Below are 60,948 nucleotides of genomic sequence, written 5' to 3' on the forward strand. Positions count from 1 at the left end.
ATTTCTTAAGGAAGTGTGTTAATAACCAGATGTCAAGGATTTCATTGAATTGTTTACCAGTGAGTATTTGTGTCTCACAGAAGAGAGATCAGGTTGACACCGTTGCCAAAAGTTTGGGTAAAACATTTTCGTACACACGCCAAACATAGAAAACTAACCTCTTGGAAGGGAACATATTTTGGATGCTCTTGAAATAAATTGAAAGGCAAAGCAAATAAGTAAGCCGGTGAGGGTTCATTGGGAATGAGCAAAGTGTTTCCTCTCTTCTACTCAATCTAATGGAAAGATCAGTGACGCCCCCCTCCCCGATCAGCTGCTGTCAATCATGTGTCAGTGGGTCCAGGAGGAGGCCGGGGGATGGAGGACTGCCCTGTTATCCTGACCTGAACTCATTCTGTCTGCTCTTAATGTATTTCTCTTCCAAAAAACCTGTGCCACAAATCCATGTACGGAAAGTTGGGACAAGAATTGAAACAGCTTATAACACAGCCAGATATTCAGATTTCAGAATCAGAGTGAGAAAACAACCTAATCTTTCTGGTGCTCCTAACTGACAGACACAAAATAAACTAATGTGTTTTGACAGTCAGGGCCAGCGTAGCAGATGATTTCCTAGTGATGTGTCAGTCAACATCAATTTTCTCTAATGTCATTTTCTTCCAACTAATGATCGGGGTCATAAGCAGCACTATGACACATTCAAATCCACCAGAGTAGATACAGAGAATTAGCCCCTGGATCATTTTCATTTCTGATCCTGGTCCCACTGCAGGTATGAGCACAAATGGAAGAAATCTCATGTTCTGATCATTATTAAAGCCAAAAGATTACAAGAGATTTGACAGATTCACATGAAGACGAGATTGCAAAATGGGAATAAACATGAGAATTTGTGCCTTAGACTGACATAATAAACATGAGCACAGCGGAAAGTAGATGTGCAAAACATTTAAAAGTACATAAAGCAAAAGCACAAGCACTAAATCTGTGAAGCATCTATTATCTATGAAGTAAAAAATGCTGTGAGAGATGTTTGAGTCAAGGGAATTCAAAGCCACTAACCATACTGTGGGCCAAGACAAGGCTAACTGCAATTATTACAGAGCCATTATATTTTAAACATGGTTTAAAATTTGACTTGCTTTGAGAAGTAGTGAATCAAGAGAATAAAAATTGCAGTGGCCCTGCTGTGTAGATCAAAAAAAGTAGCACAGCAAACTGCAGGAATTTCCCACAAAAAGTAGCACAGCCACAAAATTACTGTAGATGTCTCTTGCCATCAAAATCCTCAAAGAGAATCAGACGTCTTTCATGCCTTCTGCTCCATCTGTCTGACCCAATTAGGGTCTCCGGGCAGGTGAGCAGAGACGGGATCAGAGTGAAGAACCTCTGTTGACACCCAGCGTGGTGGAGAGGGCAAGGTTTGACGTGTTCTTTGACGACTACCACATACTCTCCAGACACACTTTCATGCTCACACACACACTCAGAGCAGGGCTCCTCTTTCGTTCAAGCCACCTGTCAACATTCACAGAATGAAGAATACAGTCCCCCTTTTCAAAAAATGTTTCACCCTTTCTCCTTTTTCCTCCTATTTCTTATTTTTCTGCCAAAGCTTACCTGCTCTTCAGGTGTCCTGTGAGGCCCTTTGCTCTGAAGGGATGTAATACCCTAAAATGTTCTCACTGGTTGTGGGCAAATCAATGAACAGCCAAGCACGGTAGAAGATAGGCCTGTAATAATTCTCAATTTGAGCAGCAGATAAAATAAGGGTAGAAAAATCAATGGCTTCTAAATTTGACGCACCCAGCCCATTTTGGAACTGTGTGGTTTTGAAAATCACACTCCATTCGAGTGTGTGTGTGTGTGTGTGTGTGTGTGTGTGTGTGTGTGTGTGTGTGTGTGTGTGTGTGTGTGTGTGTGTGTGTGTGTGTGTGTGTGTGTGTGTGTGTGTGTGTGTGGGAGATGTACCCTTAATAGTATACCATCATTCACCCTACCTGTCATAATCTCCGTTGCAGAGCGCTCTAACGGGGATGGAGAAGGGCTGCCACACAGGGTTCAGCGTGTTCTTCACTACTTCAGTCTTGTGGCAGATGGTGAATCTGGAGACGAAGGTTGACAGGGATATAAAATGCTAAAACACACATCTCTATGAAAACCCTGATGGTAAAACCTTCCCACCATCCTTTGCTTTAGGACCATGACTGAATGAATTAATCTGTATGCAGCTGAGTTCAAGGGATCTCAATCTAATTCTCTTGACCTTGGTTTCCTTCCTTTGATGTCTGCGCCCTCCTACCTGGCTTTAGTGAGCCAAAAACCCACTGAGACAAAGAAGCGAGAGACAAACTCACGTGCCATCCTCGTTGCTTCTGTAGAAGACCATGAAGGGGTCTGACTTTCCAAAGAAGTCCTTTTTATCCAGTTTGTTGGCACAGAATTGCATTGTAGCATAATCCTACAGGAAACAAAGTGAGAGAAATGCAAAGACCAAAACAGTAAAGGACATTGTAAATCCATGCTCCTGCCTCTGTTTGCCTCCTGTTGTTTGTTTATACATGCTGTGTACCAAGATATAAAAGCACTGAAGCACCATATAAAAGCAAAGTGCTCACTGAATCCTAATAAGAGCAGAGCGAAAGCAGCCAGTGGGCTCTAGTTTGCAAAACCAGCAAATCATTACCAATTCTTTATTATGCAACTCCTGCATAACAACAGTAGATGGGATAAGGGATATTTAATTGAAAATACCTTGTTGTGCTCAGTATAATAATAGTAACAATATGCAAGATCACAGAGGCAAAGAAACAGATTCTATAACCCTGCACATGTGGGGGGGGGGGGGGGGGGGGGGGGGGGTGCTGTATACAAAAAGGACATGGAGGGTGTGAGTGCAGCTAATGATATATTAGAAAGGCTGGTATTACCATAATTATACTCATTTCGCCAGCATTTCAATGTGCACTGCCATTACAAGGACAATGAACATGCCCCATAATGCTCTTGGTTCCAGATATACTCCCTGTGGTCAAGGTATTAGTCTGCATTATATAATAATGAGGCTGCATAGCGGGCAGAGACTGGACAGGTAAATATCCACATAAGAAACTCAAAAGTGCTCTACATAAACTCATGGCCTTTATCTCAATGTTGTGTGAGCCTTTTTAGAAATGTCTTAGCTCTGAAACGCACTGCATATGCAAGTCGAGTGTCTAATCATCATATTTCTAAGTGTCTGATGTAATGTCAGAAGAAATTCAAAGCCTTCATCTAGCAGATAGAAGTATAGAAGCAGTTTTTGCCCTGCTCGTCTGCTGGGCCTTTTAGCTATTGAAGTGCAGCTATTAGATCTGAATCAGCATGGCGCTGGGCAGGGCCTCTATCGATTGCTTTGACCCACATCAGTATGGTGCGCTCTGCCTCTGACCTGCCTCTCACTAACCCCTATCACATCACTTTATTCCTGAGACAGAGACGTGACACAGACTAGCCTCTATCTCTGAGACAGCACTGAAAGAAAGGTAGTTTCCACTCATAACTAGTAAATACTCCTGGAAAACCAGAGCTTTCATTATCACTGTTGTTTCCAATCACAGTTTAGGTTGTCAACTAACACGTGAAAACAGACGCAAAGTAAAGAGCTGATATAAACAAACAATTAGTTCATCCTAAATTTATCAGGGCTGTTTAAACCTGTTTTCATGCTCTCGTGTCATTTGAAGTAACATTCTATGTTTTGTTGGTTCGACACAGCCTACAATATACTGCATGTAGAGAACACATTGATGGAAATGGTCTTTTTTTCCAATTTGTGTTGTTGGATACAGATAAGCAGGTTATAGAGCCATCCACTCTGCAGTTTGTACGTCAGATGTATCACGCTCTCACAAGAACCTATCATTTGCCATGTTCCCACTGTGGCTTGTTTTGTGGATTTGAAAAAAAACGCAACACATCATATTACTGTAGGAGAGCAGAGTTTGCTTAGGTCAGTTATCCAAAGTCTCTTTAAAATAGAAGCATCCTATAACTGCCCTGCTTGGCCCTGACATGGCTTCTACAATTACACTATCATGGCAACACAGTGCCTTAAGCCTTCATTAGACACAGATAACACATACTCACTTTGGTGCCTAGCAGAGCTCTCTCATTAAGTAGGGAAAAAAGGCAGAACATTCATTTTGGCCACTGAGGTTTAAGGGCAGCAGGGGAATACTGAGTGCAGTCTGCATCCCTCTTCACATTTCTCTGCTCTACCAAGATATCACTGCACTGGAATAAGTGGCAAGGCAACCCACACTGTCACTTTTAGCAAGTGGGACTGGTCTTTCAAAAGAATATAAAGCACTGCAGACAATACTCGAATTTATGTGACATAAGCTTATAGCATGCTCAGGATCACATACATTAGTGAATCACCAACCAATTCATGAGCCAGAGGATTATAAGATTCAGAAATTAACACAATTCCTTGGTATGCTTCACGCATCACTCCATTCTTTCAGATGTTTTTCTATTATGACCGTAAGCGCTCAGTTGAAAGTATTTTCTTAACGTGAAGACCAGTTTTACATACATGAAAAAAGGGAACAAAGCTCCATTTCTTGACTACAGTGATAAAATAAAGAATATTTTTCTTGAGGGAAATACATTACACGATCAGTGTCAGTGGTAATTAAGCTTATTGCTGAGAATACGGATGGGTTACTATATGTACAATAAGTAAATGATAAGCTGTTGAGTATATACTCTATGTATGGTCAAGAGAGACATGAAAGACCTATGCATATCTTCATATGAGCTGAACCATAATTACACTCAGAAAAGGCAGGAGTCAAAACTCACAGTGGTTTGCTGCTGTCGTATGTAAATCAGCCAGAGCTGCGGCTGGACAACAAGGAGCATCTGAGAGGGAGCCAGCCTCCGCTCAACATGTCATATGTAGCAGATATAATGACAGCCAAGAGGAAGCCTTTGATCCATGCAGAGGCTGTTGCTCTGTCTAATGATACCTGACAAATCCACCGCGAAGGTGTGAGCCAACCCTCCTCTTAGTTAACAGTTCTTGCAGAACTACCTCAGTCGATTCCCAGCCTACTGGTTTCAGTTTCCCCACAGAGGAGTTGCAGTGTTGACTTTAGGTGAAGTAGCAACTCTGCTACCTCCAGTTATTGGTCACATTGGATTACGGAATAAACAGTAACACTTTATAATACAAACCGCAATGGGAGCAAATCCATTCTACTATATTTCACAGTTATGGGACTTGACAGCAGGGTCTTCAGACTTTTCAACTATAACCTGCTGCATTCAGGGTTAAGCTCTGTGCAAACAGGAAAGGTCTGGAGTGACATGTCATGTCTGTGTCTCTCGAACTGAGTCTGGGACAAAGGAAATGGTCATTTGTTCCAGTAATGATCATTTGCATTTATATTACAAAATCGCCTCTTGAAGTGGTGCTTTGCAGTGATGATGCTAACTCCTATCATAGCGGATTCAGTTCACCTGATGACTCACAGCAGCCCTTCAGTGACTGTGAGCACTGACACTTCAATCCAGCAGGGCCAAATCAGTAGCAGTTATCGTGGCAGTTTTATTATCAGCATGCGATGTTGAAATCTAACTGGATTTGTAAACAAAACTAGATTGTTTTATGTCATGAAATGGATTATGCCGTTAGTAAAGCTAAAAAAAAAAAACTTAAAGTCAGGCACAAATACTGTGAAGTACAACCAGATAAACATTTTACTCAACGTGTCTAACAGAAAGTCACAAACCTTGAAATCATTAGTTGCTTACATGCATTAGGATATCATAAAACATTTATACAGTAGTTGCAGCTTAACGGCTTGCTTTATAGCCTCCGAGGGAGGCCAGCTGTCCTGACCAATAAGTCTTGCTACTTTCTCCTGCTCCACTGGCAGCAGTATAATGTCATTATTTACTATCTTCATTTAGCTATGTGGAGAGAAAGCCAATGGGCATTAGTGGACGCAGGTTATTAACACGGACTCATGGATTTACACACCACATGGACGAGGAAATGCCCGTTTTAGTGATTAGAATGAAAATAGTCTCATTAAATCTCTATTCAAACTCAGCATATTCACTATGTACACAATTTCAATGTGACAGCCAGAATTGCATAGTGACATTGTATGTCCTGCTGGTTTAATGGAGACAGTTACGATACAATACATCTTACTGGAGTCAAAGTTATTAAACAACACACTTTGCTTCTGCAGGCTTGTCAACATTGCTAAACATACATTATGTGACCACCATTTTCCAGATTTTCCTACAGTGTGTCCCACTGAAATGCACAATGATATGTTGTAATCTATCAGCTATGTTTAATTAAACTCAAATATACTGTTGTTTAAGCGCCCCGTTCCAATTAGATCAGTGAACATTGCAAAGCATTTACTGTAACACCTGCATTGTAGGCAAATGAATAAAAATATACAGGTGGAACATTTTTCACTTACTCTGCAGTTTCCCAGCTCTTCAGCAGACAAGATAATGGTCCCGCATTTCTTCCCAGGTATGCCACTGTGAAAAATAAAATATATATTATTCACTTTTACAACAAATAGTGTTCACAGCACAAACCTTAAGATCCACTCCATTATTCTGGGGGATAGATAAGTGGCATTGAAAGGCACAGTGCTGCATTTCTCAGTGGCTGATGGAGGTGAAAGTTGTAGTGGAGCTATTTTAAAAGCAGCTCTAACCAATGTTGGTGCACTTAATTACAGCTGAGGAGCTTTTGCTTTTACTTCAGTGTTTCATTTGTCACACCCCTCAAGTATGCCAAAAATAATTTCTACCAGAGAACATACATGGCACTCATATAATAATGATTAGAAATATTAAAGCATGACTACATCTGCATTTTTTCCTAGGTTGTTCAAATGTAATCACCCAATCAGCAGTTAGCAAAAACATACGCAGTTCACTGACATTGTCCAGATATACTATGAGCGATGTTGCAGCGCTGAGTCTGAGTGTGTGAGATGTTTATAAATGCACTGGACAGAGCGGAGGGACAGACAGCTGCTGAGAGCCAGGAACAGAGCCAGCGCTTTGGGACTAAAAACATCCATGAGTCACATCGGATTCTGCTCTGATCCTGAGTCTTTACTGGTGGGGAGGAGAGCTAAGACTTAATTTTTTTTTACTTTGAGCAGCGGCAACTGTGAGTGCTCCGTCTGTGCGTCTGTTAGCATGTTTAGCAGAGCAGCACCAACAGTAGCCTAAGTGCTAGGTAACTTTATATTGGATTTTATGTTGCAGTGTCATCATGCAAAAAACTGTATTAGGTCACATGAGAAGAAGTTTTTTGAAAGAGCTTGGGAAAATTGTATCTTGATGCCAAAACATACTTTAATCTACATTTGAATTTTCAGATTTGAATACATATGAAACACTAATGGGAAGCTACAGAATGTGAAAACCTAAAAAAAAACAAAAAAACAAAATGTAATGGACTTGCTCTTTAAGGTTCATAAAGCTGCAGTCACACCTTGTATTTTAGGCCGATAACACAGGTGTATTTTTGCATTAAATTACAGCTTTCCAGTGAGTAATACATAACAACAATGTGACATTAGAGTGACAGACACATTATTTTTTTTCACCACTAACTGAATCAAAAACAAGTTATAAATACTGGTTCTTTCTTTTTTGTACAATGTAGAAAAAACTGCTGAGACACAGAGCTCCTCTGATCCCTGTTTGTCAGTACCACGCTGAGAGTTTAAAGCTCTGCAGGTCGGCACTTGTTTACTGCAGATTCCCGCGCCAGCAGATGATCAAGACATATCATAACACAAGTGAGGTCCCCTGCATGTGTCTGTTTCTATTCTTCTCCAGTAGCACACCAATCCAGTGGCGTCAACAAAGAGATTGCTCCAGTGTCTTTTCTAAATGTTATTTGGCTGTATTTTTTGAAGCAGCAACAACAGAATGGGATTTTTTTTTTTTTTAATCCAATCTTGATAACTCTCAGTATCCACTGAAGATGTGAGATGTAGGCAGAGCCCATTCGACCCAACACAGAGCAAGAAGGCGTATCTACTTTCCAATCATACAGCTGCACTCCAGCTGCTGACACTCCTGTCATCTTTACGGTTAAAGAAGGTGATTACACAGGAGTCATGCTGTGGCCTCAGCTGGAGCCCAATCATTAGAAGGTCAGACTTGCTGCAGATCCTCATCAAGCTGTGATAGCTGATATGACTGGAAGTACTCCTGGGTCCCATACTGCTAAAGATGAGGCAGTCTTTAACTACAGCAGAAGAAGCTTGCATTATTTACGAAGATAATCTAAAGCACAAATCTGCAATGCCTTAACATACTGGGTATGCCAGAGGGCATATTGAGAGATAAAACATGGCCTCCTCTTTCTTATCTGCTGGTGCAGGAAGTGTTTGTAGTGTTCTTAAGAGATATGGTACGCGGTGTTTTCCATTAAGCTTTACTGGCTTCCTTCAGGTTTCCCAGGCCCATAACACATACAGTGTAATGTTCCATTAAAGCAACTATGGTCCCTGATGTATCAACTTTGATCAATATCTTAATATAAATCCACTGACCATTGCATCCAACAATAAATGTTGCATATCCACCAGTATATGTGAAAGAACAACCATAATCTCAGACTTTAATGAGGCAAGTTATAAAATGAAGCCATCACGCTCTCAAAGGGCAGGTAGCCTTCTCAGGCTATATCTTCAAGCTCCACGGAGACCAATCTCAAGGTGAATTAACTGTCCTTGAATTATTGATGTTTCACTCCAAGTCACCACCTTGCCATTTGATGATGCCTCAAAGAGCCAGTAAACCCAACACTGGGGATGCACCGATCCAACTTGTTCAGTCCTGATACCAATTGATACCTAGGCTTTGGGTATCGGGCAATACTGAGTACTAATCTGATACCAGTGTTTAATTAATAAGCTCTATGCCTCACTATGTGGAAAAGACTGAGATCATTCGTTTAAGTGTAAGGCAAAATCAGGCTTGATTGACAATGCTTTTCTAAATCTGTAAAACAAAAAGTAACAAACAATGCATTGATATAAATTTACTGAACTGTCATTTATTAAAACTGTATCTGATACCCGATCAGCCCACTGTCACCAATACCTGATAAAGCTATTTGAGTCAGTATCAGACCAATATCTGAAATCAGGATTGGTATCGGTGCATCTCTACCCCTAACCAACATGGACAGTGAAACCTGCTCACGCCACAGGTCGAATTATCTCCCTCAGGTCAAAATAATGACGGATACTCCTTTCAAATTAGGAAATGAGATCCAGTGATTGGTAAAATAGCAGCTCCAGAGACGTTAAGATGCACCACTCTCATCTAATCTCTGCTGCTGAGACAAGAGCAGGTACCAAAAGGGCAATGGTCTTTTAAATTAGGTATGCATTATTGAGTGCGGCATTTTCTCTGACAATGATTAGTTAACGTGGAGAGCAAGCAAGCACTGAACGGATAAATGCAGTTCCTGTCATTCATCTGTGGTGCACAAGTTCCTTTTTATAGCCAAGACTAAACAGTTTGCTGCAAACAGCTTCTGTACTGAAATATAACTGTTAGTGATATGAGGTGTCCTGCATTAAGAGCACTCATTCACTGATGATTCCTCAGCGGGGAGATGCTTTGATGATGAAATTATGTGAAATGTGCTGCTGTGGTCCTCCTTCCTGTACTATTTGCTATGAACAAGGCCTACAGTCGGACTGCTGCAAGGAACTGACATGCTTTAATCAGCTGGTTATGTAAATAAATGTCGTATTTGTCGCTGCTGATTCTGCTGGTGCTCAAACATCTGAATATTCAAACGACTCCAGTCAAACAACATCAGGATATTTTGTGATGTTTAACAGTAGTGCAATCCTGAGGTAACCAATTCATTTAAACACAACAGTGTGACAGCAGCAGGATTATTTTACAAGTTGTATCATCATACACCCATACATATTTATACACAGTATAATATGTTGTTGTTTTTTCTCTTTACTGTATTTTGCTTCAATTTGTTTTGGTTTTGTGATGTCAGGCTGTCTTTTATGGTATCTTCTGGCGGGTGGGACATGTTACACCTTCACAACCAGCGAAGTCAAATGATTTGTTGCTATGAACTCACGTTGTATCACTGTGAGTGTGAATACTGAAGCAATGTAATTATGGATGTAATTATGATGTTATGTGAAGCTATAATCACACAAATGCAGCAATTAATATAGTTACTGCAGCTGCTGCATGCAAACTGTTACTGTCATTACCTGCAGACTACTACACAAATGTATTCTTTATTTTCCTTAGGGTTTATGATATAGTAAATCATTATTGACATTTAGGTTTAATTTTGAACTCTTAGGGGCAGATTCACAAAAGGATTTGCAGCTTTTGTGGTTGGTAAATTTGCGCAAATGAGACAAAAAGTAATGCACCCCAAACTGCACTGCCAAGCAAACAGCATTTTGATGTTCCTTTCACATTTGCATGTATGTAAATGAGACAATATGCAGACATTTGGCTCAAGATTGGCCACTTGCTATGCAAATGAGTCTCAATTAAGAGTTAAATTATTAGTGTCTTCAGAGAGTTGGTGGTAACTGAAGCGCACACACACTCATTCATTCTCTTTCTCTTTGAAGCTTCAAGCTTGTGTGGCTTGAATGATACTAAATTGTTATTGAATGACACCGCCAACGTCTGAAATCTTCAGTCAAAAATTGGCAGTGGGGGTGGGAGTTTGGGGGTGTCAAGTGGGATATGGGGTGGTAGTCTTACCTCATATTTTACACTATTTAAAAATAAAAATGTCCTGACAGCGCTGATGGAGCTCAGGATTCATCCATTAGGGTGGCTTTCAAACAGGTGCTCCGTGTAAACCTGAATCTGTGTTTAACAGCTGTCCTATGGATGTGTAGCGGAACTCAGAACATTAATTCTCGTCAGATCCTGACTGATTCGCTGTTAATGAAGTTACCACTGCTAGCTGTGCCGCGTGCATAAATGTGCAGAGCCTCTTTCTCAATTTGGCAAAACTTTTATTGTTTCAGCTGCTGTGTGATGCTGCAGCCAGCTGTGAGCAACAGACAGAACATCAGTACTGATGTTTCTGTGAAATCCAGGATATGTTCAGTAACCCCTGAACAACATTATTGTAAGATTCAGACATATACATACATATAACATTTTTCAGACCTGCCTGTCACGTTAATAGCTGTATTTTGACACTTGACATTTCAGTAGATTATGTCACAGATGCAAAGTACTACAGAAGAAAAAGAAGCAAAACACATGAAAGTTGGTTTGTGATTGTGGCGAGCTTTGTTTGTGCTTCTCTGTTAATTAAAGACGCGCAATTTGAGGTTTTTGTGCATTCTGCGGTTTTCATTATGGACCAATCTGTGTGCTTAAATGTGGAGAAAATCCTGAAACATTAGAAACAGCTCTTCCACTCAGTCAGACACAAAACAAGGGCAAATTGCACACAGCTACAAAACTTTATGGGCATGCTTGCGCCATCAGAGTGATTAGTGAAATATCTTTTGTGAATCGGACCTTGAGACAGCACAGATAGCAGTTGCAAATGATACCCAGTTGAGACGAGCTATCTGATTTTTTGACAGTATTACATAGTTAGTTCTGTTATTTATTGAGACAAGCACATACCAATGCTCAGCCAACATGGACTTGAGTATAACTTGCCAGAGGAAAGTTTCATGAAATATTACATACAGTTAATATTCCTATTCCTATGATGAATCCTAAGATATATTTGAATAGCTTCCCCCTCTGCACTTGATATTACTTCATGTAGCACCATATTTCATAAGAGTAGCAATTTAACGAGCAAATGGGGCACGATCTGAGTGAAGCAGATTATTTAAAATCGAAGCACTTGCCCTCATCTGGAGACTCTTTATTCAATAATAATTTTCAGCAAATAAATGCGATACATGAATTGATAGAGTTCATTAATGTATTAAAAAATGATCAATACTAAAAACAAACTAAAAAAAACAAAGTAACAAACAAAAAATTGTTAAAATCAACTGATGCTGGATCTCACAACCATGCCATCCATGTTGTGCATGCTAGTTAGCAGTCAGCATTGTTCCCTCGCTCCCTCTGAGGGTCGATCTCACAGAGGTCACTTGAGTTTTCACAGTATTGGAAGGGCCGAGTGGACATGAACGAGCACCGCTAATGTTTTTATTGACCCACTAACCTTTCCACATTTCCACCTGTACACAAGAATGAAAATCAATATTGCAAAAACAACATCTAATTATCTAATAGACAGATTGCTGAGCTCCAGATTATTTAATTATTATCTTTGCTACTGGGAATATTGAGAATAGCAAAATCATTCATTTCATCAAACACTTTTTATATTGTGCTAGTGGTGCAGAGACCCTATTTAATTATGTCAAACAAGAAAGAACTGATAGGGTTTTTTTAAATCAAACATTGGATATTAAATTGGATATTGGGTATTAGAGAGTAGCCATGCATCATGTCAGATTCACAAAGTAAGTGAATGATATAACAGCAAAGCAACTTTAAGTGCTTTGGGTTTTGTGATACAAATCAATTAAACAAGAGAAGAACATTAATATCTGTAACATTGACTATGTGACTTGTTAGAAAGGTCATAGTTTAATGTTTTATGGCATTAGTTTGAGGCTGAATTAATCATTATTTAGTGATTAAATTTGAGATTTAATGCAATCTACAGTTGGAGAGGAACAATGGTAAAGAAATGTTCATTTTGCAGAAGCAATAATACCGTCTCAGTTCAGCGAGTTAGGCGCAGAGTTGTTGAATAGAGTTTTGATGAGGTGGTCTCATTGAGGGAAGACTGATGGCAGCCTGTTATCATCCATGACTTCTGGGCTTCCAGTGAATGATTAATATGACATAATAAAGACATTAAGACTCCTAGCAATGCCGGTGAGTATTGACTCCACTAATGCTATTCTATGTACAGTAGGAATGATACTTAACACAATTCAAATTTCTCCATAATTCATGCTGTCACTTACAGATTTCCCTTCGGCCCCTCAAGAGACACTGTACCATATGGTCCTGACCAACCCAGTATCAAGCCATGATGTGTATTGATGTTGCTTGAAAATCTCAGTGGGCTTCATGTTTATAGTCAGATTAACATTGTGTCAGTGCGGGTAACTCCTCTGCTGTTCCTCCTTTTCAACAGAAACCCAGATGATCAAACAAAACTACTTAAAGAATACAACAAGGAGAGACAGGAACTGAAACAGGGCCTTGTATCGCAGTGGCTTACTTAACCTAGAAAAGAGGTGGAAGGACGGAGGGCTGTCATGCTCTTAGCTCACATTGCAACAGAGAGTTGGCCACAACTGTCTTGACAGATTCCCTGTTTGATCAAGTGAATGGGAAGAGATCAAGCAGCATATTTCAAAATCATTACAATTACTTGGCCAAAGTTTCTGATACTGATGTTCTGCAGAATAGCAATGAGAAAACTGGGTCTCACTATTTCCAGAGGAGAGCACATTCGGGCTATTTATTCCTCCAGAAAACAAGCATCAAAGATCATTGTGCATGACGTATTATATTATAGATATTCAGGCACAATGTATGGCCTCTATAATTTCCCATCAAGAGGCAGTTGCTGTCGTTAAAATGGTGATTCACAATTCCTGTATTCTCCATTACCTATCAGCACGGAGGTAGGGTGGATGGAGGTTGGTGAGATTAAAGTCCGAAAAGGGAGAAGGAAGCAATTGTTGATGCCGCTCACATTAGGTCATTAGGATGAGGAATGGTCTTGATATTTAACAACGCTGCAACGTGTCACGCATATAAGAGTGGGGGAGGGCTGCTCAACAATATGAGTGAGAGCCACAGAAGAAGAAAATGATTTTTTTTTCACACTGCAGCTGATGCAGGGTGGGTCTACACATTTTCATACGAGGTAAAATGACTGCAGTGGTATCATGCTAAGAAGATTGTTACCTTGCAATTTCACACGTAGATGGGGATAAGCAAATCAAAAAATGTTATTGGGGATGGCAGAGAGAAAGCACAGCAAGAAATAAAACAAGAATAGTATCATTTACACAGCACAAAAGAATGATTGCACTGAGATAGTTTAGGGTCAGTGAATCCAATGAATTCTTCTGGTTGACACAGGGATCAAGTTAAATGAACAAATCTGACTGGTTTGAGTTGAGACCAACAGAGATAGAGGTTTAGACAGATAATCTGGCTTTGTGCCACAGTAAACGTTTGGGGCAGTGGGCAGATCATAGTTGAACAGAATTAGACAAGGTTGCCAAAACTCTATGTGGGTTCAAATGAGATTATACCCCTAATCCCCTTGATCTTCATACACCGATAAACATCCCTAATCCCTCACCTCACCATGATTATAAAAAAAGAGGATGAAAAGTGCAGGCTAATTCAAAAGGACACCAAAAGACCAACTGTAGTTCTCAGATAGGAAAACAGCTGCTTTTTACTGGTGCTGTGAGAAGAGCTGGTGTTTAAAGCAGGTCTCTCTTTGAAGCTTTGTTAGAATCAGCACAAAGCAAGTAAATAGGGCAAAAAAATGTGGTGAAGAAAAATATCACATAGATATAAAAAAAAAAAAAAAAAAAAACAAGAGTAAAGAATGTGTTTGCTTTTTTTTTTACCAGTGGAAACGAGGTGCAAGGCATGAGAGCACATTATCACTTACATGTTATTCTTTTTCACCCCTCTTTGTTGCAGTCATGTATGTAACCCATTGAGTGTTATTCATTGGATACCTCAGGTCTCCCACAGATGCATAATGACCATTATCACAACCTCAATGAATGAGACTAATCCTGTTAGTAATGGGAATTGTGTTCGTTCTTTTGTACTCGCTAATTCCAAACGCTAAATATGAAATACAATTCATTTGTATTCCATTTTTATGAGTGTGCAGAGATGTAATGAGGCTGTTGCTGATGTTTTGATGAGATGAATTATGGCACAGGCTTTAATCACTGTAACAATGTTTGATTTATTGTGATTCTAAATGAGGCATTCATCAACCACCTGCAAACTAAAAATTGCTTGTTTTGACAGAAAAAGAGAGGATTAGGAGAAGCTGTCAATCAAAGAGAAACTTTCTCTCTCAGTCTTAAGGCTAAAACTACTCAAAGTCATGACAGCAAGTTAACTTCCTTCCCCATGTGCCCTCCTGCCAACAAGTAAAACCCTCCTCTAGAGGAGCACGTTTCAATTTCCCCCTGGCAAGAATAGAACATCCCTCTCTATCAGAGGGCAGAAAATATGCCCATTTCTCTTTGTTATAAATATACAATGCTAGTCACATTTAATCCCACTTTCCCACTGTGGATTCGTGACTTCAAATCAGAGCTGATTCTCCTCTCCCTTATCCACGCAGTGTCACCAGGCCATGGCTCCTTTAGCCTGCTGGAGCTGGGCAGCAAGTGATGGAATTTATATCATGTTACACAAGGTCGCCTTGACCTCCACTGTGGTGGTTACTGCTGACTACAGATAACAATCTGTGCACAAGAGATCATTTTCGGCCGCTGAATAGATTAACAACATAGGGGTTTTAAACGGGGGTAGCAAAGCGCTCATTCAAAGGCCTTCAGGAGGCTTTCTCACCTTTCTAGCAGATGACTGCCCATGGCTATGACAGAAATGAACAAGTGCAAAACAAATCATCTAAGCATATCTGCACAGTTAAAGCCACCGCTGCTCTTGCACCTGAGGCTCCCATTATTAGTATGAAGACAAAAAAATCTATCGCCTCATTATCTACAGAATTTTTAAAACCAATACCTTTGACAACCAAAGCATACATTAAATTAACTTTCTTTTCATGGCAAAAAACAAAAGGGATTTCTAAATTTTGTGTGACGCCAAAGTCCTTGAAGAGTCATAAACAGAACTTCATCAGACAAAAACAGTTCTTGTGCAATCAGCACAGTTGGCGTTTTCCACAGCTAAGCAGGAATTTACATTATTAGAGAGGGACCCTTGTTAGTGTTCAGCCTTGGAGCCCATTTAGCGAGGCAGCAGAATGCTCTAATTGTGTGTGTTGTCCTGAGGCAGAGGATGCTGATTACTGTAAACCATATAAAGCACTTGGCCTCCCAATTAAGTAATACAGGAAAACACAGCACTAAACACTGTACCTGCTTCCCTCCCTTCATTTACAGTACTAAGAGTACTTGGATCAAGGATTTATAAGGATTTTTTACCCACCAAAAAAAAAAAAAAAAACATCACTCACTCCCACTCATTAGTTTAAATCTCAAAAGAACTGCCGAGTCAGTCAGCCAACGATGTTAACCAACAACTTTGAAAGAACTGCAAGTCTCTGGAGCCGAGATGAGACAAGTGAAGTCGCCTGCCTCAGTTTTCTCTGAGTAAACTTCTGGTGAGTCAAATATCAAAGTTGGCACAGTGGTTAGACATGTTGCGAGCATGACAATATAAAGATGTACTAGACCTTTTTATTTAAATGTTGATTTTAAATTTTGAATGTTGTATGTGTGATTGTGTGTTATATTTTTAATTAGTTCATGTAAAAATATCTATCTTAGAAGGTGTACTTAGTACTATGAGGCTCTAATTGACCATAGACTAAACCCCTCCCCCAATCAGTGATTGTCCAATCATAACTTAACAACCATAACTACGCTAGGCAGGCCTGTCAAGCTTTGGATTTCTCCACATGTTAAAGCAGTGTGCATGACGTTGTAGTAAAAGAGATACTCAGCATTTGAAGAATCTGGATGGTGATTTATTATTTAGGTTTTTCAAAAACACAAGAGCAAAAGCGTAAGAAATGGATCAAATGGATGTTTTTGTATGCTTTAACGTAAGCCATAAATGTTAGTATATCTGGCTAACTACTGAAAGCAGTAACTGACCTTTCAAGGGTTTGGACTTGAGCATATCATTAACTTACTTGCTTTAGTTTTAGTCTTTTCACATTACATCATGTAACTATTCACAGCTTGTTAAAGACCTCAGACATCGCAACCTGCAAAAACTAATTTCAGGGAGATTCCTTCCCTCTGCGGTGCGGGGGTGGGGGGCACTGGGTCTCGTTCGGGGGCGCAATCAGGAGGCTTTCTCTTTCGCTCTCTCTCACGAGCACTGCATCAACAGTCACACAAAAACACACACACTCGCACTCTCTCGTGCGCGCACTACATGATCAATCAAACACACACAGTCACTCTCTAGCACGTGTGCCCTTGTCCGCTCGCTCCAGATTCCGGGTTATTGTATATAATTTGCAGCCGTCAAGGAGCCGCTAGTAATATGCGGGAGACTCCCGGAACGTCGGGGAGAATCAACAATCACTAGCAAAAATTAAAAGCCATCATTGTAACAGCATGTGCCATGTGCTAAAAGCAGGCAGATTTTTGTCAGTACAAAAATTCAACAACATTTCCTTTATCCCTGAATGGACTCTAAGAGGCAGAAACACTGAACAGAAGAGAGAAAAAGTGAGACAACTAAATGGATGACTACAGTACAGTACATAACTACTACAGTATACAGTGTGTACTATGTTGCAACTGCAACCTAACCTTAAAAAATGTAACTTAATACAAAACCAGAAACTGCTGCACAAAGAATGACCATGTAGTTGAATCAGCACATCTGAATGAAACATTACAAGTTTCGCAGATCTAGTTTTTATTGCACTGCTGTTGTTTTGGATTGCATTATATTGTAATGTTGCTGCATAATTTAATACTTTGCCTCAAACTTGATTACAGGGAGCAAAATGGGAGCAAAAAAGGTACCGAGTTATATGAGAGAAGATACATTGGTGAATGATGTCTATTCCAAAGAAGGATGTCTATTCCTCTGTGGGAGCACAAGGATGAGAGTTTTAAATGTTTTACAGAGTATCATATAATATTTCAAGTCTAAACTATGATAGCAAAATTGGCTAAATGTAATGTCTAAATCTTGAGTTGTTTTAGTACATAAATGAATCAGTTAATTAAAATAAAGGCTGAATTTAATGAAGGCTTCATTGTGTTACCATCATTACCCTGTTCACTGTTTATCCTTCAACATCTGCATTGGTTTGAGTGGCTATGATTTTTCATGTGCATTGGCCAACATGTCAATCAAAGCTTCTCAAAGTTGTTGTTAATTGCTCTGACTTCATGTTACCTGTCACCCCGTCATACAGCTGTATGTGAAAGACCCAGTTTGGAGCCATTTGGAGCTCCAGCTTGCTGCTATATTAAATTGAAGCTGTATTAACAGTAAGAAGTTGGTCCAGTAAATACATTCTTGATAGTGATTACCAAAACAGGTATAGTAATTATCATCAAAAAGCAGGTAGGGCATTAATGTGGCCTGTTAGAGATTGGCCATTGCACATATTAAAGGATAAATACTTACGCTGGAGGGAAAAAATTATTAACAGCAAACTTTTCATTAAAACAATGTTTATCAAATCAAGCTTGTTTTCATCAAATAGTGTCTCGGCTTTCATCTAATCGGCACATTTTAATCAAATTATATCTTTATCAAAACAAGTGATACATCTAGAGAGAATGTATCAGTTTAACTACACTTTCATCTTCTCTGTTTTTATCATTTAATTTTTCAGTTTCACCCCTGGGCTCACTTCAATCTAATTTCTGTTGGCCTTTGACTTTGACGTTTTGCATTCATGGTGCCCACTGTGGTGCAGGCTCTGGTGAACTATAAGGACAGATTTCACTGTGTATACAGTATACTTTCAACTATATTTATGGGAGACACTTGAGGAAAACACAGTAACACACACTGCCACACTGATAGCAAAACCAAAGGTATAAAATCAACATAACATTTAACTCTCAAGGTACTTTACCTCTACAACATGAATTTATTACAGTAATATTATCTTCATATAAAGTACATGGAATACATTGTAGTAATGTAGTGTAGTTATGACTTAATGTATGACTAAAAAAATGACCATCAGCTTATTTTATGGATGGAGTTTTAATATATTTCTTTAATATAAGTGCAATAAGGAGACAATCTCTGATCTCTTATATGGGCCTTGAAGTTACGTAAAACATTTTCTTTTTAAAGGAACATAACATGCTTTTTGTGATTTTCTGTTATTCATGTGTTGTTATAATTTGGTAGCTGTGTTAAACATAGTTAAAAAAAATCCAAAACATGTAGTGAACATATGTGAAAATGCTCCCTGAAAGTCAAGAAGCCATGGGTTGTTCACATTGTCCACTCGCATATTTTTAATCATATTTTGACACGAACATGAATGAATATATTTGAAAAGTTGACATTTTGAGTAAAGAATGAGAAAAAGAAGTGAAATTACTACTACTGTTTGTGTACATAGCCTCCAGAGCTGACAGAAGTCTTCTGAGGCAGAGAAAATGTGCATATGTCTCCTTTAAACTTCCTCCTACTGTAAAGGAGCTGTAGAAACAACTGAAAGACGATAGGATTCAGATGAGCCTTTGATGTGAGCTACAACAATGGTTTCACAATTTATTTAATTCAATATGCAACATTTTTTTGAAATACATATTATTTACTATGATTTCCTCTCCTCCCTTGGCTCCCACGGGTGCAGTGAGCATACCCACCACACTCACTTTAGTTTTGCCTATGGTTTATTTGCTGCTTCAAGTGTACAGGAGGAGCGCATAGTCACAGTAGGTTAATGGGTTTAACATGCTAATGTTGTGCTCTTTCATATGCTCTAGTGTGTGGTATAATTTACCATACCAGCAGAAAAGGTTACTGCCATCTGTATAATGAACTCCATTATCATATTACCTATACAACCACATTATGATTCCTTCCCACAGGCTATACCCATAATCACAGCCAAGAGAGTTGTGTCACAGATAACATGTTTTTCAGTAATTCACCTGCATCAGTCAGTCATTTAACTTTGCATTTCCTCAGCTACCACTAACTTTGATACATGTCTCTCATTAAAACCAGATTATAAACAGAAGGAAATGTTCCACAGTGTCAGTTCAGTGTTTTATAACTCATATTCCTTCCACTGGCATATGTTTCTGTCTTAATAAAGGAATGGGTAAGAGCCATACATCTCATCCAACTCGTTATTTTCCCCATGACAAATAAGTTCGCTCTGAAGCGAATGCCAGAACATTACGTTTGTCCCTCTGTGCACTGTACATATAAAATCAGAAATGATTGAAGTCAACTATTGAACCAAGTGTGAGTCACAGGTTACATCTCCACTTGCAAGAAGAGGAAAGAGTGTACGATTGTGGGTGTGTTTGTATATGCTATATAATTACAAAATCAGTACTTACAAGATAAATATTTTATTTTGGTGTTAAGACTTGATTAACTTGATTTGTTAAATTATGACTGAGTTAGCTTTTGGGTAAAGGCTGAGATTGGGCATGTAGTGGTAGTGGTTAATGCTATTTAAAGCTACAGGAAGTGAACAAATCAATATAATATCAACCCATTTTCCTCCAAATTAAATTAATTACTAATCTGCATTAGCAAAAATCTTTTTCAAAGGCACTATAATGCCGCCCATTGTATGTTTCTGTTATCACCATTACAAGGAAACGGTTGCTTTTAACAAATCTGTATATTTCTTACTCCCAATGCAAAATGTTCATAATGAACATATCCACAAAACAGTAACATGTTTCATTTGTTTTCCTTCAATATCAGCTCCTAGACATGATGAACATTTTATGGTTATGTTTAAGCAACTCAAACCAATTTGGTTTAGGTTAGCAAAAAAAGTGCTCAGCAATGATATTTAATCCAAAATGTATTTGTAGAAGGATAGTAGTAGTAGTATACTGTATGAAGACATTTTATAGGAAACAGCGATGAAGCAACGTATTTGCTAAATTGTAAGAACAATCTGTTTACATTTTGATATGTGCAGACTCACTACTACCATTTAGTCCCAATAAAGCAGACAAAAAATAAGATAAAGAGGGGTTAAAGTTACATTTATGACTGAGCTAAGTGTTGGGTTGGGGGAAGCTGTAGTGGTGATGGTTGAAGTTTGGGTGACATGAATCAGTACATTGTCCTAACAAGTATAGCAATACATGTTTGTGGCTGGATGGAGTTGTAATTGGAAAACGGGGAGAGAAAGAGGGTGAGGTTTCAGGGAACAAAAATAAATTGAAAACACAATGAGGAGAAAGGAGGTCAAGAAAGAAAAAAAAGAATCTGGTAGATGGGAGGATGGGTAATAAATGAGGGATGAAGTGTGGAAAATAGGGAAAGGGGTGCTGATGTGCTTCTTAAGCAGGTCATTGGATGCAGTGTGCCTTGGGGGGGACTCGTTTAAGCATGGCTAACAGATTTCCTCAGTCCCTGCAGGAGCCACTCCTCAAAGCTGCAGTCCAGAAAGGCACTGTCATGTCAGGATACATGGGAAATGGAGCACATAGCCATTAAACATCTTCTGAGCCATTGTCAATCACTGGTGGGAAGGAAAACTCCATTACCCATGGGTACTGTTCAGCTATTCAAAAAAAACCAAGGCTGGATAAAACTGTACCCTTACCTGAATGCCATCAGGAACAGAAACAATCTACAGAAATCTATGCTTATCTGGGTTTCTGAATTGCTACTCCCTGACATAAGCGCTGTTGGGGCAGTTATGAGCAACACAAGTGAATGTTTTCAAAAGGGCTGATTTGTTCAGTTTGTAACCTGCGGACTATAACACCAACCATATCATCATCATCACCTTCTGCTGCAGCTAAATTGGATGTTGCAACACTGTTGAGTCTCAGCAGTAGACAAGGTGCCCCGCTAGAAGCTGCAGAATCAATACTTTTGTCCGCCATGTCTGCCTGAAGCTCCCGAGCCTCCCTCCTGCCTCTGATGTGGGGTGTGCGGCCTAGTTTACAGCATACTGGTGAACACTGTCTCTTGATCCTGCTCATCCTCTTATTCAGCACTGAAGGGCACCAAGCTCTGTAATCCACCGCCACCAGTCTCTGGCAGAGTTCATGGTCGACACCAAAGCCTTGCTGTTCACACAAACCCCCGACTGCAGGGGCCAGCGCCGCCTCATACTTCACACAGAGGCATACACACTGGACTTCACAGCCTCACACACAAACACAAGCTTCATAGTTCGGCAGGCCACTCAGAAAAAAGACACAACTGAGAAAGCTACGCACAAATCTGTGGATGCCAATGCTTTCAGGGCTTCATATTTTCCCAATTTACGCTGAAGCAGGGTCGATATTGCCATGTGTCTCACACTGACTTCAATCTACTCTCTGTGCTAGATCGCCTCCTTAATGACAGTAATTTCATTGAGGAAGCTCCCGGTCGTGTTCAATTACCCATCCAAGCACATGGGTCTAATCTTGCAGTGTAATGTACGATACAGATGGCTCTAGAAGGCAGACATATTCATCACCTCATCTTTGTTGGAATGCGCAAAATCCAGCAGAAGCATGTCACCTTTGAACAGGTGGAGAGGTAGACCTGAGTTTTCATTATCTGATAACATCTGAAAACTTGGGTCTGCAAAGTTAAATTTGTTCTGTTTGTCTGCTTGAGAGAGTTAAAAAAAAAAAAAAAAAAAAAAACACTTCCTCGCTCTGAGTGGCTCCTAATCTAGACACATAATTGTGCAAAATTAGATTGAAAATAGTAAAATGAAGACTCACCCTAGAGGTTTCTCCAGGCGACTGGCAGGAGAGCCCACAATCTCTCCAAGTGTGCAGTGGACCTGTCCCAAAAAGTCCTGCCATGTGAGGGAGCATAAAATGGGATGGAGAGAGACGTAGGTTGGGGCAAAAGGATGGGGGCGTTCAGGTGGATCACAGAAGGGTAACAATGAGAGTTGGTGAGGAGTTAAGCATCTTTATAAGCATTGTACAGTTATAAATTAAGACATCTGTGGCAGACACGTACGTTAAAGTCGGTTGGCTTCCAGGGTGGAGAAGAAGGAGGAGGAGGAAAAAGGAGGAGGAGGAGGAGGAAGAGAAAGAGACCAGGCAGCCGCAGTGACACAACAGAGCATATCATGGAACAGAAGGCACACAACTCAAATACCAGACTGTCATCAACCAAGTGCAAATAAGAAGAGCAAAAGTAGACATGTGAAAGAGCAGATAAGCAGCATGGAAACAGCAGAAGGTAAGTCTCAGAGTTGAAAGACAACATGAAAGAGTAAAAGAGAAGTAACGGCTGAAAGAGTTTCCAGAGCATGAAGGGTTTGAAAACACCACAATGCAAAAACACAATCATAAAAGCATCACAGTGACTGAGGCATAATTAATGATGGGAATTTTGGTAGTATGCAAACCAAGTGCTGCAAATATATTCTTTATGTGTCTGTTTAGTATGGAGCAGGAGCTTTTAGCATTAATGATGAGGGTTTTCCCAAGAGGTTTCTGGAGGGCTTTGGTGCGTATGTGTGTGTGTGTGTGTGTGTGTGTGTGTGTGTGTGTGTGTGTGTGTGTGTGTGTGTGTGTGTGTGTGTGTGTGTGTGTGTGTGTGTGTGTGTGTGTGTGTGTGTGTGTGTGTGTGGAAGGGGGTGATGTTAATTGACTAAAAACTATGCATTTTCCCATAACTATCATCAATCACAAAGCATTGGTAAAACAAAGCTTATAGTGAAGAGATCTGAACTGCGACCTTCTCATCCTCCCAAGTCAGCGAGCTGGCTACATTTTATTATCCATAGTCCTATTCTTATCCATCTGGTTCTTTATCAATATTCTTATCAGTTCTTTTTCATTACTAAAGAGTTGTTCTCTCAATATCTTTTTTTTTTTAAAGAATTCAGAACAGAATTATAATTTATTTATATTTAAATGTGACAAAATATCACGAGCAGCAATAGTATTAATAATAGTAGTACAACAGCAAAGTCACTACATGAAATCAATAATATCTCACTGGAAAGAAATATAAAGATGTCAGTAAAATAAATAATATTACTCACATCTAAATACTGCAAACTAAGCTAAACAATTACCACACACAGACAGCTTTAATTTGAGCCTGTTCATAACAATTCATTATTAACTTAACCAGTGAAAATATCACTTTTCTACATGCATGCATGATTCTAATTGAACAGGCTGGTTTGATAAAGTGCTTATTTACTTTATATTTTTTAATGCAGTTACAGGAACAAGCATCGTTGTCATCAACCTGAGTAGAACATTTATCTTTCACTTCACCTGTGTGTGGAAGAGCTTGTCCTGTGAAAAATCACTTGGGTGCTGCACCTAAGCCGTATAATAGTAGGAAAAACCCTGGAGAATAAGACACATTCAGTTTAATGAGCTGTTTGCCTGAATGTATGTTCTATTACAAAGCACTGTCCCCTTCCCCTTATTTTACAATAAATGCACTGCAAAATGCAATGTATATTGTTTTGAATAACTGTCTTGGAAATGTGTAATCTAGATTGCAAAAAAGCACTACGTACCACTATGGGAAATGTGCTGAAAAGCTTTGATAATAATGATGTGCAATGCTTCATTTCTCATTTTGAAAAAAGGTAATGAAGGTATGCCAGATGCAAACGAAACTTTGATTATCATAGCTCTGGAGGAATAAAATACCTCATTTTATAAATTGATGCAGGTGGAAGGTAATTCAAAACAAACAATATTTTGGCAGTTGAAGCATAATTCACTCATTATTCCAAGATATATTTGAGCATTCAGATGCCACAAACTTTGGTTTGCATAGAACCTAAATGTCAGACACATGCAAGGGTATTAGATCAAAAAAATATTAGAAATAAAGTGAAGCTCATGATCCACAAAAGAAGAAAAGTTCTTAACTTACATGTTTTGCGAGATCAGGACTTTTAGAATCAATATCGTATCTGAAATCACAAAGAGACCACAAATCACAGAAGCAACCATGTGGGCAAACCATCAGAAGACCTAACAAATTACTGACTCTCATAAAGGAAAACTGGCTGCAGTGTAGACATTTTCTGCCTGTCAATCACACACCTGGGTCAGTGGGGAAACAAAAGGGAGCAGCCCACGAACAAAATGTAAGCAATAATGTGACAGTTAATTAAGGAGGTCATTTTATACTATGAATGTAATTTCCGTTCTATGCCTGTGGGATCGTATTGAAACAATAGACCAATGCAGAGAAAGTTTTGAGCATTTGCCAGTCAAACTTAATGTAAAAGTAATTTAACTTCAGTATGCCTTGGCTCCCACCTCTGTGATAAAAGAGAGATGTAAATGAGTAACACTAATTGTGAGGGGATACACTCCTTCCTTTTCCCTTCCAGAGTCATATCATGATAGCATGCCAAATGACTTCATTAAGTGTCTCAAAATCCTTAGAGAGCTGCGGCTCGATCCCGGATACATCCTGAAAGTGCACCAGGGACTTCATGCTTGAAGTAAGTGGGGGGAAAAGCGTGGATTTCTGGAAGCATATCTCTTCCAGTTGAGGAGGGGGGGAGCAAAGGAAATTATCCTGACTCGGTTCTGGGAGATCTACAAATGAAACTGCACCTTCCTGACCCTCTCAATCGTCTGGCCTTTTCAAGAGGAGGAAGGCAGCTATATGTGAAAGAGTGGAGGATGTCAGGGGTCTTTGTGAGTTTTATGGGACTCGGTTTCAGACATTTGCTTTGCTCAGCAGCAGGGAGATTAAGAATAAAACTTTATATGAAATATTTATCACCCTTATACCCATCTCTCTTCAATGAATGAGTATTGAGACACTGCACCAATGAATAATTCCTCAGGAGAGAGACAAGTGAGAACGAGAGAAAAGTGACTTGAAGAGAGAAAATGAAAGACAGGGAAGAGGAAGAGGGAATGAAGTGATAGATGGGGGAAGAGGGAGAGTGGATGCGCAGAAAGATGTTAAGCTTGTCGAAGAAAAAAAGTATGATTTGGGGGACTGGGTTTGAAGAGGGCAGCGCATCTGAAACACACACACACCTCGATGCATGTCCTCAGAGGACCAGATCAAACAGAATAACTCACACGTCAAAGCGCAGGTTCTGCTTCTCCTCAAAGAAATAGTCCAGGATGTACTTCCTGACAAAGTCTGGGTTTAGCGTGTTGTCTATCACCTCTGTTCTCCCAAACTAGATCAGAACCAGGAGAGAAGGACAAAAGACAGACGAGAAAAATGTGAGCAGCGAGATGAGCGCAGATCTTTGAGAAAGCACATCATGCAGTCACTCAGAAACTATATCATACCAGATATGATAAATATGTCATACCATATCTATTGCTCTATTACCTCACCCCACCCCTGCTATGTTCTCCCCACAGCTGTGTGAATGCATGGCTTTGGATAAGCTCAGATTTGATTAACAGAAGTTAATGATGACACACTGGCAGCTCTTCTTCTCCACCTCTCCTCATTGTGCTGGGGTGGAGAAAGCCTGAGGAAACCACTTTATTGAGTCCAATTACACTCATTTAATTACCACGTTCACGCCACTGCCGCTCTCTGAACCACTTCAAAACAAAGGGCGGCTGATGGAGGGATGACAAAGGCAAAGAAAGCATTGACTTTCACATTTTGTCTTTACACGAGGGAACTGTCACAAATGGGGGGAAGATAGCAAACAATCACCTGTTGGTGTTAAGAGGGAAAATGGGAAGCCTCCTGCACAGATGAAAGTGTTACAGAGCAAGGCCTTTGGATGAGGTGATGTGCTGATAAAGAAATCAACAGACACACAGAGTGTGTTGCATCCCTTTGCACAAACACACATTAATTATATTCAGAATAAATAATTCAAAGTTAGAGAGATGATGCTAAGCTGCATAAATAAAATATCCTCAGTAGAGTGTTACCATAAACTGACACAGTGAATTAATAATAACAGTGTTAGGTCTTAATGAGGAGATGAAACAGCAGGATTACAGTCTCACACCTTTGTGATTACATCCAGTGGGGGTAAAACTCAACATGGAGCTAACAGGGGAGCCATGCAGAGTGATATTACAGCAGCAGAATATTTTTAACAAACGGACACCTGTGCTAATGCAGTGGCATGCCAGCTGGATTATGTGCAACATATAACAGTTTGAGGGAAAGGCTTTGTGGAAGTGTAACCTGCCATCAAACAAAAGTGTGTCTAAGCCTATTAAAGTTTAACAACCATGTGGCACAACTTTTTTTCTTTGCTTCCTCCCTGTCAGAAAGTGTGAGCACTCCACTCCAACAGATGGATAGGAAGAAAAATCTCCACAGTGAGGATGGCAGCTTACAACAATTCTAGCTTCAGGGGTCAATGAGCATATTCACTTTGGTCTCAGGCCAAACTTAACAAAGGAAGAGGAATGATCACCAAAGCAAACAATAGCCATCTGAGGAAATAAAAGATCTCCCAGTTCATATTATTCCTACCACACAGTCGCTTTACAGTCGGCCTATAAAGTCAGAAACACTTCGATTAACTGTCAACTCCCACAGAAAAAAAGCTGCTATGAGGATATCTGGGCACTGGAGGTGTGCCAGAAAATTCTTGGTATAAAGATTAACATCTAGGAGTTTGAGTGGGAGTGGAAAGGCCAGGATTTGCTTGAATTAAGGGAAGAAGTAATATTGTGTCAACTGCTCAGTTGAGTGAAAGTGGTAGTCATGCACTAGGAGAAATTACATTTGAGGGAGTTATAAATTAAGAATTTAAAGTAATGTGGTAACAGAATGATGGGCTGCTGCCATGGTTTGATATATTTGACCATGAAAGCTGACAAAAAACTAATCATGGGTGCACAGGTGTCATCAGGAGCTGATGAAGGCTTCCTATTGGAATCAAAAAACAATTCATCCATAACCATTTGGTCCAAATTATTCTTTTGATAGAGAAATGTGAATGAGGAAGCAGTCGATGGGAGAGTTTGTTCCACAGAGGAGTAAATGGATTACGTTTGGTGGCACAGTGAAAGGTGCTCCAACCGACCTCATCTACTCTCAGGAGTACAGAAACACATTACATGACAGAGTCGCAAAAGGGGAGCTTAGCTTTATCAATACTGCACAGCTTGACTCTGTTGCTCACAAAGCCAGCTGTCGTCTGCACCAACAACACAGGCCCATATCTCTTTCAGGGAGAGATGTTCAGGCAGCACCCACTGTTTGTAAGCTTGATGTGGGGCAGTGTAACCAGAGGTGATTGGTGTAGGAGGCTCTTCCTACCTGGAGAGTGCAGTTGTGCTTGATGCTCATCCACATTTCCATGTTGATCGGTGAAACTAGTCTTTGGCTTTAGAAAAGAATATCATTGTTGAGTTAATGTGAGCCAAAGCCAGCTGACCACCCTTGAAAGGCATGTGAGCAGAAATTATAATCAGCCACTAAGCCTAAGTATTATTTGCTCTCTGTGAGTACTGAAAAAAATGTATTTTATGCAAAATATTTATTTCAGCAGCAAATTAATTAAACAATCAATCAAACATCGAGCCAATCCATCAATCAACCATTCATATCAACTGTCCGCGTCAGCAAATTTATTATGCAGTCAGACTTGAAAATTCATTCATTAATATTATTATGGAATTTCTTTTTAATCAGGTAATCAAAATCGCTTTTGCAAGAGAGACCTGAGAACAAGAAAGAGAAAGAAAACAAGCCAGACAAACAAAAGCACATCAAAAATAAACACAGACATCACTAGATAGACTCGTGGTTTAAAATTGGCCAGGGAGATGGGACATTCAAATTTTGCAATCTTATGTAATTCACTGCATTTAACCAGTCATGAGATCTGATCTGGTGAGCAGAGGTTTTGATTTGGAGAAGAGAGGTTACATATTAAGGCAGAATTTGCAAAAGACAGTAATTTGTATTATATATTTTAGTTTAAATGTCATGCACTAGTCTCTCGGTGTGTGTGTTGTTGTTGTATATACTGCATGTGAGGATATCAAGAGTGAGGACATTTTTGGAAAGTGAGAGCATCTTGAGCAGTCTTCAAAGGGCTGGTTGAGGGTGAAGTCTAGGTTTAAATTAAAGCTAGGTTTACAGTTAGTATTAGGGAATATATTATGCGAGTGACGGTCCTCACAAATGTATGTTAAACAGTGCGCGTATATGTATAGGTGGGATTTAGTGCATCTCACTGGATTGAAATTCATGTTATTAACCTATGATATACCACTAAAGCTTATTTTTAGCTGACAGTCCTTACTTCCATTTCCCACCCATCAAAACACAGATTCTAACTGAAACCTTCACGTTGTATCCTGGTGCCGAATGTTTCCTGCTCTTAAATCAGTTGTGTCATATCACTGTGCAACAGCAGTACACCAAGATCTCTGCAGAGTGAATAAACAGAGCACTCTCATTCAATCAAAAATGATTTGAGTGTGAAAACAGCAGCAAAATATTTGTATCTGTCTTTCTGTTAGATAGAATGCATATAGATTGAATATATTATATATTTATTACGGCCGTAGGGTTGTGGTGTGTGTTTTTTCTTGTTCTTGCCTTTGTTTCTCTCAGATTACCACCCTTCACCCTTCCTACTGCTGTAGTGATTGTGTTAGTGCTCATTTGCCAACCCAGTCTCACATCAAAACGTATCACAAGCTACGTTGGTCCACAGTACAAAACGTTATTCCCACACCAGAATGCAGAAGAAAAACATGATTGTGCCACATTAACATGCTCAAATCCTATCATTCCAGGGAAGCTGCCCATGATGAGCGGGAAAAACTAGAGAGACTGCCACCACCAAAAAGACTTCTGCTTCGTTTGTTTGAGATCTATGTCTGATGATGGTTTGGCAGTGCCTACTGATGGTAAGCAGTGTGGTTACCGAACTCTGAGTTCCTATCTAAAATAGAAACACATCTGTCCTACATTCCTGAATGTCAGCGGGATGATGTAGTCAGCTTGCTTCACTCGTATCCCACTCTGTTCAAGAACATGCCATCATGTACCAATGTATTAAAACATGACATGGATGTCTGTACTACTGCTCCCATTAAACTGCATGCTTACCATTGCCCTGTAACAAAAAGAGAGATAATGAAGAAAGAGGTCAACTACCTAGTTAAGCCAAGCCCATTAACAGCCACTGGAGCTCACCATATTTACTGATACCTAAGTCTGATGCCAATATGAACCGAACCAAACCAAAAAACGTGAACCATAAAACCGTGATATGAACTGAACCACGGATTTTGTGAACCGTTCCACCACTACTACCTTGATGACGTGGTGATGTACTCCAATTACGGTAATTGGAGTACATCACACCAGTCAAACTGGCAATATGGATGGTGAATTACCATCCATATTGCCAGTTTGACTGTGGTGTGCCAACGGCTCACTGAGGCATCCTTGACCTTTAACCTACCAAGTATGAGTTTGGAAAGGCCACTGTCACTTACCTGGGGAAACTGATTTGTCATGAGCAGGTCCGTCCAACAGATGCAAAGGTCCCAGCTGTGCTGTCCTATCCAACTCCTACTACCAGATGTGAAATTCAGCCTTTTTTGGGCAAGATTGGTTCTTCTTCTATGGTGGTTTCTCCCTTTACCAAGTTGTGTAGCCCTGCTGCTTCTTTTATATGGAATGATGAAAGTCAATATGCTTTTGATGCTGCTAAGTCTTTCCTCTGCAGCGCTCCTGTCCTGCCTGCACCTAACTTCTCTCTTCCTTTCAAACTAAAGGTTGAGGCAAGTGCTTCTCGAGCTGGTGCTGTGTTGCTGCAAGATAGAGATGTGTGCCATTCTTTATGCTTCTTCATAGTCAAGTTGAAACATCATCAGCTGAACTACTCCACCCGTGAGGAGGAGACTTAAGCCATATGCCTCGCTCTTCAGCATATCAAAGTGTAAGACGGTTCCAGTTCATTTCTAGTGATAGTGTACACTGACTATAACCCTCTTGTTTTCCTAGCTCAGATGTATATCCTTAACCAGCAGTTGGATGCATTGGGCTCTGCTGGTGCGAGACTACAACCTTGAGATCAAGCATTAAAAGGGGGCAGACAGTGTTGTGGCTGACACGCTGTCCCATGGGTGAGGTAGTCTAAACTTTAATATATCCATTTACACATCTTTTGGTGTTGGATGCATTGACTATCTTGTGTACTTATGATGAGCTGAACTGGACACGTGGTATTACATTCCACATTTGTTATAAATGTCAGAGTCATGGATTACTCTTGAATTACAAACTACCTGTTTGCTCTTTTGGAGGTGTGGGCGCTCTTCCTGTTCTTGCCTGTGTCTATTCCCCTTTCCTCTTCCTACTGACATATATTACTCTCTTGGATTTATTTTGGCGAAGTAACATCTGTATGATTCTAAATTGACTGACTTTGGGCTTTGAAAAAATGTTACATGTGTATAAAGAATGGTCAGGTTTGCTTACACAAATATCACAGTGTAAAAAATCCTTAAATTAACCTGTATTCTCATTTGAAACATAATTTAAAATTGCCATTTCTCTGTATTTGCATTCATTAAGATTAAAGAGACAAATAATAATCCCTGAAGGACCGTCTGTCTTGTTATCTAATTAAGGCCCAGTGGCCAACAGCCAGGAGGGACTTTAATAAAGAGGCAAATCTTTATCGATACATGTAGCTGTCACCTTAATCAGCAAATCAGTCACAGCTAACGCAGTACTGACCAACGTGCGGATATTCGCAAGGTCAATTGCAAATGATTGGCACTCACAGCAGGGGGAGAGAGATAGGGTTCAGTTGTAAACAGGGATTGTGCTGCTGTGGGGAGGAGACAGGCTGATTGAGTTGTGCTGACAGAGGGATAGCTGTGATCTCTTACCTCTCGCCACTGTTTGCACTCCACGCCCTGGGTGTACAACACAACCACTGAGAAGAGAGGAGGAGAAAGAGAAAGGAAGAGAGATAGAGAACAGAGGAATACATTGTCACTAAACTCTCAATCAAGCATCATGCTTCTTCAAATAGTGTTTGTTTTGTTCTTTCTTTGCCAACATTAATCATTAATTATCCTGCCACAACCTGACAGCATAATAAAGTGCCAAGCTTGATGATGCTGCACTGCATCAAATTCAGAGTATGATGTCCACATGCAAAGAACAAAGCTCTAAAGCTTGAGGAAACACAATTTCTTAATGGTGGGATTCTCCTGATTTTTATTTGATTTTGTGACTTCAAATGAAGCTGAGGCTGGCAAACGTGATGTGACCTGTCATATATCCCAAGGTCCATCTTCAGGCAAATACAATACAGGGCAAGTGGGATATTTTTAAGTTATTTACACAAAGGGCTTGAACCTCCTCCCTATTATGTTAAATATAGGGAGTATCAAAGAAAATGCCTTAATGGCGGATCCCCATGTGTCCCACCAAAAGATATCCATTTTTATTCAAAGGCTAGCGTTTATACCCTGCATGCATTAAGGTACTTTCTGTAGCTCTCAGTGAGGAAAGGTTGTCACATTACTGTGCAAATGATATGCAGTTATTGAAGGAACACTTTCAAATAGCAGAGTAAACTGAATCAGAGTAAGCTCAGCAAAAGTAAAAAAGGAAAGCTTTGCAAAAGGAGAGGAGGTGTCATTGAACCATATTCTGGGTAAAATTTCCCCAAGGAAAAGCTAGGCATCATAAAAAGCTGGGAACTTACATGGGTCGGATTTGGAGAAAGTGTCTCGGTCCAAAAGATTCCTGTAAGAGAAGGAAGGATGGTTACACATCAAAACCCCATATGACTACAGCATATGCTGATATTAGTCCAATTAATGCAGCATAACAATTAGGAAATTCCATCTCCTGTAAGGTGTGTAAGGTATCTCATATGTAAATGCTTCCACTCTTGTGGAGTTCTATCAAAAAATCCCATAGCAAAGAGCTACAGGATAATTGCAAGGTAATCTTCACAGGTAATGGTTCACATAAACCATAATGTCCTTGAGTTTTAATTTTCCAGTGAGCAGTGCAATAGGCACATTAAAGCTCAGTAAAAGGACACAGAGGTAGGGGTGAAAACATGGGTGCTACTTATAACTGTTTGTCACTACAAAGAATTCAGAGCGCGTATCTCACCAAAGCTGCACAATCCTCTGCATTTATTCTCATGAGAGAAAATGATTAGATTTTTATCTGCATCAATGGATAGCCAACCATGATATTCTCATACCAGATTTTTTGTGCAGTAGTTCAGGAAGTTACAGTAACAATTTTCACAATTGTCCACTTCAAAATGAAGCATTCCTGACAGAATTCCCAAATGTGCACCTGGATGTGATTGATGCACGTGTTCTTTAGCCTATGGCCTGACTTTCCACAAAATTTAATTCAAATCTATTTCATTTTGACAAATGCTGCTAAGAAACAATCAGTTAAACAATATCCATAAACCGCAGCTTTGGCTTTCCTCTTTTACTCTTGCCCAGCAGCTCTATCTGCAGCATCCTTCTCCATAACATCTCTCCTCCACACACATACATATTTTATGTAGGTAACTTATCAACAGAAATATGTCATAGCTGAATAGTACATATGTGTGTGACAAATACTGAAGCTGTTGTTACAACTGAATAGGACCCATTGTTATGATTAGTTTTTTAATGGCGATTTATTTACTCACTTATTTACTTTACTTAATTAAGCTTTTATATGGTATTCTGACATGCCATTGTATGTGATGTTGCAAAGGAAGTACAACATTTCAGAGTTTCCAGGAACAGCACCAGGTTGTGCAGGTATTTTGGCGTAATAGTCATAGCCGGAATTATAGGTCACATGACAGAGACTTTTCCCAAAACACCATCATTACATATACCATGATATCATGAATGATACACTGTACTTTGTATTATCACAATTTGAGCCATTAGCTCCAATGAAATGTCTCAAAGAAGATAATTGTTGCCCCATTCATGTGTGCAAGGAGTCATCACTCAACCAGAGAAGGACTCTGATCAGAGCAGCAATAATTTGTAAATAAAATTAATAGACCAAAACAAAGATCTTGATGATCTATTTGAACTTTTTCAAGCAAAAACAGCAAACATTGTGGCTGTAGCTTCTCAAATGTGAAGATTATTGTCTCAAATTATTGTAAACTGGATATGTTTGTGTTTTGGGCTGTGTGACAAAACAAATAACTTGAAGACGTCACCTTCAGCTCTTGGGGGTCTGACATTTTTCTGTCTAATTGTGAAAATGATTTGCAGATTAAAAATAACTAAAAATATAAATTAGTTGCAGCCCTAACTCAAATACATATGTGGCAAAAAGTTATCTTAATACATCAATGACAACCTTGAAGAAAAACTGACATTTAACAGTAAATCAGTTCTGACACAGCACTGCAGTAGTGCAAAGTGAAAGTACAATCAAACTGTTTTTGCCCTGGCTGGCGGATTTGGCCTTAGGGCACAAAACAGGCCGCAAGAAAAAACTATGCATCTACATTGCCACGTTAGATTGAAAGCTCAATTAGCAACCACAAGAGTGTCCTGGAATCACTGCAGCCCTTGTACTGATAATGTCATGAATTTGATAGTTATTGTAAAGCAGTATATCTTCAGGAATTACACATATTCAGACCAGTTCTCATTCAGTCTCCCTCAGTCTGAACCACAATCAAAGAAAAAAAACTACTATTCCATATCAGAATACCTACAATAGTATTTCCCCACACCTTGAATCCTTAAATAAAACACCACCTTGTTCACTGTGGAGGAGCTATCCAATTCACTGATCATCATCAGAGTCGCAATCAGCATTAATATTATTCATGCCGTCTTTATTTTTAGCCTCTTCCAGACTGGAATATATGTGTTATTTTGGGAGACAAAGGGACATTTCCCCAACAAGTCATTCCCTTTCTTTTCCTCTGCCACTGTACAATCTAACACGGTAGATATAACCTTTAAAAGGTGAAGACTGTGCTACAAATGAGCCTCTCCATCAACTACTTCATTCAATATTTTAGATAAGAGCCATATTTCAGATGGTTTTAGTGATCTCATTAGCACAGCAGATCAGGGGAATGCAAAAGGCAATAAATATGTCTCGTTTCTAGTATTTCTCGCAGTGTCAATAAATAACTTGTATGCAGCTGAGAACAATCCTCCTCCCCTTAGGGGACAGCAGGAATTCAATGAATATAGATGAGATTTCAGGCCTGAATCCAAGCAACAGGACATCATTCATGTACATGTAATTCTGAATTCCTGGACACAAAATCTTCCGTCACAGGGATACGTGGGGGGATAAAAGATGCGGCTTTTTTGGGTATTAGCCTTGGGCTGACCTGACTACAGTTGGAACATTGTCAGTGTAATTATCATTGGAGATAACAAAGCCATCCATGACTAACTGCCTCTTTGTATCCACCTGTTACTGTCTGGCATCCATTACCCTCTGACAATTGGCTTGTCCATCACGTCGTCCCATCTCTCAGTACAGAACAGAATGATCCATGTGAAAAAAAGGAAAATGGGAAAACATCCTGTTTCACTTTTGCATGTTATTGCAGACTACGAGCTGTTATTTGAGTTGTTGAACTACACTTTGCTCCCGCTGAACATTTTTACTCCAAGAAGAAATAATTGGTATATATTTATAAACCAATACAAATTAATCCACCATCTTACTGTGCACATGGACAGAGTACACACAACGGTGCCACAGGATGGGTATTAACATTTCAGATAATCCGTCTGCTGTCACTGAAGTAATGCTGCCTATTTCAAAAGTTAACTCCTTCTCTCTACACATCTCAGTGGGATAAGAGAAGATCATTATCCTGAAACCTGATGTAGAAAAAGTTTGTTGATGAAGATGATGTTCATGGAAAGTAGGACAAAAGTAATTAGAAGCACCACTTCTCATGTATCAGCCATGTCTCATACCGTGGCACTTTGACTATCTAATTTGAAATATGTGAATGATGGCAAACATCGTTTTTCTTATTCCTTTTGATCTCACCACCTTCTTTAAAACTCTGAGTGCAATAATCTCCTCTTGTCATAGGAGCTTTTAATATTTTATCACATTTGAAGTAAGAGTCTGGAAAGTATTATTAGATGTAGAACAAACAAAACTATAAGAAACTGAATTCGATCTCACGTGAGAAAGAAAAAAAATCTCAGTCTAATAACTTTCTTTCTCTGCCTAATCATCCCTAACAAAGTAATGTTTGTTTATTCATCAGTGAATTAAGCTTGTAGATTGTGATTATGCACACTTTAATTAATAAGTAAGGCAGTACCTGGAAAAGCTGTTGAAGCAGTTAAACATTGAATTAGTGTCACATAACTGATTAATGTGCTCTGCACACAAATCTGCCAACCTTCTCTGGCTGTATAAATGTATCAAAAAGTGTTTAGTTTGGCTAAAATATTGATAAATGTTTCCAATACTGGCCAAGGGTGAAGAAGGTTTGACCTCTAAAATGTGGCTGGCTGCTAAACTCTGCTGCTAAAATTTCAGAGAATATATAAGAAGTGCACGGTCCCTCTCGGTCAGGTCACTGGAGATATTTCAGCAGCTCCTTGGTCCATGTGGCTGATCATTAAACTAAGAAATGCGTGAATTAATTCCTGCACCCATAGTGCCTTATTGTCAGCAGTCCCTTAATTCTCCACCACTTTCTTAGAGTTGTCGAAATCATAATTGGCACCTTGGAGAAATCACATCTAATTCAGCAGAAAGTGGTTTTAAATACCCTTGAAACTGGCAGGCAAATTCCAGTATGAGCTGCTGCCTCATTGGCTCTTAAAAGGACACAGCAAATGCAATCTTGAAAGTCAAGTCTCTGACTGGGTTAGACGAAGGCAAGTCTCTATACTACATTAGAGACAATGGGAGATGGCTGGGTGAAGGGTGGTTTGAATTTCCAAGTCTACTCTGTCACTTCACTTTCGCTCCTGCCCTCAGGTAGTCTCTCTTTTCACTGAGGACAGACATTGTATTCCCACATAGAGTCAGTAGTTCTACTTTTTATCTAATACACCCATAGGCAGCTTCTCGGGGGTCAAAGAGTCAGAGAACCAAAGAGGGGAGGTATATATGGTTCTGCAGAGGTCAACTGACCCTTTATAAACCAGAGGAATCACCTTAGTTGGACAAAAATATTCCTGCTTTCCTTGAGGGTATTTTGTAATTCATAAAAATGTATGTACAGTACATTATAGAGGAAAGGTCATCAGATACAGGCATGTAGGGAGCTCCTGCACTGAAATTAAAGACGACAAATTTACACAACTGATAAAATCTGCTGAACTCCTGAATTTCATTATAAAAAATTATCTCTGTCCGCATTGCATAACAGAATTCTTCGTGTAGTGACAGATAATGATGCCAGAGGAATGTTTCTTTTGTCTGGATCTCAAGACGACCCCCCCCCCCATTACATTCAACATGCAATCTGGTTCCTTTATTAGTGACAGAGCCATCTGCTGACCTTCACTGTGATGGCACCAGGTGTCTTCTCCTCCTCCATCTGTTTAATTATTCAGTTTCTGTTCAACCAGCGATCTCACCGGGTCGACAATACCAGCAGCAGATCACTCCCTGGGCGGCCGTCTTGTAGGTAGTGACAGAATCTCAGTCGTAAAGCTGCTCTTCTGGTAGTATAATGAATGAGAATGCACATACACTGTGACTCCCTGGTTCGGTTTGGCTTTTGGTGTGTGACTAATGCTCAACCTGGGAATAATATCCCTGCTAATTGCACACTGTGACAGCTCAGGGTTTGGTGCAGAGAAAGGGTGTTTTTATCTTCTTCTTTTTTTTTTTGCAAGGAGCTGGGAGAGATGCGCATACTGATTCAATACAGCTGTTATAACCCTGGCAGAGCACTTTGCACTTAGCCTACCGTGAATTCCCATCAATTTCCCCTCATCTTTCTGTTCCAAAAAAAAGTGTGGATTCAGTCAAGTGTGAAGAGGAGACAGCAGGGTCAATCTCAATAGTGATCTTAATAATATATATATAACACTGTATAACACTAATAATATAAGTGAGGGATGAGATGGATGCGAGCATAACACACAGGGTGTTGTCTTTTTGGTGCTGACCCAGATGGCTGGAAGACACAGACAATATGATCTGTCTGTTCTGCTGCAGAGCCCAGTTCTATATCACAGCACAGTCTGAGGCAAGACTTAGGTACAACATGTAAAATGCCACGCCGATAAAATTAAAACAAGCTCACTACACTGTAAAATGCATCTTTTAACAGCAGGCATGTGGGAAATCACACCATGGAAATGCTCAAACAATTAATCAGTCAAGATCCCTTCAAACACCACATCACACAACCAATCTCACAGAAACTCATCCCAATTGTAAACCTAACGGGTGGCGACCAATTTGGTTATAAAATTGGGTTTAATCCATACTGTGTCTGTCCTTTTCTTGTTCCTAGTATGACATCGACATGTAGAAAACAAAAATCATTGGTTATATCTAAAACAGCTATTATTATCAACAAGCAAACTGTGTTCTTACAACTTGAACACCAATCATGAGCTTGGTTGATGATGTCAAAAGTACGGCCTCACATGTTCCATTTAACCTTCATCCTACCAACATATTTAACATACATGGACTGACTGGGGCCCCTGTGGACCCCAAGAATAAACTATTGAAAGAAACAATCAACATAGCAAGATTTACTTCAAAATGTATTTCTTCTAAAAACATTATTCCTTATGCAATTAACATCATCTAAAAAAAAAAAGTCATTATTATTTTAGGAAAGTTACAGTTCATTTTCATATTGTGTAAAATCTTCTGTCATCAACAGAGCACGAGGAAATCTGTGTCTTCTGCATCTGTGTCTGTCTCATTCAAAATGACTGACACCCCCCATTAGTGTGTGATATTTAAAATTAGGACCCTTGGCAAACATAATTGTATTTGTAATTATCAAACCTGGTGTTTCAGCTCTACACAGTTGTGTAGCAAAAGCACACACACACACACACACACACACACAGGCAGAAAATGTCCCTTTTGGCTACTGTATAACATAGCCACTCAAATGTACCAAACAGAAGGATTCCCAGCTCAGATACGTTAACAGAAATAACAATAAGCTGACAATGAGTAGCTTGTTTAGGCCTGCATTTATGACTGTCAGCAAGAGAGACCTTCAACATATGCAACATTATGTGCTAAACTCGTCGCTGAGCACCCTGTCACATTGTGTACGAATCCGCCTCCAGCTCTCACATCTTCCAGACAAGCTGTGATGTTAGGTCAAATATCCCCCGACAAAGAAATCTACCAACATACTCCTCTGAAAATAGTGACAAAAGCCGCTTGGTACGTTTGAGCCAAGAGGGACTGGCTTGATTCCTTATCGCTGCACCACACTCTTGACTTTTCTTGTCTTTCCAATCAACACTTTCAGATGACAGAGGCCACATGCAGAGTGTCATACACCATTGGCGTTGCACCACAATTGTGTTTCCATGGGATCCCCCTCTACTGTCATACATCCCAAATGAGAATATATTAATATCACTGACACCAACACAAGCCAAGTGTCTGGGATCCAAACTCATTTTCACTGTGTCAGGGGTTCATGCATAATTATACGCTTCATCGACCTGTGAGACTCGCCTGCTGCAATCTTTACATCCCCAAAATTGGAAGGAAAAAAAATTCTGCCTCTCTTGGCACCCTTGTGTCTCTAAGCCACGATCCCCAAAACAGATGTGACACATCACTTACAGACACAAGTCATCCTGCAAGATAAAAGCTGAGAGCTTGCCCCAGGTCAGTCTTAACCCAGAACACGATATGAAAAGAACGGCACAGTAAAATCACTGCAAATTGAAATGTATCTCTTACAGAGAAATCTGTTATTAATATTTTATGTTCTTGCACAATGAAAACTAGTTCAACTCAAAGTTGCTTTCTGCCAGGGCAAAACAAAAGGATGTTTCCACCAGAAAAAAACAGGTTGCAGGGTTTGATTGAATGGGGAACCAAGACTGAATGAGATCAACAACTATTAACACAACAACAACAAACTTACAGGCCACAGCAACACAATCAAGTAATCAAACAATAGGTTGGTTGCACTGCTTGCATCCGAATTGCTCCTCTCAAGCAATTGTTTTTGACAGATTGCCACACATCCTAATCGTCTTGATGACTTTATTAGGCTTCCCTCCTTGGCTGCAATGATTGCCTGAGGAAGAGTTCAGATCAAGAAGTTTTCAGATTGACCCCAGGGAACAGCAATCAGTGGCCTCATGCGCCAGGGATCCTCTTCTGCAGGCATTTCTCACAGGATGCAGGCAGTCATGTGACCTCTTGTGTATTTCAGCAGGTAATGAATCCCTCGGGAACTGAGTGGCCTGGTTGAGTTAGATCCCCCCAGCTATGGAATGCATTGATTGGATGCAGGGCTACTCTAACCAATCTATCACTGCAAATGAGTGGTTATAGTAAGCTCCAAAGCAATAGCGCAGAATAGGAGGGGACAGCCAAGATGCAGCATTTTTGTCCTCATGAAATGGCCAATGGTGGCTGATTAAGTTCAATGTTTAAGCTGTCAGGTGGGAGGGTAAAAACAGTGGAAAATGGGGGGGTGGCTTTGTCAGCCCATTTCACTTTTAATAGCATACCTGTGGTGTGTTCTGATACGTTGCAGAGGGCCAATAATCTTTTATAATGTTTCCTCTGTTGAGCTGTTTTTCGAATTAGAGTGAAATAAATCTAAATCTTGGCTTTTCATCAAATCATTCTGCTATTTTATTTCCCTTCATTTTCTTCTAGATTATATCACAAATGAGATGCCTAAAAGTAATCATTCAGAAGCAAGAAATAAGCCCCCCCCCCATGTTCCGATAAGGGTTGTAAACCTTTGTCAGGGTTGTCAAGCTTATCAGCTACAAGGGATTCTCCTCACTCACTATGGTCACAGCAGGACATACAGTAAACAAAGTATTTACAAAGCATTACTAACATCCTGTACATGGCTCTGTACTGCGATGAACCAAAGAGAGAAACACATTCATTAGAGGATGTGTCAAGCCTTTAGGGGCGTTGTGGTTTTTGTCCGTGTGCACATTTTTCCAACATTCATTATCAAAAGTGTGCTTCACAGTGGAACCACAGAGCCACTGTTTCCCTAAAGTCATTGAACATGGGAACTCTGAGACGGTCTGGTAAGCTGAGATATAGAAAGGGCACGTTCTACAATCCAGCAGGACTCACACTCACTACTTTGCTCATAATTAAAGCATGATGTAGCAAACGGCATAGACAACTCATGAAATATTCATCAGAGCTGCTTAAATATTAACTAATGAACACACTCATTACTGACACGTAAGAGTTGGGATCAAGCCTGTAAAAGCACCAGGGGACCACTGGCCCTCCACCACTGAACTGTGTTCAATGGCAGGAATAGAGGCCACTTGAGTTTGAAGAGCCATCTTATGGCTGAGTTGGAGTATATAGCTTTCGCTGCTAAGAAGCAGATGCTTTGGGCTCAGCTCACTGGCTGACCTGTAAACAAAACCAATCAGAGCCATGAGAGAACATACAATGTGCTATCACAGCAAAATGCACCTGTTTTGATAAGGGGTTGTCTGCCTCAGTCCCTCCAGTTTGTCAGGGGGCTTGCTGTATTATTGGCAGAGGGTTATGAGAAGGCCTGTAGGGCTGCACGCCACAATTCAATTCCATATGCGCTGCAATCTCAGAGCTTTCAGGCTTACTAAATCAATTACACAGAGTTGTGGAGCCTGTGCCTCTCACTCACATATACCCATTGTTTCCTGGATGAACCAAATACACACTTGCTGATAGCTGGGGGAGTGGCGGCATGCATGGCTGTGTATCTCATATACTGTACGTTCAACTTTTGAGCAGTCCTCAGAGGTCAAACATGAGCTACTGTAGCAATTTCCACAAGTCACAAGGAAGAAAATAGGACCTGAAGTCTTTGAATCTAAAGTAGATAATGTATCAAGGCCCAGTGAAAACTGTAATGATTTTTCTTCTCTATCAAACCGAGTCCTGGAGCAAGTCTTTGTTTTGGAGCGACACTAATGACAAACAAGGGAGCTGCAGATCGACAGCCAGGGGGCATCAACACGGATCCCAGCTTAAAGTATGAAGGTCTGAAGAAAAAAAAACACGAGGGAAGCACGAGTCCAGCTACTACTCACAACATGCCCCGCAATGGAAAAACACACATATACAGTAAATACACACAGGAAAGCCCACAGCTTATATATACCACACACACACACACACACACACACACACACAACTGGATATTTACATATTTATATATTAGTATAAACTAAATACCCATCTTAAGCTGCACTCAACCTCTCTGGTGAATGAAGATTAGCTTGTTTTAAAATGTGTCTAATTAATTAATATCCAAAATGGGTAATAAGATCAGGTACATTGTAAGAGCAGTGTTGGGTTTGTTGTACAACTTGAGAATTTTCAAGTGGATGATGAAGCAGAATTTACAACAATAGACAATCAATCAATTTCCCCCTACAGATAGCTGACTGAGTGGATGGAGATTTTGAAAAGAATGTAGATGGGGAAGGGGAGGGAAGAAAAATGTGGCTGCAGGATGTTTGGTTGATAAATCCTTCTTGCTTTATGTATATTAAATTCTAAACTCTCTGCCGGAACAGTGGTGCATATTTGAACACGTCATTTACATGTATACAACACTGACATAGCCAGCAGGTGCAAAGAGGCAAACACTGTGAATTATGGAAATATGATGCACGGGTGGGGAGATCTTTGTAACACATATGAACACCAGTTTCAAAGAGAAACGTTATTTAAAACGGCACCAACTGTTTCTGTCGATCTATATAAATCCACTATATTTTGCAGCAGTAGACAGTAAACACTGACTCTCCCTGCAACCAGCGCTGCCCCACCCTAATCAGCCGAACCACTTGCCATCATCGTGGTATTTGGGGAGTTTTGTGAGGGTTCAGTTGAAAGCTAATTGAAAACGAGGAAAGAACAATTGAGCTTTCACTCTGGTGTTCACATTCCTGTGACAAACTCGTGTCGCTTTCTGAGCCTGTCAAGCAGTTCACAGCCAACAGTACACACCGCCTCAGGGGAAACCTCCCAGGCACGCCAATAAACTCTACCGCGGCGATATCTACTGTGGCACGCGACTTGGCGCGCGCAAACACACACACTCACAGAGAGAGAGAGATAGAGATAGAGATAGAGAGAGAGAGAGAGAGAGAGAGAGAGAGAGAGAGAGAGAGAGAGAGAGAGAGAGAGAGAGAGAGAGAGAGAGAGAGAGAGAGAGAGAGACCCTGATTCATCTAAATAGATGCTACAGACTAAATATTTATGATAAACAGGGCAAATAAACAAAAGCTTAAAAGTTTAGGGATGGTCAGATTTGCAGCATTTGTCTAACTGTGATTGGTGGATGCTGGACATTACTGCAATGTTATTAAAGTGCTGTGTGAATTTTCTATACAAATGTTAAGTATTACAATTAGATCCGTATTTTTATTTATCTTTTTTAACTGTTGCAAAGATTTTACCCACACTATTACTATTGTAATTTTATATTTCTTTAGTTTTACAGCTATTCCTCACAATTTTGAACGCGGTTCTGGTTTATGTTTTTGAGCACTGAGATGTTTAGTGGCACATTATTCATCACAAACAATGGTGCTTCTCACAGCAAAACACAGCGAAAGCGCGCAGAGCTTCCCAAAGCCTGGCGCAGAAACAGCATCAGCGGCGCAGAGGTGCACTCACCTGCAGGACACGGTGATCTCCACTTTGGTGGCCGGGATGCTCCCACTGATGGGGTCTAAGTCTCGGACCGTCGCCGTGGCCTCCACTTTGTCCATAACGTCTCCCTCCATACTAGCGGGAGACCCAGGCCAGCTCCCCGGGCCGCGAGAGTCCCTCTGAACCTGGAGAGCCGACGGTGGAGACCCGGAGCGCAGCCGACGAGCGAGCAGGAGAGGATGTGGTCCAGATAAACCTCCTAAGTACTGTCCATCGGACGGGCAACAGCATGGAAAGTTTAATGGGAGGCTGCAGCAACGAGGCGTTTGAATTGACTACACTGGACTGCCAGGACGCACCAGAGCCAACTCCGCTCTCCTGTTCTCTTGGCACAGAATGAGCTCTTCTGCCAGAGGAGAGCCTGAAAAGTAAAAGCTGTGAACTCCACCCCTCCTGCCTGCATGCTGCTACATGCGAGGCTGCGACTGACACTCGTTGCAGATTCAATCCATCGATCTGTGGCTGGACCGATCGTTATTTGGCTCCAAATTGGTTTAAAGAGCTACTAAACACAAAATAAATAAGCACTGAGGTGCGTGAATATTACCTCGGGTTGTATTTTTCCTTTTTTGTTTGTTTTAACAAATTAATAGGTGAAAGGTGTGTGTATGAAATTGTGCCGGTTGTTTAAAGTGCAAATGTCTAGCTTTTTCGGTTTAAGAACCCTAAAGAAGTAAAATATCGCCTTCAATTAATGACTAAATAAAATGTCCAAAATGTTCAAGCTGCACCTTCACGTCGATTGAAACGGATGAATGGTTTATTGTCGCCCAGTGTAAGAAGAAAAAAAACATCAGTTCCCCCACAGCCTTCAGCTTTTGTTACTAATTGAAAGGCTGTCAAGTGATCTTTCAGCATCTGGACAGCTCCTCAAACTCCTGCAGCTTCAGTCACAGCCTCGTTCCTCATTTGTAATGATGTTTTGTTTTCTCTCCACACATATACCTGCGGTATATGCATTTCTGACGGTATGGGTGTTCTGTGCTCTCCCAGGGGAGCTTTATTTCCGTTTCATCGTTTTCCTGATTGAACAACCGGATGAAATGTGGAGGAATTCAACCTGTCAGGCGGATAATTCAAAGCTAAACTGCTGTGGAGATTTTGTGGGAACTGTGTGTGTGTGTGTGTGTGTGTGTGTGTGTGTGTGTGTGTGTGTGGTCAATGTATTCCTAATGTTGTGGGGACATAACTCTGTTAAATGTAGGGACTCACTCACCCGGACATAAGCAAGTCCCCTTAATCTATCGTTACATAATTGATTTTCGGGTGAAGGTTTGGTTTAAAGTTAGGGTATGTTAAGGGTTATATTAAAGTCCGTGTAAAGTAAGAATAAATATGTGTTCTGAGTTTGACAAACCACAGAAAAGTGTGTTGTTAACCACCCTGCCAAATTTGAATGATTAAAAAAATCGCCAAATATATGAAATTAGGCTTCAAAGTTGTGTAAAAATCAACCTCTTTCTCTTCTCCCAAATGTAGCCGATGCTTTTCTGCGTTGTGTTATGTAGTTAGGAAGTGAGACGCACACTGGGGTTGAGCATCTATGGGAGTTTATTATTCAGAATAAAGAAAAAAAACAGGCGTCACACACACAGAGCCACACTGCAACTCTCCACCACTCAGCTCCGAGCACACATAGCTCTAACTTTGTATATTACACAAAATATGCAGCATAACTCATACTGTATTAAAATTAATGTGAAAATACAATGCACCATGTAAAACAAAATCAAACATACGTAAAATCAGGACTCAAAGTGTAATGAAATGATTTCCCACATGTTCCACAGTCTAAAAGAATTAAATAATTCACCCACATTAGCTCATTTTTTAAAGTGCAAAAATATCAAAAAATGAACTGAATTAGACAAATAGCATACCTTCAGAATAAAGAAAAAAACAGGCATCACACACACAGAGCCACACTGCAACTCTCCACCACTCTACAGGGAAAAAAAAGTAAATTAAAATTCACATAACCACAATAAAACGTCACGTCACATATGAAATTAAAGCCGCAAGCGGCGATGGCGGGCCCTCACTCACCCATGCCACCGCGGGGCCTGAGGCATGGCGGGGCTGTGGCGTGAAGCAGAAAGTGAGAAAAAACCTGGAAGGAGGCCAAAAATGCAATGTTTCGTTCATCCAGTAGGGGGCAGTCACAGGTAGTTACACATATGGTCTGGTGTGGTCTGGTGTGTTCAGGCTGGCCACTCATCAGTCATGTGAAGTTTGAAGTGAATTGGACAAAGCATGAAGGAGTTATGAGAGGTTGATGGTTCATCCACCAGGGGGCAGTCAGCACATGTGGTGTGGTGCGTTCAGGGGCGGCCCCTCGTCACTCATGTGAAGTTTGGAGTGAATCGGACAAAGCAAGAGGGAGTTATGAGCATTTGATGGTTCATCCACCAGGGGGCAGTAATGGGATGCGTGCAGGTGTGTTCAGGGTCAGTCCCTCATCACACATGTGAAGTTTCGTGGAAATGGGACAAAGCATGAGGGAGTTATGAGCAGTTGATGGTTCATCCACCAGGGGGCAGTAATGGGATGCATGCAGGTGTGTTCAGGGTCAGTCCCTCATCACACATGTGAAGTTTCGTGGAAATCGGACAATGTTGATGCAAAAAATGGCACTTCCTGTTTCCACTAGGGGGCGACATGAGCGACACCCCTATCAGATGGAAGAGGTCTCCACCCTGGACCTGTGTATCAATTTTCATGATGATACGTGTTCAATAAAGCCATCAAAAAGCCAAACGTATTTTCATAGCGAGGAATTGATGGTAGCCACGCCCCCACAGGGACGCCATTACTCGTAGCTTCACAGTGTTCATAATGTAGCTTCACCAACTGGTTCTGCATGTTTTAGAAGTGGAATGAAGTTGATGGGGTCAACTATGTATTTTTCATGAATTTAAGTTCACTTCCTGGTACCACCGGGGGGCGCTATGAGTTACGTGGGAAGTTAATATATCGGGACGTTCAGGGCGGAGCCATCATCATGTCCAGCAAGTTTGAAGCTGATTGGATGAAGTATGTGGGCGTGAGAGCCACTCGTATGTACATGGCGAGCATGCCAAAGTTAGTTGAGCCCTGGCAGACACGCCCTTTGACCTACGGATGCGCAGAGCACAACTTAAGCTCAGCTAGGTCTGGAGATGTTGTGTACCTAATTTGAACTTGATCGGGCGAACGCTGTGGGAGGAGTTAATTTAAGGCGGGAAAAATCAAAACCAAAATGGCCGACTTCCTGTTGGGTTGAGGTCATGAGGTCAAGAAGCTTTTTTGCATATGTGGGTATAATACATATGTGTACAGAATTTTGTGAGCATAGGACAAAGTTAGCAAAATTCCCTATGGGCATTTTTGGACTTTGTAGGGGGCGCTATTCCGCCATTCTGCGTCGACCATGTGCGACCACCCAAAAATATCGAATTTCGGATGAGGCCGGACGTCCGTGCAAAAGTATAAGCATTTTCGCATTTGGGAAAGGGGCGAAATTGGGGCACGAAATGTCGGAAGAATAATAATAATAATAATAAACATTACAATTTCAATAGGGCTTTCGCCAGGCGACTTGCAGTCGCCGCTCGGGCCCTAATAAACACTACGATTACAATAGGGCCTTCGCACTGTAGTGCTTGGGCCCTAATAATCTCTACGATTACAATAGGGCCTTCGCACTGTAGTGCTTGGGCCCTAATAATAATAATAAACATTACAATTTCAATAGGGCTTTCGCCAGGCGACTTGCAGTCGCCGCTCGGGCCCTAATAAACATTACAATTTCAATAGGGCTTTCGCCAGGCGACTTGCAGTCGCCGCTCTGGCCCTAATAATAAACATTACAATTTCAATAGGGCTTTCGCCAGGCGACTTGTAGTCGCCGCTCGGGCCCTAATAGACATTACAATTTCAATAGGGCTTTCGCCAGGCAACTTGCAGTCGCCGCTCGGGCCCTAATAATACAGTTATTACACAGCCATAGCATGCAGAGCACAACCTCATGACATCAGCATGAAAAAGAGAGAAACAGAGGAAAACCCGGTTCAGCTAGCATAAGGCTAAGTTAACCAACTCTGCATGAATAACTCAGTTTAAGATTCAATTTACAAGTTATTAATCAATGGAGGCTTGACTAAAAGTTTCATTAGCATGTTATATCACAGCATATATCAACATATTGTGGTTTTGAACGAGAAAATAAATAAATAAACAAGACAATGGAGAGAGCGCTTCATAAAGTGACTCACCAGCTCCGAGCACACACAGCTCTATGACGCTAGGTGGTGCAACGCCAAAACAACACCCCAGGGGACGGCATACAATTGAAAATCAATGTAGGAACCTTTCTTTTTTTCTTTTTCTTTTCTTTTACAGGGGAAAAAATAATTTTGGGGAAGTTCACAACACAAAAGAAAGATTTTAGGGAAAATAAATAAACAAAACATAATAAGAAATTTTGACTTGGCTACACAAACGCTGTGGGAGTGCCCGCTGAGTTCGCTGAAACCCCGCCCCCTACCAAGTGTCACCTGTAGGGCTGTAATCTCCCAGTCGACTGGTCGATTTATTGGTCGATATGTTCTGGCTCGACCAAAATTCTGATTGGTCGATTTTTTGCCGCGTTAATTTCATCAGGTGGAAAGCACCAATTGCTAATGGGGGTGTTTTCAGCACCCCCTGTTTCACAGGTAATAGTCTGTCTTCAGAACACCCCCCTGGTTTTCCCAACCCACTGGAGACAGATTGAAGAAAGTACTAGAAGGCCTTGGTCTGGTGGTTTGCTGAATATTTATTTAATTGTGAGTGTTTAATTTACCGTCAGTCCTCCTCTACCATGTCAAAGACATCGGCAGTGTGGCAGCATTTTACAAAAATAGATAACGGACGACCGCGAATGAGACTTACATTATCCCGGAATCTGGAGTGAACGAACAAGAGTGCGCACCAGCAGGGCCGGCCCAAGGCATAAGCGAACTAAGCAGCCGCTTAGGGCCCCGTGACCACTAGGGGGCCCCAAGAGCAGAGCAATTGACTTAAGAAAGAAATAAGTAATTATTGTTTTATTTCCATGTGTGAGTGGTGTTGATTCATATATTATCAAATGTGCATTTTTGTACAAAAAAACAACAACAATATTATGTTAACAGAGAGGCAGTAGGAAACTACTTCCTACTGCCTCTCTGCTCGAAATGTCAGAGCTGCGCTAGTAACGTGTGCAGTGCGCACTGAGCATCCAGGAGCTAGGAGCAGGTGAATAATGTTGCAAAAAAGGATCTACCCTTCAGGACCAGAAAAAAGAAGAAGGAAGAGGAGGAAAACAACAAGATAAAGGTATGTCTTGGTAATGTAACATTTGGTGTCAAGGAGAGTTTGAAAAGTTTCCTTAAATTAGGAAAGTCCCTAATTATTGTTGATATTTTGTTCCAACTACGTTAGCCTATAATAGCAAATTAGCTAGCTAACGTTTTTGTGTTTGTGTAATACTTTGAATAAGTTGATTCTCAGTTTTATTCTGGGTCGATTTTTGGCATCAAAACGACGTTTTTGATAACGTTTGATAGCAAATGTTTAATAACTAACGTTAATTACAAACCCAGTGACGTTTGCTAGCAATATGGTTTTGCATTAATGAATTAACTTAGTTAACTTATAGTTTGAGGTATGTTTGCAATTGTTTGCTGCATAGCACAGTAATTTATGTGAGTAAATAAAAATATTCCTTTTACATCAACTCCCTATTATGCTCATACGTTATATGAAACTTCCCCAGGAGCACTGTTAAAGTATTTTGGAGGAGGCACTGACTCAGCCCAGGAGCAATCCACCTCCTCAGGAGCAGCCAAGGCTGATGAATCAGGTGATCGAAAAACTGTTACTATATATATTTAATTACTAGTCAAATTATCTCATTAAGATGTAATAATATAAGATATAATCATATGAAAAGTGACATGTTTTTCATCTCAGGTCCATCTGTATCCTTTGCTACATCCTCTGTGCCCACTGTCCCTTCTGTGTCTTCTGCAACCTCAGCTGTACCTGGTAAATTAACAACAAAACAGCCTTTATAATTGCTCAGTGTACTGCAGAATATTCTGAGATTAATAATTTTGTCCAAAAATATTAATTTAATTTCCCTATAGGTCCTTCATCTTTGGTCATCGAGACTGATGTTTCATCTACTTCTTCAGCATCCAGTTTACAGCAGGGATCAGCAGCTCCGCCGAGATTGAAAACACGGGATTGCAAAGTGTTGATTATAATTATGTAGCAATGAACAATGAAGAGCTGAACCTGAAAACATTCACCTTCTCTGAACACAAATTATATGAACATGAGAGCAATATTGATCCAGAGAACAACTTGTTCAATGGTACCAACAGCTATTGTAAGTATTTTACAGACGAGCAGTTCAAAAGTAACATATCAATGAATGGAAAGCTTTCACTGATTCATTTTAACGCTAGAAGCTTACACAGGAACTTTGGAAAAATCAAGGATTATTTGAAACAATTTAACAGGTTCAGTGTCATCGCAGTATCTGAATCATGGCTGATGTATGAGAAGGAGGCCGATGTCGAGTTAGAGGACTATGAATTATTCACTACCAATAGAATAAATAAAAATGGGGGCGGGGTTGCGCTGTATGTGAATAATGCTCTCAAATGTAAAAAAGTTGAATCTATGTCAACAAGTGTAGAAAATATTATGGAAATAGTTACAGTAGAAATTAACATTGTTAGAAATAAGAGTATAATTATAAGCTGTGCATATAGAACACCGGGGTCCTGCCCTGACACATTCAATGATAAAATGGGAGATATATATGATGAGAACGTGGAGAAAAAGAAGATATTTGTTTGTGGGGACTTTAATATAGATTTGTTGAATACAAATGAGCACAGAAAGACCAGAGATTTTTTGGATTCAATGTACTGTTTAGGTTTATTTCCTACCATCCTTAAACCTACAAGAATAACCACACACAGTGCCACATTGATAGATAATATTTTTACCAACGACATCGGCAGTAAAGTTGTAAGTGGGATACTTGTGAATGAAATCACGGATCATCTTCCTGTTTTCACAATTGTACAGAATGCAACCCGGACAAAAATGCAAACCGGTAGCACCAGATGGATTCGTTATAGATCTACTGAAACTCTGGGGGCCCTTAAAAGGGATTTATCCAAACAAAATTGGAACCAGGTGTATTCACATCATGATCCAAACAAGGCATATGATGCATTTATTTCTATCTTTATGTTATTGTATGACAAACATTGTCCTCTGCAACGACAAAAAAAATTTAAATATGAAGAGAAGCCGTGGATCACCAAAGGTTTAGACAATGCCTGTAAAAAGAAAAATGTACTGTATAAACAATTTTTTGAAATGTAGAACCAAGGAAGCAGAAAATAAATATAAAAAATATAAAAATAAATTAATTACAATTATGAGATCAAATAAGAAGGATTATTATAATAAACTGTTGGAATTACATAAAAGCAACACACAAGGGACATGGAAAGTATTAAACAACATAATTAATAAAAGTAAAAATAAGTCTGATTGTCCAAATTATTTTATTGATAAAAATAATCAACAAAATATAAGTACATCCAAGGACATTGCTAATGGATTCAACGATTATTTTATAAATGTTGGCCATAACTTGGCCAAACATATTGCTGACCCGATAATTAAAAAAGATGTCAGTGAAAAAATTATTGATGTCAACCGTAATACTATATTTTTAACAAAAGTGGAAGAAAATGAATTGATTGATATAGTAAACAAATTCAAAAACAAAAAGTCAACCGATCTTAATGATATTGATATGAGCTTAATAAAAAGTACCATTTTATTTACAGCCAAACCACTTACTCATATGTGCAACCAATCACTACAAACAGGCATATTTCCTAATAAAATGAAAACGGCTAAGGTTATTCCCATCTTCAAAACTGGTAATAAGCATGACTTCTGCAATTACCGGCCAATCTCACTGCTTCCTCAGTTCTCCAAAATACTTGAAACACTCTTTTCATGCAGACTGGAGGATTTCATAGAAAAACAACACATTTTGAGTGACCAACAATATGGCTTTAGATCAAATCGGTCAACTACAATGGCAGTTATGGAACTCATTGACAAAATTTCTACAAACACTGATAATAAAGAATATACAGTTGGATTATTTATTGACCTAAAGAAGGCTTTTGATACCCTTGACCACACATTATTATTGAAAAAATTTGAAAGATATGGTATTAGAGGGGTTGCAAAGTCATGGATAAAAAACTACTTGGATGATCGCCAGTAGACCCAGCTAGGTGTCCCTTTTTCCTGTCAGACTACTTTATATTTTATTTATAAACCATATGTAGTGGTACTCCGTTCTCACTAAGCTTTGTTGTACCACTTGTTGAAGTCAGTCCACCAACACTGTTTTGTTACGCGAACGATGAGACATGACAACTTTCCTTTGGCTTTATAATGTTTACTTGAAAACTTGAAAGTAAATTACAATGTCTGATGCACGGTCAAAAGACTGTGTTGCTTCCACCATTATCTGACTCCAAACTGAAAATTGTTACATTCGGTCACAGGTACAACTGCACAGTGACATCATAGCAAAGAATTTAAAGACACAGAACATTTTTATCATGTACACGTTACTAAATTATACATTTTAAACTAAGATATTTTAAATCTTGTATGAATTATGATGAAACTATCATTACCAATTTTTAACTGTTTTTAACGAAATTATTACCATTCAATTATTAACTTATTGGCCCTTACATTACCCGGCCCCTAATTGGTTAGGCAGGAGGACTAAACAATTACAAACTTAAACATTAAGACTCAAAATACTAGACTTAAAATGTCCATGAACTGTCCCACTGAAACTGATGTTCTTTTGATTCTTCCTTTTCTCAAATCTTCTCTTCTGACACTGCTTCTTCCAACAAGCATAGTTTGTTAACAGGTCTTTCTAAGATGCTGGTCTTGGTTTTTATCCTCACTCTTCGCACCAATCCGCTGGAGTCCGGCAACGTCTCAACTACTCTTCCCATGAGCCAGGAATTGCGGGGGGAAGAACTGTCCACCAGTAAGACAACATCTCCAGCTACAAAGTTCCTCCTTGGCCTTGACCATTTCTGGCGTTCTTGAAGGAACAGAAGGTACTCACGCGTCCATCTAGTCCAGAATAAGTCTGCAAGATATTGGACTTGCTTCCATCGTTTTCTTGTGTATGTGTCGTCTTTGCTGAAGATGCCTGGAGGCATACTGGGTTGAGACTTCAGCAGCAATAAGTGATTGGGCGTTAGAGGCTCGATGTCATTCATGTCATCCGAGACACTTGTGAGCGGCCTGCCGTTAATGATGCTCTCAACCTCACACATTATTGTCTGAAGACAATCGTCATTCACAGCTTGCTCTTTCAACAGGGAATTGAAGATTCTTCTAACTGTACGAATCTGTCTTTCCCAAATCCCACCCTGATGAGAAGCAGCTGGACTGTTAAATATCCACTTTATCCCCTTTGGTTGCAAAGCTTTTTCTATCTTGTCATTATCCAGGCATTTTATGGCTTCTCTCATCTCCCTTTCAGCGCCCACAAAGTTTGTGCCGTTGTCAGAACGCATGATAGTGACTTGACCTCTTCTGCATACAAAACGCAGAATTGCATTGATGCAGGAGTCTGTGTCCAGGCTGTCTGCAACTTCGATGTGCACGGCTCTGAGGATGAGGCAGGTGAACAACACGCCATATCTCTTGACTGTACTCCTGCCCCGCTTAACATCAAATGGCCCGAAGTAATCAACGCCGGTGTTCGTAAAAGGAGGTTTGTTGGGCGTGAGGCGATCTTTAGGTAGGTTCGCCATCTTTTGCTCGCCGACCCTTCCACTTGCCCTGCGGCACACTGTGCACTTGTTGATTAACTTTCGGATGGCAGAATTGGCTTGTGGAATCCAATACTTGCTTCTTAAGTGTGCCAAGACATAACTCCGTCCAGAATGTCCTGCTCTTTGGTGTATGTCTCTCAAGATTAGTGTGTTGACTCTACTGTCCTTAGAGAGTATGACTGGATGTTTGATGCTTTCTGGCATGGCCAACATGTTGAGTCTTCCGCCAACTCTCAAGGTGCCATCTTGGAGAATCGGATCTAGTTTTAACAGCCGACTGTTGCAACTGATTTGTTTGCCCTTTTTCAGAGCTTTGATTTCTTCTCCGAAGTGTTGTCTTTGACTGAACTGAATTATCTCTGACTCTGCAGTGTCCAAATCGTCCAAGGTAAGTGATTTCCGTTCTGTTGTCATTTTGTATTTTTCCATGTGCTGCTCTAGTTTTAACTTTTGCCTTTCTGGGTCCTTTTCAGTTTGACTGATTGTTCTTGAGAACTCTTTTCTTTCATCCTTGAGCTGCCACAACGTTCTCTTTGCCTTTAAAATCCAGGCGACTGACCTTTTTAGTTTATGCCAGTCTGAGTAATAGTTGAACAACTTGTTCATTGGTTCAATGTTATCTTCGACTTTGACAATGTTGACTGTAACTGTGTTTTTGACCTCCGGATCGTCTTGAAGGTTTTCTTTCCTTTCCACAGGTTGTTTCGGCCAATCACGTTCATTGTTCGTCAAGAAGTCTGGTCCATTAATCCATGTTCCTCCCTGTATCAAACTCTTGGCCTTCAGGCCCCTGCTAGCTTGATCTGCAGGATTTTCTGCTGTTCCAATGTAGCTCCATTGAGAAGGTTTGGTGGCTTCTCGGATCAATGTGACTCTATTTGCAACAAAAGTTTTGAATCGAGCAGTGTCATTGTCAATGTACCTGAGCACGGTTGTGCTGTCGGTCCAGAAGACAGATTGTTGCAATGGAACTTTAAGTTCTTGACGTAACATCTTGTCTATCTTCACTGCAGTGACTGCTGCCGTCAACTCAAGTCGGGGGATTGTGACCTGCTTGAGTGGAGTCACCCTTGCTTTCCCCATCAGGAAAGAACAATGTTTCTTGCCTTGCTTATTTTCTAGTAGTAGATAGGACACAGTGCCATATGCATACTCTGAGGCATCAGAGAAATGATGTAGACGGGCTGTGGCAGTGCCTCCGAAGTCTGAAGGTTTCAAACATCTGTTAACATGGAAGTTGGAAAGGTGAGTAACATCTTCTTTCCAACTTTTCCACTCTTCAGCATGTTTTTCATCAATGTTGTCATCCCAGCCATGTTGCTCTTTACAAAGCTCTTTCAACAGAAGTTTAGCAGGCAAGACGACCGAGGCCAGGAAACCGAGGGGGTCGTAGATTGAGTTGACAATGGATAAAATGCCCCTTCTTGTAATCGGCCTGTCTTGAAGCTTCATGCTATAGGTGAAAGTGTCTGTTTCTGTATCCCACTGTATGCCAAGAGCCCTCTCAACTGGTAGAGCATCATGGCTTTAATCCAGGTCTTTTGCTTCACTGGCTCGGTGTACTTCTGGGATGGACATTAACACCTTCCTGCTGTGACTCATCCATTTTGTTAAAGTGAAGCCTCCACTAGCACACAAAGTGCGAAGGTCACTAGCCAAGGTCACTGCATCATTTTCTGTAGCTAAGCTTGTCAGACAGTCATCTACATAGAAGCTACGTAAGACTGTTTGCACAGCTTCTGGGGATGCAGTGGCTTTGTGGTCCTCTGCGGTTCTTCTCAGCGCATATGAAGCGACACTTGGTGATGAGGTGGCACCGAAGAGGTGCACTGTCATCCTAAATTCTTCCAAGGGCTCATCCAATTTGCCATCAGGCCACCAAAGAAAGCGGAGGAGATCCACGTTATCTTCTGGGACGTTGACTTGATAAAACATCGACTCGATGTCTGCCATCATGGCTATTGGCTCCTCCCGAAATCTTAAGAGGACACCAACCAGCGTGTTGGTCAAGTCGGGTCCCTGAAGTAACTCTCCATTCAGAGACCGGCCCTGAAACGAGGCTGTGCAGTCGAAGACCACTCGTAGCTTTCTTTTCTTGGGATGATACACCCCATGGTGCGGTATGTAGAACACCTTCTTGTCATCACGGTTAAGCTGATGTGCTGGAACTTGGACAGCGTAGCCTTTGCCAATGATGGTATCCATGAAGTCTTTGTACTCTTCAAAGAACACAGGATTCTTCTTGAATTTTCTGAGCAAACTGACTATGCGCTGTTCTGCCACACAACGGTTATTAGGCATTTGGAGCTTCCTGTTTCTGAGTGGTAATCCAATGCTGTAATGTCCGTTCACCAGAGTGGTTGTTTTCTGCACAGACTGCATGAACAGTTTGTCTTCTTGTGACAACTCTTCTTTTTCATTGTAGTTGCACTCTGAGAAGTCAGTATTGTATTGTTGAACCAGCAGCTTCTCAATTTCCATCACAGAGATCCTGTTCACTGAACACTGAGGTGGCTTGTTCTCTGTGTCATCCAATTCCTTTCTCATGGGCCCATTGACGATCCAGCCAATGGCAGTTTTCACGGCATAAGGGCCTCCGTCTCTGCTGTTGATGATATGCCACGGCTCCATAGCTTTTGGACAGTTTGCTCCGATGAGTAGGCCTACATCTGCTTTCAATTCTGGCAAGTGTACCTCTTTGAGATAAGGCCACTCCTCAATATCTGATTGTTTAGGTACGTTGTCGGTATGAACAGGTATGTTGCTGTGTGTGTACACCTTGGGCAAGTCCATATACTTGGTGTCTTCCAGTCCACACACTTCCAGGTCCGATATCACATAACTGTTCATGACTTTCTGTTCTCCAGGTTCATTTTGAACCATTGTGCTGAGAAGTATTTTTGTTGGTTTCCCTTTAATGTTCAATTTCTTTTGCAAGTCTCCCGTGCAGAATGTTGCTGTACTTCCCGGGTCCATAAAGGCAAACGTTTCCACATATTTGTCGCTCTTTTTTGACTTAATCTTCACCGGTACAATTGACAGCACACATTCAGGTTCTCCGGCCCCCGTAAGGCTACAGGATTCTTGCGTGACAGAAACTTGAGCACATGACACTTCATCTCCGTGAGCTCCATAATCCTTCTCAGATGATACAGAACCGTCTTTGTTTCCGTGAGCACCATCATTCTTCTCAGGAAAGACAGAACTTTCCTTTTTTACTATATGTAGAATGTCTGGATGCCTTAACGCACAATTTGTGCATTCAATTCTTCTTTTGCAGAACTTGCTGAGATGGTCATAGGTTAAGCATCCAAAACATAAGCCTTTCGACTTCAAGAACTCCATGCGATCCTTGTGTGGCTGTATTTTGATTTTGTTGCATGAAGCTAGGGTGTGAGACTGCTGGCAGTACAAACATGGCTTCTCAAAGGCGGTCCCAGTTTTGCTTGGGTTCGCTGATTTCACACATGTTCCTGAAGGCTGTTGTTTTTAAGTTGAAACATTGGTTGCGAAGCTGCTTCCACGGACCTCTCTCTTTGCAGGAAGCCTTTCTTTGTATTCAGTTTTCCCAGTTGTGCTTGGGCGGCTGTCTGGTATATTACCAAAGAGAGGGTCTATCATTATTTTAGCTTGACGGTCTATGTAGCGCACTAAATCGGCAAACTTTGCTCTTCTGCCTCTTCGCTCTTTGATATCGTATGCTTCAACACGCCAACGTTCTTTCATTTTGTAGGGTAGTTTAGACACCACCGTCCGTAGGTTGGTAGGGTTGTCCATCTCTTCTAGAAAGTCTATGTCTTCCATAGTGTTGCGACATCCAACCAAGAACATTGCGTAAGCATTCAATGCTGTCCCATCATCGGACTTGATCTGCGGCCACTTCAGTGCCTTTTCAATGTACGCGCTGGCAATCTGTAGTTCATCCCCATAGTGCTTCTGAAGCAGTCGCTTTGCCTCATAGTAGCCTTTGCTGGGTGGCATGTGTACAGCTGCGAACTAATTCTTGGGGTTCACCTACTGTAAACTGTTCCAAAAAATACAATTTGTCTTGATCATTGTCCGTCTTTTGTTCTATTGAATGTTCGAACACTCTGATGAAGGACTTGTATTGCAGTGCATCGCCCTTGAAGACAGGAATATCCTTCATTGGTAGCTGAGATTGCTTCTGTTGTTTTACAAGGAGCTCAGTAATTACATTTTGATTTTGCATGACTTTCAGTATTTCGTCACCTCTGCTGGTTTGTGTGTTATAATTCAAGTCATGTTGAACCACGGATTGCAGCATTTGTGGTGGTGTGTGAAAGTTTGCGTTGTCTGCTTGAAGAAGTGAAAAGATGGTTCCTTCTCGCTTCCGGTTCTCAACTCGCAGCTTTTTGGCTGATGTGTGGCTATTCGAACCATCTTCTGATTTCTCATATTCTTTGAGCACTTTTAGTTTTGCACTACTTTCCGCTAATGCAGTCTCCAGCTCAAGTTCTTCCTTTACAACCTTGAGTCTGGCCATTTCAATTTCAATCTGCTGTCTTTTCTTCTGTGCAGTGTAGATATATGCTATAACTTGTCAAATGCTAAAATATCAGATAATGTGATTTAGTACTGTATTGTTTGTTTAAATGGTTAAATGTGGTACAATGTATAACAGTGAAAACATGATGTGTGTCATAAGGATAGGAATACATGAAAAGCATGGGAACCAGTGTCAAACGGAGGTGTGATTGGAAGGGGGTGACTGTATTAACATAGTCCTGAGCCTCCATCTGTTGATCAGCTGGTAACAACAGGGTCAGAAAACATATGGATTGTTTGTATGGGTAACTTTTAACCTTTTGTTGGACAATGGGAACAAACCCTTGAAAGACCCCCCGCAGAATTTCTGGAGATTCTGTAGGGGTCAACACGGGAATCACACCTTACCACCTGTAAGGGATTTTCACAGGGAGGTCACAGATCCTGGAGTCAGAAGATGAAGGATGAAGCCAGACCTACAGCCCAGCGGGAGATGGCGCAACTCACATTCAATTTGCATTCTGTTTTCCTATTTAAGAAGGTCAAGGGAAAGAGATAGGAGTCAGAAATTTACGAACGCTGACAGAGATGCTGTTGACGTCAGGGAGAGTAAATTGACCCGGAATTCTGTATATGCTTTATACATTTACTGTTAAATAAATAGCGTGTTGAGACCGAATATTCTTCTCCTATTTTTTCATCAAAACGAACACGTGGACTGAGCTCACACATAGAGAAAGATTTAGCAAGTAGAATAGCTCAGACCGCAACAATTGGTGACCCTTGACTGTGATGAAAAGGGAGAGATGACGGAGCACGGAAAAGAATTGGAAAAACAGCAGACAACTCACGTTTTAGTGACAACAAGTGGCCACAAATACAAGGTAAGCAGGCGCCTGTTTTTTTCGAAGTTCTGCAATTGGATATACCAAATTTAGTGTTGTCATTATACTGCAAGTGTCTTAGTAAAAGTAAATGTATAAAGCATAAAATATTTTTAAGGGGTTTGAGGCCCATGGATTCTTAAGTTCCATAAATTCTAAATTTGGGTTAGAGGCCCTTGGACTTACTTTAAGTTCCATAAATTCTAAGGTTGGGTTAGAGGCCCTTGGACTTACTTTAAGTTCCATAAATTCTAAGGTTGGGTTAGAGGCCCTTGGACTTACTTTAAGTTCCATAAATTCTAAGGTTGGGTTAGAGGCCCTTGGACTTACTTTAAGTTCCATAAATTCTAAGGTTGGGTTAGAGGCCCTTGGACTTACTTTAAGTTCCATAAATTCTAAGGTTGGGTTAGAGGCCCTTGGACTTACTTTAAGTTCCATAAATTCTAAGGTTGGGTTAGAGGCCCTTGGACTTACTTTAAGTTCCATAAATTCTAAGGTTGGGTTAGAGGCCCTTGGACTTACTTTAAGTTCCATAAATTCTAAGGTTGGGTTAGAGGCCCTTGGACTTACTTTAAGTTCCATAAATTCTAAGGTTGGGTTAGAGGCCCTTGGACTTACTTTAAGTTCCATAAATTCTAAGGTTGGGTTAGAGGCCCTTGGACTTACTTTAAGTTCCATAAATTCTAAGGTTGGGTTAGAGGCCCTTGGACTTACTTTAAGTTCCATAAATTCTAAAGTTGGCAAAGCGTGTGGGTTTGAACACCCGTGAGGTTAAATCCTGACGAAAGCTGGACATACACGCAATAAATTAAAAGAGAGTGGGTTTAAAGTCCGTTGGGTATTTATTTCTCATAAAATCGACGCTCTCTATGTATCATTTTCAGTTGTATGAGAATGAATGTGATATGTGTTTAAACTGACGAAATAGGATTTGTATTATGCAGTGAAATATAAAATCTTTTTTAGTTGGTGGGATCCCTGCTCATGTAATCTCCTGTGTGGTATTGACAGACTAGTTTAAACGTAGGCCTAGAGAGTAGCTGCAGTTATATATTAAATGTGCACACTAAGTATACTATACACACGCGTTATATACATTTTTTTTCTTTATATGATTATTATATTATTAATAACATCTTGTGTGTGAAATTTGCGAGAGGATAAAGGGATCTCTAGCTGATTTTTATGACACAAGTTAAAACATTCTTGTTATAGTATCATTTGTTTTGGTGTAACTCAAATTCAGTGTCTAGTACTGTAAGTACTAAGGGGTGTGTTGCTCGGAACGAAGGTGTCGTTCAAACCCCCTGGCTGAAGTGTGTTACTCAGAGGCAGTATGTGCTTGATAAGATCAGAGTGACTGTGAACTTTTTTGTATGCTGTCTCCTTGTTGTACAGCAATATTTGTTTAATCTTCAACCAAGCAGTGTTGTGTATTATTCCTTTTTTTTTATGTTTACTGTTTTAGACAATTTCCAAGTTATTACTTGAAGGTTTGCACCAAAATGCCACAATCTGTTGTCTGTTTCAAGGAACGATTTTCATCTTGTGATCAGGGCAGCTACATTAGGTAACTGGGGAAACCTCTATCTCATCCTAGTGGGTGTGATGTTAAGAGATGCCTGTGATTTTCCTCTCCTCTGAAACAGGACACAGTACGTGCATTTCACTTTTGGTGGATCATAGAGATTTAATTGATGTGAAAATTCTGTGGAAATTGTATTTTGTTACTTTTCCACATTTTAAAAGTGCATAGGTGTGGTTTAAGGCACACACTGCTTATGGTTGAAGTTTTGTTTGTCTGTTTGTGTTTTTCTAAGCTTAGAAAGGGAGAA

The 60,948-nt window shown here is 40.4% G+C and overlaps 1 protein-coding gene across 1 annotated transcript; it reads right to left on the reverse strand.

The window, feature by feature from the left end:
* Window positions 1-22,723: 22,723 nt before the first annotated feature.
* Window positions 22,724-43,859, reverse strand: cpne5a (copine Va). The gene is made up of 6 exons (XM_062426885.1): window positions 43,765-43,859; window positions 32,645-32,685; window positions 31,818-31,864; window positions 26,043-26,146; window positions 24,868-24,907; window positions 22,724-22,804 (listed from the first exon to the last, which is right to left on the reverse strand). Exons 1-6 carry the CDS (start codon window positions 43,857-43,859, stop codon window positions 22,724-22,726), a joined length of 408 nt encoding a protein of 135 aa, XP_062282869.1.
* Window positions 43,860-60,948: the final 17,089 nt, after the last annotated feature.

This window comes from Scomber scombrus, chromosome 10, assembly GCF_963691925.1.
Source record: "Scomber scombrus chromosome 10, fScoSco1.1, whole genome shotgun sequence".
Lineage (NCBI taxonomy): Eukaryota > Metazoa > Chordata > Actinopteri > Scombriformes > Scombridae > Scomber > Scomber scombrus.

What these genes read in the sequence shown, in the direction of transcription:
- cpne5a (XM_062426885.1), bottom strand. Translation starts at nt 43,859, where the DNA reads ATGGACAAAGTGGAGGCCACGGCGACGGTCCGAGACTTAGACCCCATC. An exon ending in TTTCTCCAAATCCGACCCAT is followed by an intron (nt 31,865 to 32,644) that starts GTAAGTTCCCAG and finishes CTCTCTTCTCAG; the next exon opens with TGGTTGTGTTGTACACCCAG. An exon ending in AGTGCAAACAGTGGCGAGAG is followed by an intron (nt 26,147 to 31,817) that starts GTAAGAGATCAC and finishes GTTCTGATCTAG; the next exon opens with TTTGGGAGAACAGAGGTGAT.